Source organism: Podarcis liolepis (assembly GCF_965112155.1).
Source record: "Podarcis liolepis genome assembly, chromosome: 11".
NCBI lineage: Eukaryota > Metazoa > Chordata > Lepidosauria > Squamata > Lacertidae > Podarcis > Podarcis liolepis.
In genome coordinates, this window is record NC_139565.1 from 60,226,616 (window position 1) to 60,298,704 (window position 72,089).

A 72,089-nucleotide genomic window follows, 5' to 3' on the forward strand; every position below is an offset into this window, starting at 1 on the left:
TCTGGTGAAGGGTGGCTAAGAAATCAAATTTAGATTGATATTACTTCTAAAGTATTCTTTCTCCGAGGTCCTGGGAGGTCTGCATTCTTCTATCCCATCACTGCTTTCTTGCCCCTTTCTGCTTTCTCTCGTTCTGATGTGCAGCTGCCCCTTATCTCTCCCCCACCACCTAGAATTCTGGAGTCCCTGGTTGGCTTTGACTGCCTACCAGATGATGTGCTTAACTGCGGCAAATCCTGTTGCTCCGCCCTTGAGAAGTATAGTGGTATCTTGGGTTAAGAACTTAATTCATTCTGGAGGTCTGTTCTTACACTAAAACTGTTCTTAACATGAAGTACCACTTTAGCTAATGGGGCCTCCTGCTGCTGCCACACTGCCAGAGCACAATTTCTGTTCTCATCCTGAAGCAAAGTTCTTAACCTGAGGTACTATTTTTGGGTTAGTGGAGTCTGTAACCTGAAGCGTCTGTAACCTGAAACATCTGTAACCCCAGGTAGCACTGTACCTGGCCATTTGTACTAGATGAACCCCTTGCTAAAAGTGAAATACATTATTATTATTATTATTATTATTATTATTATTATTATTATCTGGAAGAAGCGTCCTCTCTGCCCCCAGTAGCATGAGCTGAAAAATAAATAACTGTAGAACTGATGCCAGCATCTCCATTAGCTTGTCTACTTGGGGAGCATGAGAAATACTGTAGAATCCAGGCAGCGAAGTGCGGAAAACTCCCTCTCTCCTCCCTCCCTCCCTCTGTCTCTGTTCTACCCGAGACAACTGTAGAGAAGCGATGGATTTTACATTTGTCATTAGCGTGCAACGTAGACAGTTGAACTCTATTATAATGTCTTCAGGAAGTATCTGATCCATTCCATTATCACTATGACAAAGAGGAAGAATTGCTTATGATTTCAGAAAGGTCAAACTCAACCAATGTTCTGTCTGTATAGGCTCCAGGTACGGGAATGATAATAGGAGTGGGGAGGGGGAGTTTCAGAGATGAAGTTTACAGCCAGATATACAAAAAAAATTAACATTTAAAAAGAAACTCTTATCTCCAAGACATTTGCTACCCTCCTATTTTTCTTCCACACAGTGGTTGGCAGTTCGTATATTTATACATATTTATTTAAAAGAGAGAAAGATGATGTGTGGGTAGGAGACTAGAATAGAGAATTAAAAAAAAATGAGAATAATTTAAGTAATTCCATTTAATCTGCAGATATTAATTATTGTTTTATAATTAAGTGTGTGCCTGGGAACTTCAGATGAGGTCAGAAACATTTTTAAAAAAACACACTGAGATGTCTGCAACCAGAAGTTTCAGCTCTGGGAAAGAATGCATGAAAATGGATCAGTGCTGCTCTATCCAATTATGGAAGCAAATTCACAATGGAAGAATGGGTGGAGAGATCAACCTAAGCCCATCCCATTCCAGTTTGGCTGTCATTCATTGACATGTATGTACCATCCCATTTGGTGCATTTTTATACCATATAAAATTGTTCATGATACCGTAAGTTATATAGGTGAGGTCTGAACACCTAGTGTGGCCTAGTGGTTAGAGTGGTAGATTAGGAGCTGAGAGACTAGGGTTCAAATACCTGCTCAGCCAGCCATGAAGCCCACTGGGTGAACCTAGGCCAGTGAACTTTTCAAACACTCAAACTGCATTATAAAATCGGTAGAAGTGGGAAGTTGCATTCTGATCTGCAAGCAACTTTGAGACTGTTGAATTGGGTTAATTCACTGCAAAAAAGCAAAGCAAGAACAAATTCCTCTTCCATCCATTCCTACTATCTATCTATCTATCTACCTACCTACCTACCTACCTACCTACCTACCTATCTATCATCATCATCTATCTGTAGCTTTGCCCATAACGTTGACTAAAAGAAACTTAAAAAAACCTCAAAAGAAGTACTAACTACAAAATAAAAGCTAACTACAAAATAAAAGCCTTAAAAAAACGCACATCTATAAAAATAAAAGGTACCGTATTTTCCGCCCTATAGGACGCACCGGCCCATAGGACGCACCTATTTTTTGAGGGGGGAAATCAAAGGAAAAAATTTGATTTCCCCCCAGGTTTGCACAGCCATCCCCAAGCTAGAAGAGGGAGACGGAGCACTTCGTCTCCCTCTTCTGCCTTCAGGGACAGCCTCCCAAGCCTCTGTGGGGCAGCGCACTGCGCTGCCCAGCAGAGGCCTTGCGCAACCATCCCAAGCTAGAAGAGGGAGATGGAGTGCTCCGTCTCCCTCTTCTGCCTTCAGGGACAGCTTGGCCCGCTATCCCCCGAGCTTGTGGGGCTGGCGGGGGGAGAAGCAGGCTTGCTTCTCCCCCCGCCAGCCTCCAGATCAGGTCAGGGAATAGCGGGATGGCGGCGCTTCGCCATCCCCCTATCCCCCGAGCTTGTGGGGCTGGGGGGGGGGGAGAAGCAGGCTTGCTTCTCCCACCCCCAGCCTCCAGATCAGGTCAGGAAATAGCGGGATGGCGGAGCGCTGCCATCCCGCTATTCCCCGACCTGATCTGGAGGTTGTGGGGCTGGTGGGGGGGAGAAGCAGGCTTGCTTCTCCTGCCCCCAGCCTCCAGATCAGGTCGGGGAATAGCGGGATGGCGGAGCGCCGCCATCCCGCTATCCCACGAGCTTGTGGGGCTGGGGGGGGGGGAGAAGCAGGCTTGCTTCTCCCCCCGCCAGCCTCCAGTTCAGGTCGGGGAATAGCGGGGTGGCGGCTCTGCGCCTCCCCGCTGTCCCCAGCTTTTGGGTGCAGGCTGCTGCCCGCAAGCCTTGCGAGCCCGCGGGACATCCCGCCGGGCTTGCAAGACTTGGGATAGCTTCCTGAAGCCTGGAGAGCGAGAGGGATCGGTGCGCACGGACCCCTCTCGCTCTCCAGGCTTCAGCGAAAGCCTGCATTCGCCCCATAGGACGCACCCAGATTTCCCCTTCATTTTTGGAGCGGAAAAATTGCGTCTTATAGGGCGAAAAATACGGTAGGTCTAGCAGATCCTGACCCACCAAAAAAGGGCAAAAATTCTTTAAAACCTTCAAACTAAGGGCCAGAACCCCAAGTAAAAAGGATGGTTCTCCCCCATCACCATAAACCAGACAAAGAGGACTCCAGGCAAGCTTTCCTGAGGAGAGCACTCCACAAGCGGGGAACCATCACTGGAAAAAAAGACCTGCTCTCTGGACCTTCCAAGGAGTGGACATATGGAGAAGGGGCTCAGATGATGACTGCAGGGTCTGGGATTGTTCATATAGGGAGTGATGGCTTTTGAGGTATTGGGGTCCCAAGAAGAGAGGCCCAGCACCATTATAGCAAGCAGGTCAATGATGCAACCAAGTCCATACCCAAAGCCTCTGTGCATATATGACATGTTACAGCCTGCGGTGGACCCTGCTCCCACATTTTTTCCAAAATGGACGTGTCAGAAGATGTTAGGTCCCAAGCCTGTTTCTGCCCCAATCAGTCTACATCTCCAGACTGGATCCCAATTTCCTTCTGGAAATTTCTTCACACCACCCATAATTGTCCGAGAAGATGATGACCATCCATGGACCACAAGAAGGTTCCTACAGTAGCTCACCAAAACCAAACAAATGAACAGCAGTAAATTTAACAACAACAAATAAAAATTGTGACAGGAACCATAATGCCACAAGTTCAATATTTTTCCCACACATACCCCTCACTACTCTTTTTATGTATTTAATTTAAGCAGAAGCTTTGGTAAAAACTTCTTGTTGGTATATATGTACCATGGATGCTCAGTCAAGCAGTTAAATGCACAGCAGAAAACAGCTGTTGTCTTTACAAGGCCAACACCAACGTATACAACTATATAAACACACACATGCACACTGTTTACAGGTGCTACACATAGTTTTGTCTCTCTTCTTCGCCTCAATTTCTTTGCTGTGGAAATATCCATAGCTAACTCCTTAGTTCAGTTGCTTGTAAAGTCCTGATGCAGTTTGCCGAGTTCTGAAGTCTGAAATCTGACCATTTTCCAACTTCTTCCTCAGACAATCTCTTCAAAAGGTCTTCACTTGATTCCACAGTAGTCTTTAACAATTCTTTCAGTCTTCTACCAACACAGTATGCTGTAACCTGAGCACTTTTATACACAAAGTTACTTGCCAAATCTGTCCAGTAGCACAGATAAGAGAGTAACAAGATGCCTACAGGTGCATTGTGGGGACTGAGCAATCTCTGCTAACTCATGGAAAATTAAACTATTAGCTACATTCCTTAACTGCCCACAGCTGCTCCCCTTTTCTTGTTCTTTCTTTCTATATATATATTTTTTTCTGTTTCCCTTCTATGCAGCAAAAAGGGGGGAAAGAAGTGTGTTATTCGTAGGGGTGCTTGAATTCTCATGAAAAGGGAACCTCCTGGAATAACATGTGGATCAGAACTTTTATTGTTGTGGCATTGTGTGTATAATTTCACCTACAAATCACTAGGTACAAGTGGATCGGTTAATTTCAGACTCTCTCCATTTCTATTTTTTTTCCCCAAGCCTTGAATTTATTTCTCCACATTTCCACATCAGTTTGGTATTTAACCAATAAAGAAGTCCTTCTTGAATTTTGTAAGCACAAATGAAACTGTCCTACACATTTTGTATGCATTTTTGGATGCATTTTCCCCTAATATAATGCATCTTTTTGTTAATTTCCCCAATACGTCCATTTTTATGCACACTTCACCCCAGAATGTGCATTTTTGTACATGTTACTAGACTGGAGATTACACTGCAAAATTCAGGGAATTGCAAAGCTTGACGTATGGCTATGTTTTGGTTTGTGTATTGTTTCGGAATACGAGGAAAGGGCAAATTTGCATGTCCCCCTAATACAGGAAGGTCTGAAGGTGACGTAAAAAAACATAAAATGTGGGTCAAATAAAAATCACATGAGAGTTTAAGACACAATAAACAAACAGTAAAAGTGATCATACATTGCTCCTCAGAACTATAGTTAAAACTCCACCAACCTCAAATAACAGAAGTAGGATCGCTATAAAATTAACCAACTGAAAAATGTTCCCACAAAAACAGCAGAAGTATTAAAACCATCAACATAAGAAGCAGCCTGATCTCAAATCAGACACTCCGCTCATCTATCTCTGTATTGTCAGCACTGACTCAAAGTAGTTCTATCGTGTTTGAGATTGGATACATTCCCTGTTTACCATCTTCATACAAAACATTTTTTTAAAAAACAACAACACCTGAACCTCAAGCAAGAAGAAATATAACAGCAAGAGGCAAGGAATGGAAGAAGCAATTCCCCTACTAGGAAACTTTGCAGCATTTGGGACTTTATAGTTTAGAGAGAAGGCAAGTAAGAAGCAACAAGATAGAATTTTATGAAATTAATAATAAAAAATAAAAAATTTTATTTATATCTCGCCTTCCCCAGCCGAAGCATGGTACAGAGAAAATGGATAGAGAAAGGGTTTTCTCCTTCTCATAAACACTAGAATTAGTGGACGTTCAAGTGTAGCAGGTTGTTGGAAGATTCAGATAAAAGAAAGTACAGCACATAGTTAAAGTATGGACCTTGCTCCCACAGAAGGTCGTGATGAGCACCCTGACCTAGCCACTGTGATCCATGCGACGGTCACCTCCAGACTGGATTATTGTAACTCGCTTTACGTGGGGCTGCCCTTGAGACTGACCCAGAAACTCCAGCGGGTGCAGAATGCCGCAGCGAGACTCCTTACGGGGTCTTCGCTGCGGGATCACATTCATCCGGTGCTATACCAGCTGCACTGGCTCCCGGTGGAGTACAGGATCAGGTTTAAGGTGCTGGTTTTAACCTTTAAAGCCCTATACGGCCTAGGACCCTCGTACCTACGGGACCGCCTCTCCTGGTATGCCCCACAGAGAAACCTACGGTCTACAAATAATAACACCCTCAAGGTCCCAGGCCTCAGAGAGGTTAGGCTGGCCTCAACTAGAGCCAGGGCCTTCTCGGCTGCAGCTCCAACCTGGTGGAATGCTCTGTCACAAGAGACTAGGGCCCTGCGGGATCTGACATCTTTCCGCAGGGCCTGCAAGACAGAGTTGTTCCGCCAAGCTTTTGGTCAGGGCGCAGCCTGACTCCCTCCTCCGGCATCCTGCACAGAATTTTGTTTAATCGGTTGCCATCAATTTGATTTTAACTAATTTTTATAATGAAATATTTTTAGAATGTGTTATTATTTGATTGTTATTTGACTGTTGTTAGCCGCCCTGAGCCCGGCTCGGCTGGGGAGGGCGGGATATAAATAAATTTTATTATTATTATTATTATTATTATTATTATTATTATAACTTGATGGCTTTCAAAGATGATTAGACAAGCTGGAATGAGTGCAGAGGAGGGCAACCAAGATGGTGAAAGGTCTGGAAACCAAGCCTTATGAGGAACAGTTGAAGGAGCTGGGTATGTTTAGCCTGGAAAAAGAGGAGAATATGATAGCCACCTTTATATATATCAAGGGCTGTCACATGGAAGAGGGAACAAGCTTGTTTTCTCCTGCTCTGGAGGGTAGGACTCAAACCAATGGCTTCAAGTTACAAGAAAGGAGATTCTTTCAATTTCATTGTTCTGCAAGGGACAGTGACAATAAAGATATCTATCTATTCTGACTAATCAGGAAGAACTATCTAACAGTCAGAGCTGTTCAACATTGGTATGGTTTCCCCCAGGAGGTTGTGGACTCTCCTTCCTTGAAAGTTTTTAAGCAAAGGTTGGATGGTCATTAGTCATGAATGCTTTAGTTGAGATTCCTGCATGTTGGACTAGGACTAGGTAATTGCTGGGTTCCCTTCCAACTCTACAATTCAATGATTCTGTTATTCTAAATTCATGCAGGAGAAGGCTTTCAATGGCAGTTAGCCATGATGGCTGTGTTCTACATGTACTGTCAGAGGCAGTATGTTTTTTTAACACTATTTACTGGGAATCCCAGGTGGGCAGAGTACTGTTGTACACATGTCCAGCTTTCAGGTTTCCCACGGGAATCTGGATGGCCACTGTGATAACAGGATGCTGAACCAGCTTGATCCAGCAGGCTCATCTTACATTCTTAAGTTTCTCTTTGTGTCTAAAGAAAATTTCTATAGAAATCATGTTTCTATAGACTTTTCTATCTGAGGAGCTGGAAACCTGGGGAAGATAAGGCAGAAAGTGGCTGTTTGCAACAGTGGGATGAACCCCGTGAACACACACACCCCTGAACTGGATCTCACCAATCGGGTGCGACTATTCAATTCTTGGTGCCTGTCAAACAGCCACAGTTCTTTGTTGTGCTAGAAGTTAAATAACCCCTCCTCCTGTGCAAACAAAAATTGAGTGAACCTGCCTGTTGCCGTGGGAGTGATGTCACAAACGGAAGACACCTCTTTTCATTATATGATTAAGCAAAGGGAAGAAATGAATTGTGAAAGGGAAGGCAGGTGGTTTATCTGTGTTTCTGGCTGCACTCAGTAATAAGCAGCTAATTATTATTAATTCCTTTGGCAGTCTTTGCAATCCCATTAATCACACTGAAATACCTTGAAAGTTAACGTAGGTGGTGGCAGGAACTTAGCTCCACAGAAAGACCATCTCCACTGGTATATGGGAGCAGAAACAAAGCAAAGACAAGTGAAGATCACCCCAGTGGGAGTCATGTCACACTGGAAAGTGGGGTGCTGCAAGATCCCCTTGAGATATCCGTGGCTGGTCGCATTATTCATTTTTGTGGATTTTTAGCCCTCCGCTCTCTCTGAACCTTCCCAAAATGCTTCCCAAACTGCCCAACAACAGAATGGAAATCTGCTCATTGCTGAGTGGTTGTGTATTTGGCTGTTAGGTCATCATGATTATTGGCAGATGACAGTGGGTGGGAAAAGGCTTTCAGCCTGCAATCCTATACACATTCACCAGTAAGCCGTATCAAACACAGTGGGTTTAAGTTCTGAGTAGATATACATAATAGGATTGCACTGTCTGGAAGGTATTGTTGGTTGCAGGACTCCAATGAATGCTTGATGTGTCAAAATAAACGATACTGGAGTCAAGATTTGAGCTTGCAGGAGTTCATCCTTAATCTGACATCCTGGCGATGATGCTGTCCTGGCTTCCAGCAATGAAGGATCTGTTTCCTGGCATAGGAAATAGGATTTTAGAAAGTGAGGGTGGCCAAATGCAAAAGTCGACAAGGCTAGGAGAGGAATTTTCAGAAGGTGAAGCTTTCTGGAACCATCTCTTCTACACAGCTACGAGCTGACCCACCCTTACCAGTTCGCAGAGTGAAGTAATTGTCTCAGGTATGGGAATTTTGGAGAATTCTGACCAAAACAGAAGTGGGAATGGACATTGCTGATGTTTGCTTATCCATCCCATGTCTAGTGGTGAAGGACTGGAGGACAAAGCTATGTCTGTTGTGTTGTTTGATCTGTGGCCTCTAAATTCATGTAGGCTCCTCAAGCACAACACTGCCCCATCATGAAGTAAGATTCATTTGCAACCCCAGATACTTTTTTGTCCTTGATCTTAAGCAACAAAATTTCAGTCCTTTTCTGGCATGAACAGGCCCTCCTGGATGTTAAGGTCATCAGAGTGACTTCCTTGATAGTTTCGGCACCCTAGGAAGTTTTGGGAATGTGGCAACCTGGGAGAGAGTTTTCTCTGTGACAGCCCCTGAGATGAAGAATTGTCTCCTCACAAAAGCTGCATCTGGTACATTCACTGTATAGGTTTGTCATAGCCTAAGATGCACCTCTTTAACCTGACCTTTGACACTTGATATATATACCTATGAGATCATCAAACTCCATATATGCCCACTTGACCAGCAGAGCTGTCGAAGTTACTGGTGCAACATAATACTCTTGCCTTCAGGCAGTTGTCTTCACTGTTCTCTTTTTGGCACCTGCTAAAAAGATTTTTGTTTTGAAAAGCCAGATGTTTAGAAAGTTGATGCAAGTTTTATTCTGTTTTTAGTCTACTGCTGGTTTAACTTAAATTATTGTTGTTATTTTTTCTTTCTGATAATTTTGTTGCTTTATCTTTTTTTGTAAACCATTTTTAGGATTATTGTTTTTATCAAGTGGTGCATACATTTTATTAAATAAATGATAAAAACTAAAATGATGCATGCATTTGCTGGTTCGAGGAGAAATACTCCAAAGGCTCAGCCTCCTGGAGAGGGAAACTTTTAGAAAGAACTGTTCTGGTGTTCCGAACAAAGAAACCAAAGAACCTCGATTGCATTGTACCCGGCGACATGAAAGCACCAGCAGGAGAATGAATCATGTTTAAAGTAGCAAACACTGTTCCGGAATTCAGAGGAACCCTTAGCATAATTCTTTCATTTTCAATTTGGTGCTTTCATTTTCCCGATGCGGATATAGCCCCATAAAAAACAGAGAAATCAGCTCCATGCAATTAAAATGGCATAATAGCTGAAAGGAATGCATTGATAATTATGTTAAAATCTATAACATTAGAAATCTCCAGCATTCTTTGCAGTCCCCCCAGTTTGTTAGCTGTCAGCATTAGCTGCTCAGTGGCAATAACCCAAATCTAAGTCTTCCTTAGGGCTAATTTATTGTCTCCAAAGACTATGGAAAACGTACAAGAGACTCTTTGAGAAGGAAAAAAGGCAACAAAATGTGTGTGTGTGCGCGTGTAGAAATGGGACTTGCTTTAGCTTTAACAAAATAGTTCTTTGTACCTCTTTGTGCAATGCAAAGGTTTCTGCAATGACAATGTCTCTTGCTACATTGAAGGCATGGACTGCATCAACCACAAACTGCTGTTTATAAGAAGTTGGAGACTCTTAGCTTCCCTTCCCTTTGCAAAAGAGACAAGAGCTAGGCGTTTTCCATGCATAGCTTCCATGTGTGGAGAAGCAAGAAGTGACCATCAGCATCCCATGCACCACAGGCGCTACAACCCTGGACATCTGTGTGCGGATCACAGCATTGGAAAGGTGGAGGCCATCAAGTGTTTGGCTGTGCATCCATAACTAAGCTATAGAACTTATTCCCACAGGGTGATGGCCCCCAACTTAGGTGGCTTTCAAAGAGGATTGGACGAATTCATGGAGGAGAGGGGTATTGGTGGCTGCCTTCTTTTAGGGATCATATGGACAGAAGTTCCCCAAAAAGATGATTAACTTATTCATGTGTGTTACAGCCGCAGCTAGGATTCTCTGTGCACAAGAATGGAAAGAAGCAGAAATATCCACTGAGGAAGAATGGCTAAGCAAGTTGATAGATTCTGCAGAATTGGCAACTAAAATAAGAGAACCTGATGATGAAGGTTTTGTGCAAGAATGGAAACCCTTTTCAGGTTATTTAAAAACATGTTGTTATATGAAAACGCAAGCAGGATTTGAACCATGAGTGATGGAAGGGATTAAAGAGTACAATAGTTTTGTTAAGGTTTAAGAGATGGAAGGGTGGGATGCAGCAGAGAAAGAGAAACACCATAGAAAAGGGAGTGGGGAATCGGGGTGGAAAGCTTTTATTAGGTATTGAAATTGTTATGTACTGAAGTTCTCACCCTGGGTCAGCAGGGAGATACTGTAGATAGTTTTCACTCAGGTCCACATATGCAATTAAGGGATTGAAAGTGATGTTCAGTGATTGGATCGTTATAGAAAGTTGTTACAGTTGCGATGTACTGGAGCTCTATATAAGCAGGCTGGCTGGACCCTTCAGTTCAGTTCTGTTCTGGCCTGTGAATAAATAAGAGCTGTTTGAAGAATCACTGTGTCGTCTGATATGTTCACCCACAACTTAACAGAAATGTTTGTGCGAAATTCTGGAAAACTTAAATAAGAAACTTTGGGGAGGGGGGAGAGAACAAGAAGAGCCTTTTGGATTAGGCCAGTTGCCCATCTAGCATAACAGCTTGCTCACAGAGTGATGAAACAGATGCCTATGAGAAACCAGCAACCTTACATCTTTCAATGCATAGGCAGGGGCAGAGGAAGGGGGTGGGGTGGGGGCAGGCAGCCCTGGGTGTCACCACTGAGGGGGGTGATAAAATGCCGGGCGGCACTCTCTGTGGGGCCTGCAGCACGCTTGAGCCACGCATGTCTCCTGGGAGTGACGTGGTGGCTTGAATGACCGCAGGTTCCTCGCTGCCCCAAATGGTCCACCCGCCACCTCCCCCTCAGCTGTGGGGCGGCTGAGTGGGAGGAGGCAGACTTCTCAGAGGCTCCATGGAGCATCCTGCCCCGGCTCGTCCTGCCCCACGAGCGACTGGCCCTGCCCCTGGGCACAGGGCACACACACCCGATCGGCTTCCTCCGCCGCTGTGCATAGGGTCATGTGGCATGTGTTCTATGGAATGCAACTGAAATGTGATGTCACAGGGAATTAAAAACAACAGCAGCATTGCATTATAGCGGGGGAAGGGGGGCTTTTTCAGCCTGCAGTATGCATTCACTTTTGGGGGAATCTCCTGGGGCCCACAGGACCTTGGTGGGAGGGGCCAGTGACAAAGGTAGGCAGAGCAACTGATGCAAAGTTTATCTGAGTGCAACTAGGCAAACAAGAGGCACTATCAGCATTTAGGGGCGCATTCCTGCCCGACAACAACAACAACTCAAGAAGGTGTGATGCGCACTCAATTAGGATTTTGGCTGAGGGTTAGGGAACCCCATGAGCCAGATGGAGAGGCTTTCAGGACTGCATCTGTCCGGCATACCTGAGGCTCCAAACCACTGCATTATAGGAGATATTATGTGCCAAGAAACTTTTTTTTCTCACCAGCAGGGAACTATTCATTGGTGAACCATTTCTTTCTTTTGAAAGAATATATATATATATATATATATATATATATATATATATATATATACGCGCACAAAACTCCAACTTGGAATAAAGTTACCTGAGAATAAAGGATTCTTAAGGGTGGGGTTGAAGGATGGAGGACAGGAAGTATCTGTATTACAAAAAGACAGCTGATTGAAATGAGTTTGAGGTGGCACGAACATTGCCGCCTTTGTAATCTGAGTGGGACAGAGTCAGGGCTGGGAGGAGATGGTGTATCTAATAAGCACCAGTCATAATTATTCGAAAAGTCACTATGGAAATAGAGCATTTCTAATTTGCTTAAGAATGGGCTATTTATTTATTTATTTGAAAAGCCAGCACCATAAGGCTCATCTCATCTCAACAAAGAAGATCAGGGCCGTATCAGCAGCCTGGAAGTTTAAATTCAATAGAGACAGTAGATAGATAATAGTAATAACAATATTCAAAGTAGAGCTGAATATTCAAAAGAGGGAGTTCATAGCCATTCAGTTCATGCAATTTGAATGGAGACTAAATCCCTTTTCATGTGTGAGCTTCCTCCAAAGCAGGTTCCTTTGGGCTTTTTTTTCCTGAACAAAAGGACCCAAAGACGACTAGCAAACGGGAAGGAAGGAATGAAAGGAAAGAGAAGCCTCGCTCTGATTGGGTAACGCTCTCTAGGCATGCACTTTTGTTTCTGCGTCTGAACGGAGGGAAAGGGATTGTCTGCACACCTTGTTTACAACATGGCAGTGTCCCAAATGCACTCTGCACCTTCTCTTTGGCCAGTGAAGCAACGCTGCAGGTCATTGATGACCCTGCCCCATTTTTAATCAATAGACTGGGGGGGGGGAGAGATTTCTCTGAAATTTCACAAAGGTGCATAAAAGGAGTTGGAGGAGGTAAAAGTCTTTTCTGATTAAATATGACATTTCTGTGCAAAAAACCCCCAATGCAATATGCCCTTATGCTTAAGAATGGTGTTGATGGATGAGGTCAAATGTTCATCTTGTCCGGTGTTTTATTCTCATAGTGGCCAGGAAGATGCCTATGGGAAACCCACAAACATGGCAGCCCTCTTCCTAATGGTGATTCCTAGCAACTGATATTCAGAGGCATACTATCTCTGACAGTGGAAGGAGTACATAGAATCATAGAATCATACAATCATAGAGTTGGAAGAGACCACAAGGGCCATCGAGTCCAACCCCCTGCCAAGCAGGAAACACCATCAGAGCACTCCTGACATATGGATGTCAAGCCTCTGCTTAAAGACCTCCAAAGAAGGAGACTCCACCACACTCCTTGGCAGCAAATTCCACTGTCAAACAGCTCTTACTGTCATAGGCATCACCTGTCGAACAGCTCTTACTGATACATAGGCATCACCTGTCTCAGGAATCTGTGCCTGTGGTGCATGGACTGCACAGTTAGGGAGCGATTCCGTACAGATGGCGCTGACTAGTTGGAGAGCGTCAGACCTAGGAGAAACAGGGTTCAGATTCTCACTCAGCCATGAAAGCTCACTGGGCAGCTTTGTGCCATTTGCAGTCTTTCTGCCCAACCGAACTCACAGGGTTGTTGTGAGGATTAAAGGGGAGGAAACCAGTGGGCATGGTGTGACACATCAATGGACATAATTGGACAGGTGAGGTAAAGGTAACGGACCCCTAGACAGTTAAGTCCAGTCACAGGTGACTATGGGGTTGCAGCGCACATCTCGCTTTCAGGCCGAGGGAGCCGGTGTTTGTCCACAGACAGCTTTCAGGGTCATGTGGCTAGCATGATTAAATCACTTCTGGTGCAATGGGACACCGCGATGGAAACCAGAGTGCACGGAAACACCATTTAACTTCCCGCCACAGCGGTACCTATTTATCTACTTGCACTGGCATGCTTTCGAACTGCTAGGATGGCAGGAGCTGGGACAGAGAAATGGGCATAGCTGTCAATGTTTTCCATTTTTTAAGGGAAATTCCCTTATTCCGAATAGGATTCCTCGCAAGAAAAGGGAAAAGATGACAGCTATGGCAACGGGAGCTCACCCCATCGTGGGGATGTGAACCGCCAACCTTCTGATCGGCAAGCCCAAGAGGCTCAGTGCTTTAGACCACAGCGCCACCCACGTCCCTGTACAGGTGAGTACCCTATAAGAGCACACACACTTCTGTTCCCCAAGGTGACCCAGGGCTAGGTTCAGTGCCAAGGGGATTTTTGACTCAATCCTCCACCCAGGAAACCTGGGTGTCCAATTTGGATACATTCCCACATTCCCACAAAAGGAAAGCGGTGCCAAACTGATGCTAGAAGGAGGGTTCATATGGTGTGTGTACACACCCTTGATATAAAGACTGACTCCTGTGTTCCTTCCTATCTTCACTCACAACAAGCCTATAAGGTAGGGCAGTATGATTCTCCCCTGTAGTTGCAGACTCAGTACTGAGGCTTAGAGAATCTCGGCTTGCTTAAGGCTCCTGAGCAGATTCAGTGCTGAGGCCAAATATGAAGGAGGAGGATGTATTCTGAACTCATAATTCTCACCCGCTGCAATATAGCAGCTCACATCACAGGCACTCTTAACATGCAGTTTAATTGCTCGCCATCCTCTTCTGCATTTTGCATGCATCCGACCGCAGAAATGAAAACAAAGGAGCATTTGAGAAGAGGCCTGGAGCAAAAGCTTTTTATATTATGATTATTTTTCTCCATTTTTTATATATAAGTAATTTCTTCTTACAGCCCCCCTCTGGCTATATCCACAGTTCCTGGACTGCTGTTAGAAATAATGGCTGCATTTTAAGATGGTGGAAAGAAGAAGGGGGAAAGAATGGAAAGAAAAAAAATTCCATAAAGGTTATTCATGGCACAAAGAAATAGGAATACCAAGAGTCCCATTTTATTTAGTGAACTTTAATTATTCCACTCTCTTGCAAAGATATCAGGTATTTAAAACATGTTATTTTAGAATAAAGGTTTTGCATTGGACTTCTTCTTTTTAAGAAGGGGGGGAGGAAACATTTAACTCTGACATTTCATTTATAGGAATTTTAATTATCTGGATGGTTTCCTTTAAATGCTAAATGTAAGCGGTGAAATTCTGTACTTATGGAAGGAGAAACTACTTCCAGAAGTAGCTCCTAATTTTCATGTGTTATGAATTTTAATATCTTTTGCGGAGAAGGCTTTGCAGCCTTCAGAGAGGGAATATAATTGACCTTAAGCTATTGTACAGCTGTAAGAGAATTTACCTTCTCTGTTGGTTACTTGTGGGCAAGAAGTAAATTTTGTTTTCCTTCTTGCCCCCCTCTTCATTCTCTCAGTAGCAGAAAAGGCCCTGAAGGCATCCTAGCAAAGGTAATTCCTATTCTTACTTCTGAACCCTTTTCTTCCTTTTTTTTAAAAGGTGGTGGTGAGGGTAACCCTGAAAATAAATAACATGAACTCTGATACCTAACAGTCCACGAGGTCAGGATTTCCCCCCACCTAAATCTGTCAGTCTGGACTGCTGTTTTTGAGTTAATGAATCCCCAAACACTTTCCTTGGCAGTTTCTCCCATTAATGAAACCGAATCCCCTTCGCCTGTGCTTCTCAACCATCTTTGTGCTGTTTTCTTTTCGGTTTTGTTTTCTTCCCGATCAGGAACGCATTTCTGCTCATTTCCAAGTTACGTTCGCTTCTAATGTCACACTGGAGAGGTCTGTGAATGGCAATGATTCATAACAGACCTGATGTTCAAGGAGTGGTATGCATTCTAATGATATGAGTTTGGGGTTGAGGGGGTCAAGTGTTGCAAGTTTTGGAGGGGAGTCAGTCTGGATGATATCCAGTGTTGGTATACACAGAAGCCTTAGAGTCAGATCATCCTGACACCAGCAGGAGCACCTTATCTGGAATTGAACAGATGCAAGGGGGTTTGCATACACTCTAAGAGTAGCCTTTGTCCCTTGACCTTGCTGTCTTGCAAGATAGACATTCCGATGTGCCTGCATAAGGAGAAGGACGTGCCTGGCTCTATGTTCAGAGACTGGTAAACCCCCAAGGAAAGGAATTCAAAGGGGCCACATGCCTGATACTGCCTTGAGAGACAGAGCTTTTTGTCTGCTTACCTAATGAATAGCAATTAAGGAAGGACCTTAAATGGTATAATTAGCAGGGTGTAGCAACCTTTATAGCTTTTGCATATGCATTGCCTTAGAATTGTATATTAGAAGCCCCTCTTGCTCAAGGCGGGGCTCAGCTTCTGGGAAAGAAATCCCACTGAGTCTTTTGCGTGTTCAGACCCAGAGAACACCCCCCCCCCAAATAAATTCACACTTGACTCAAATTTTAGTTTTGGTTTTTGGCAGAATTTAGGCCACAACTTTACTGATTACAGAAAGTGACTGGTTGCATAGGCTCTGGTTCGATTAGCTCCCTGCACCCTTGCAGGCAGTGCTGACCCAGGACACCAGCATAGGTCAGCCAAGGGTGAACACCTGGGAAGGCGAAAAACTGGGGACAGACTATGTTCACCACCCAGATGTTCCCCTGGACTCAGGCACGGGCACAACCCACTCTCATTGGTTGACCAAACCAAGTCGAGTCCCTGGGTCCCTTTAATGGAATACCCTTCACATAGGGATGGCGAGACCGTTCTCCCATCCCTATCACCTGAACCAGTACCTATCTGCAACCTTACAAGTTGTGACGATTTGCTACGCAGCAGGTGAAACCAAATGGCAACAGCCAATCAGCCAAGTGGGACAATTCTTGCTGTGCCCCTGTCTCAACGACAGACGACACACGATGGCATAGAAAGGTCACCTGCAAAATGCCCTAAAAGTAGGGAGAGGTGGGTGGGTGTTCCGAATGCACGAGCTGAAAGAGGAAGCTCTGGGTTTAGACTGCACCCCATTGGCCAGATTGAACCCAACATCAAGGGACCTACCAAATTGGGTGTTGTGGCTAACCAATCCAACCCACCCACAACACAGGATGTCAGTCTCCAGGTCTCACCGCAACACATGCCCTCTTTTAGGGAGGACGCAATTTATTGCTTGCAATAAAACACCTTTTGTTTTCCTCAAATAGCTGTGTGACTTTTTCTTCAACCTAGACACTAATTTTACTAAATGGGTTCTGACCTTTAAAGCCCTAAACAGCCTTGGCCCACTATAACTGAAGGAGTGTCTCCACCCCCGTCGTTCAGCCCGGATACTGAGGTCCAGCTCCAAGGGCCTTCTGGTGGTTCCCTCACTGAGAGAAGTGAGGTTACTGTGAACCAGGCAGAGGGCCTTCTCGGTAGTGGCACCCGCCCTGTGGAATGCCCTCCCACCAGATGTCAAAGAGAAAAACAACTACCAGACTTCTAGAAGACATCTGAAGGCAGCCCTGTTTAGGGAAGCTTTTAATGTTCAGTAGACTATTGTATTTTAATATTCTGTTGGAAGCCGCCCAGAGTTGCTGGGGAAACCCAGCCAGATGGGTGGGGTATAAATAAATTATTATTATTATTATTATTATTATTATTATTATTATTATTATTAACACTATCTTGGTGAATTGCATGTGACACATCATTCAAAACTATTTGTGCCCGCAAAGGTTTTGGATTGGTCACATTGACTCACTCCCTTCCAATGCATATCCCATAACTTCCTGCTGAAATCCCACTTTTTTTTACGCCGCAAATATTCTGATTTAATTTTCTACCACTAACTTAGTCATACTAATTATTTTCAACGGGTTTACTCTGAATAAAATGTAGTTGGCTACCAACCAATGCATTCAGCTGCAAAATGCACATTGTACAGGTATCCTTTCCATAAAATGCACATTTTTGTATTTATTTTGTGTATCTCAGAATCTGGAGAAGTGTGTAATTCGAGTGGAAGTTGTGGTCCGATCCTCACTCTAGCTTGGGAGCATCAGATTAGGACAGTTCCCTAAAAAGAAGAAGAAAAGACCTTTAAATGATCCTGCATCCTACCATTGTCATTTTTTTTATTAAAAAAAAAATTATTTATTTCTACCCTACCTTTTAGAGCAAGCTTCCCAAAAAGGGCTTATCATTAAAATGTCATAAAGTGATGCCCCATTGTGAAGCATGAGTCAAGGCTTGGAAGCATCATCCCACTGAAAGAAATCCAGGTGTAACATGAGAAACTTTGGGTTGCTGTTCCCTGGGGGATAGGAGGTGCAGCTAAGAATTGTTGTTTTGTGGTTGGGGAGTGAAAGAGAATTTTCCAAATCCCTGACCTTTCTGCTGCCTCTAATAAACTCTATTCCACTGGCTCTGCTGCAAGAGAAAGAGAATCGCAAGAGGGCAAAGCAGGAAGATGAGCCGAGTACTAAATGGAGCCAAGTAGTTAATGAGGAAAGTGCTAATGAGTTAGTGAGCTAACATTCTAATGAGCTGGTGCTCTTCTCGGCTACCAGACTTTCCTGCTTCCAACTACACAGGCAGGTCTGCAAAAGTGCAGCGGTTGTGAGATGCCAATCAAGCAGCATCCAAACTGATGTGGTGAACATCAACATCCCAACCCACATCGGAAGGGATGCTGGGATCCAGCACTGGGAATCTTTGGGCCTGCCTTGTCTGCTGGAAGCAGGCTAATAGATCTTCCAACTAGCTGGTTTGCATCCTGCATCCTGCACCAGTGTCCCTGTAGAACCAGAGAGCGGGGTGCAAGAGAATGTAAGACTCTTAAAGGCAGTCCCATCACTAATCAGGGGGGTTGCACTAAATGACCCACAAGACCTCTTCAGATGATATGGTTCTATGTAGGTAATAATGTAAGATAAAACTTGTGAGATCAGACCAAAGATTTATCTGATCTACAATTCTGTTTTCAAGAGTGGCCTAACAGATGCCCCAGAAACTTACAAAGATACTACTCTGAGGGCAGCAGCCTTCTGCTGTTTCTTCCCATCCTTTGGTCTTCAGGAACACACAGCCATTAAAAGTGGAGACTGAAGTTAAAGGACACCATCAGTTAGCCAAGTACTCAATCATTTCCATGTCAGCAAAATATATCCTTTCTGCAGCTACAACTGTTACAACAAGCCGGCCTAAATACTTGGGATTTTTCTTATTGTATTGTCAAAAAAGAAGAAAGATGTAACAGGTTGGAACTTATTAAAAAAAGTTCCCCCCTACCTTCCACCATGATATCCAGGATATGAGAGACTTGCTGAGATGCCCCTATCCTTAATGAGAAATCACATTGCAGATTATGGCCTCTGCCTTGTCTCCACGCTGAGACTTATCAGTTGGTCGGGGAGTTTAGGCTCATGAGATATTGAATGGAGATTATAAACCAGATGGGCCACAAATTCTGTCAAGATTTCTTGGCAGCTGCTCTCATTACAAAAGCCAGCCAGCCTTTTCCAAAAGTAAGAATGTGAAGCAAATTGGACTGATAGACCTTTATAATGCAATTGCACGGCGAGATGGGGACCTGAGCGGGCAGGCAGAAATATTATTGATGGTTGGTGAAAACAGGGAATAAGATGTTATTAAGCCGAGTCAGAGATAGATATCGATAGCTAATATAAAGCCCTTTATTGGTTTACAGGCTCTAGGAAAGAGGGCTCAGAGATCCGACCCTTTGCTTTGCTTTTAATTTCACTGGAGGGACAGGGTTTATGAATAAAACATAGCAGCACTCGTGGCTCTGATATTAGTCACTACTTTCCGTGTCCCTTGCTCACGGAGAGAGAGAGAGAGAGAGGGAAGAAAAGCACATGATCAACATGAACTTCAAGATCTTTCTTATACTGGTATTGGTGGGAGGAAGGTAGAAAGAGGTGAAAAGGAAGGGAAGTCAGGAGGGGACAACAGAAGGATGGGAAAGCTGCTTTATACTGAATCAGAAAGCTCATCCATCTAGCTCAGTATTGTCTATATGGCTTTCAAATGGGGCACATTCCCAAATCAGGGAGCTTCTTCATGCAAAACAGATGTTCTGCTGCTGAACTACATTCCTCCTCAATGAGGAAGAACTTGGAGGAAGCCAGAGGCATTTGAGAAAATGTGGAGTGGATAGCTGAGCATGGGCGTAGCCAGGAGTCAAAAGCCTAGTTCATCACACTGTAGTCCTTGTAAGCTTTTGGTGAGGGCCTCAGAAGTAGGTATGGAATTTTCTGAAAATATAGATATTGACATAGAGCTACGCTTCAAGGATTCTCTTCACCCAATAACCATCTCATTTCTGAATCCTGATGAAAGCAAACCTGATGAGGAATGGTTGAGGGAGTTGGGTATGTTTAGCCTGGATAAGAGGAGAAATAGAGAAGATACGATAGCCATCTTCACATATCTAAAGGGCTGTCACATGGAAGATGGAGCAACCTTGTTTTCTCCTGCTCCAGAGGTTAGGACCTGAAACAACATCTTCCAGTTACAATAACAGAGATTCTGAGTATGATAAGGAATAACTGATGGTTAGATCTGTTTGACGTTGGAACAATCTCTCTCAGAAGGCAATCGACTCTCCTTCCTGGGAGGTTTTTAAGCACAGCTTGGATGGCCATCTGTCATGGATACTTTAGTTGAGATTTCTGCATCTCAGGGATTTGGACCAGATGATTCTCAGGGTCCCTTCCAACTCCACAATTCTATGATTCTACATTGGACACCCCACCCCCCCAGGGAATTTTCTCTCACACTTCCCCTGCAGTTTCTCTCCTTCAGCCTGCAGGAGACAACTATGACAACCAGATTCATCCTGTAGGATGTCAAAAATTGCATATGAGTAGGTTACAAGGGGGCTGGCATGAGGGGTGAGAGAGTCTTGAGCTTTCCTGTTTGGTGGGAACACCATTGCAATAGGCCAGAGAGCCAAATCATCTGATGCAGCTTCCTCAAAGATAGAAAGAGTTCTTCTATTCCAGCGATTTTTGTTTCAAAACTGCCCCAGCTGTGACTGCATCTTTGAGAGAAGATGGCTACCCTTTTCCCGAAAATGATCTCTCTGTGCCATGTCAGAATGTAAACAAAACACTTGCCTAAAGTTTTGATGAACCTCTCCAGCTCCGTTTTTTACGCATTCAGATGAAAATGGCCTCTTTGTGATTCCACCAATTGGGGAACAGAAGAAATCAGATGGGATAATTAATTAAGCATTGATTTTAGGCTTCCTTTTTCTCTCATCATCTCGCTCACTCCCTGCTAGGTTATTGGGGGAGCAAGAAAGAAAGAAAAGGGGGATTCGTCGAATAACTCGTTTGATAAGTGTGCCATATAAGGGAGCTGTGCTATTCATCTTCCACATCTTTTTGTTGCAAATAATAGCTGAAATTTATGCCAAATTGACTAAACTAATCAGGCACCCATTTGACAGCCTATTATGCAATCACTGCACCTTCTTTGAAGACCATTAGGAAATCAAGGAAGATGCTACCCTATTTTTTATTATTAAGAAGTATTCCAAAGTGAAATTAAACCCCTCTCTAACCTCCTGCCCTCTTCAGCACGTTGCAAATAAACACAGAGCTGGAAATTTCATTTGATATTTCAAAGCCGGGAAGTTGAGAAACTTGAGTAATCAGGCGCACACCTCAACGTGTTAACTCATTTCCATCACAAATGTCTCCAGAAGTGGAATGGTTTATCATCTGACTATCTTGTCGGCACTATTTAGTGCTTCCTTGTTCTGAGAAAGCGGAGGTGTAATTTACACTGTTCTTGACAAATCACTGCAGATTCAAACAGAATTGCTACCAAAATTCTGCCTAAATGGAAATACATACCGAATCTGAGAGTTCCTGCTCAGGTGTTGCGTCCAGGCAAGTCAAAAGAGTTTTAATCAAACTAGCAAAACATCTCCACAACCTGAGGCTTTGAAAAAGAAAAAAGATAATAATCAAGGAAGATGTTTTCTCTGTGGTCACAGAGTACACTGCAAAAGAACAAGATTACTTCCTGGTGGCTGCAGGTATTTCAGAAGGTTCTGAAAATTCATATTTTTATCAGCTTTAGAGGTGTGGTATTATTTTGTTGGTTTCTAGATATAATTCTAATGAGCTTTTTATTAATAGTATATTCTTCACCTATCAGGGCGAGGTGGCTTCAAATGTTGTAAAGCACTTTGGATGGGCTTGCCCAGGAAAGCGGCTTTAAAATACTGCTAAATAAGCACATAAAATAAGCAATAAAATCCTCCATTAAATTCCTGAATTTATTTATACTGCATCCTTCAATAAATTGTACCAAAGCAAGTTACAATGACAGGATTTGGTGCTTTCACTGCCATGGCCTGGTTCGATTTCCAGTCAGGGAAGTGGCTTTATCTGCTGCCCTTGTTGCTCTCTTGAGACTTCTAATCTCAGGGTCCTGAGTTAGAGGCCCACATCGGTCAAAAGATTCTTGCATTACAGGGGGTTGGGCTAGATGGCCCTCATGTTTTTTCCAACTTTACAATTCCATGATAATAATAATAAAATAAATAAGTAATATCGTTGTCGTCATCAACAACAGGAAATAATAGTAGGAAAAGACGACATGCTGGGTAAGCTAAAAATGGTTTACTTACCAACTCTTCAAAGGTCAGGTTCTTGTGCTTTTCCATTCAACAATCAGAAAAGTTGCACAGCCAGCAAAACTGGTCTTCATTCCAAAGTGATGAAAGCTCCTATATTATTGGTATAGGAACTCAAGAGTTGCTTGTGAGAGCCATGCAATGTGAGCTGGAGCAACTATGAGCTTCTAAGATAGACTGGGAGGGAAACAAAGCTTGATTACCTAGTCCAGCGGTCAGCAAACTTTTTTTGGAGGGGGCCGGTCCACTGTCCCTCAGACCTTGTGGGGTGCTGGACCCACCCTCTCCCAAAAGGACCCCCGCCGGTGCCACTCACACCGCAGCCGACACCGCCTCATCTTTAGCAGCTTCGTCGTCATCCTCTGCCTCAGCTAGGGGTCCGCAGAGCCCAGGCCACTGGCCTGGGCAGTGGAGGCAGCCTCCCTGCCGCTGCCACTTCCTCCCACTCATCTCTTGGCCATATGCGGCTGCCTCTGTGGGAAGGAAGGGGCGTTGCTCAGAGGCATCTGTGGCTTTGAATTGGCCGCAGGAGCTTCCTGCAGCCAATCCGAAGCCGCGCCAGCATTGCGGAAGTCAGTCCCCGCACAACAAGGCCTCTGCACCACGCCGGTTTAGTGCAGGGACAGACTGAGCGGGCAGCAGGGTCTTCAAGTTTCATGGGCCGGATTAACGAGCCCGATGGGCTGCATCCGGCCCCCGGGACTTAGTTTGCTGACCCCTGACCTTGTCCCTCCCAAGATGAGCTAAGCCTGACAGGACAGCTTACTCTATTGCTTGAAGCCCTACATGCATAAGTTAGACTGGAGCATACTGGTTATTCCACACTATCCTCCTGCAATTAAAGTGGAAGAAAACTGGATGGCTCCCCACCCAGCAAAGTATCTGTAGGCAAAAAACCCCTCAAAAGCATGTCTTGAAAATAAGTGAAATTTATCAGGAGGGCTTCACATTCCCTGAGTTTCAAGCTCCCCTCTCTGCAGTTCTTTACTTCCCCGTGCCTCTTATTGGAAATGCAACAATCAGCAAACTACCATATCTGTCATCAGCTTGATAGAGGCCACTTTAGGTTGTCATTTTCTTAGCGATGTTTCCTTATTTTCAAGGCAAGAGAAGTCGATGCAAGCTAGGGAAAACTCAAACATTGCTGGCTTTTGCATTACACCTCTTCAGAAATCCTGCAAGGCAGGATGCGGTTGCTGAACCGAGTCTCAAAGATGGTGACTCACACCATCAACTTGAGTGCCCCTTTGGGCAGAAAGATGAGGGATGTGCTTTAAAACTGATATAATAGAAAGTGTGATCGTTCTGACACAGCCTAAAAGCTACTCAAATGGTTTCAGGAAGGGCCATAGCTCAGCGACAGAGCACTTGTTTTCTATGCCAAATTTCCCAATTCCTTGAGCTCTCCAGGTACAACTGGGCAATATCCTTGTCTGAAAGCTTGGAGAGCCACAAGAAGTCAGTGTTGCCAACTAGTCTTATTCAGTGGAAGGCAACTTCCTGCTGGACTGCCAGACTTTACTGTCTAGACCAGTAGTGGTTGGTCACCTGGGGAGAAAGGGCCCAACTACTCACCTTCTGTGATGGCCTGGGATTCGGAGGCTGAACCTGAGGAATCCCAGCCTGCGCAGGAGTCCCCGCCTCCAGAACCAGCTGAGCAGGGGCTGGGGCTTGAGCCTGAAGGGTCCTCACCTGCGCTGGATCCTCAGGTGCAGGCACCAGCTGAGTCTGCTCTGGCTCCTGAGGTGAATGGAGGACCCATTGCCTGCAGGTGCTCCACTCTCAGCCCCGTCAGGGGAAGCTGAGGTTGCCTCTGGGTCCGATAACCCTCCAGCGTCTCCTGAGCTGCAGAGGCTCAGGGCAGAAAGGCAGAGAGAACTAAGTTCCCGCAGGAGGAGTGCTCGCCTCCAGGCCAGGAGAGGAGAGTCACCTTTGGACCGGGGCCGCCCTATGCCTCGGGGCAGATAAAAGCCAGCCAGCCCCAGTCCCAGGTTGTGGGAGCAACATTGCTATTAGCCTGTTCCTGCCTGCACCCTGTTCTGCTCTTCTGCCAGAGTTCCTGACCTCACCCGACTCCCTGCCTTGGACCCCGTTTCAGCTTTGACAGACAGCCTCCATACCGCACCCTCAACCTCGGACTGGACTCGGACCTCGCCGCATGGTTAACCCTTCGGACCAGCACACCTTCATTGTCTCAGAATTGCTTCTTATGGAGAACTGCTGTATGAATATTTTTGTTTGCAATGGGTCAAAATTTTCTTGTGACATCCGTGACCGTTCAAGGCCTTGTACTGTTGCAATGTTGCTCAAGTTCTTGGTGGCAGGTTCTGTCTAGGAATGGAAGAATCTTTTAATTCCTGCTCTTTCAGATTCTATCCCCCTCTCCCATTCTTCAATTCACTTCGCAGTTTACAGCAATTTGTGAATATTTTTTTTCTTCATTTTAAAAGTATGCATGGACCAATGGTATCAAATTGTATGGGAAACCACCTTATTAGAAAAATTATCCAATAAACAAACTGACACGGGGACTAATAGAGGAAGATGCCTTCACCCTGATTTGGTTCCTCTTTATTACATACATAGCCCAACAAGACAATGAGAATCCGCCTACGCATCATTCTAGCTCACCTGATTCAAAAATACACACTCACACCCCGCTCACACACAAAAACAATTCTCACTGCAGCCAACCAAAGACAACTAACCACAACCATAACCACCCCAACCTCTCTCACCACCAAGGAAATACAAGTGAATAGTAAGAGAACCCATATAAGTAACACTCACTCACACACACACACACACACACACACACACACACACCCATAAAAAGTGTGAAAATTCGTCAGTATTTTAGTGCAGATTTCACCTAAGAAATACATTGTTCATCGTTTTGACTAAAGTACTCAAGCTTGCAAACCATTTCCCTTAATATAATTCATTTTTTGTTCATTCTTTCCACTAATATATTCATTTTTATGCACACCCCCCCCCAAAATGCATGCATTTTTTTTAAAAAACTGGTTGAATGGAAAACTGCATCACAAAATTAAGTGCGTATTTTGATGGTTGGCTGTGTTTTGCTTTGCATTCTATTTTAGAAAGTGCTAATTTGATAGTTTCAACGATAAATGTGCACTGAATCAAATTTGTACTTATCCATATTTCTGAGAACTAAGAGAGGGGGGTCAGGTAAACTGCATCTGGGTGACAGCTGATTCTAATTGGCTGGAGGTTAGAGTCAGTTAAGAGTTAGCTCTCAGCTGAATCAGAGACAGTGGAGAGAAATCAGTTGGGTAGTTGGTGGGAATAAATTCGGTCCTCCCTTAAAGAGGGCACATATTGGGGTGAGACCTGGACAACTGACACCCTGTGTTGTGGGTGGGTACTATTGGTCAGCCACAACACCCAATTGGTAGGTCCCTCAAAGCTGGGTGCAATCTGGCCAATGGGACACAGTCCAAACAGTTTGAGGGACCTATTTATACCCATGCACGTGACCCAGAGCTTCCTTTTTTGGTGCATGCATTGGAACAGCAACCCACCTCTCCTTACTTTTAGGGCTTGCACTTGACCTTGCTATGCCGCCGTGTGTCGTCTGTCATTGGGACAGGGGCACGGCAGGAATTTTCCCCACTTGGTTGATTGGCTGTTTCCATTCGGGTTTCGCCTGCTGCATAGCAAATTGTCACAACTTGTAAGGTTGTGGACAGGCTCTGGTTTCTGGTTCAGGTGATAGGGATGGGAGAGCGGTCTCGCCATCCCTATGTGAAGGGTATTCCATTAAAGGAATCCAGGGAATCAATGGTTTGATCAACTCCTGAGAGGGGGTTGTGCCCGTGTCTGAGTCCAGGGGGACATTTGGGTGGCGGAGAGAGCCTGTTCCCGGCTTTCCGCTTATCCAGGTGTTTACCCTTGGCTGAACTATGCTGGAACCCTGGGTCAGCGCTTCCTGCATAGCAGGGAGCTAGTTGAACCAGAGCCTATGCAACCAGTCACTTTATGTAATAAATAAAGTTGTGGCCTAAATTCTGCCAAAAACCCAAACCAAAATTTGAGTCATGTGTTAATTTATTTAGGGGGGAGGTTTCTGGGTCTGAACACACAAATTGGTTGATGAAGAAAGTGTGAGGAATGTGATCAGAGAATAGTTGAGGAGAATAGATATGGCTAGCATATTAATACCCATTGTGTTATGATGATTATTTTTCCAGTCATAGAATTGTAGAGTTGGAAACGGCCCCAAGTGTCATCTAATCCAACCTCATGCAATCACATCTAGAGAATCCCTGACAGATGGTCATCCAAACTGTTGAGAAACCTCAAATGAAAGAGAGTCCTCCACCTTCTGAGGTAGTCTGTTGAACCAGTGGCTGAACTGGACTGAGAGGTTGCTACGTATAGCGTTCATTCCAGAGGAAGGTCACAGAAACAGATGTTTACAGCTGACTAAACCGTTGGAGGATCCAGAATTACTAGATGATTTTTGAGTTACAAAGACAGATTGCCCTCAGTAGCTGGCCTGGTTGTGGGGGGTCATTTGCTAGAGTGGAGGTTTAGGGATTTTAGTCTTGGGTAAAAGCCATTTAGAGGCTAGCGTCAGCAATGACGTCTCCTGAGTCTTCAGAAACCATAAACACTATTAGTATTTCTTTATGTGCATTAATAAGCCACCACTATTAGTTCGAAGCCTACTATACAGAGTTTTCATAGCATTCCGAGAGATTTGATAGAAGGAAAAGAAATATATTTAATTCCAGGAATCTCCGTAGAGTAGATTATTCTACTCTGTAGAGTAAACTATTTCTGAGATGGAAAACCACTTCTTTCCAGAAATGCTGACTAAAGGCTTGGTCGCTACTGCTTATTTTATTTTTATTTTTTCTCTTCTCAGCGGTTACTGGCTGGTTTTGCTTCAATTTCGCTTTTCATTTCAGCTTGCAGTGTCCCTTTTCCCATTACACTGAGTAATATATGAGTGTGAAAAATGTGTGTAATGGGAAACTGATGTTATGCCTGTACTTTATTGACACAGCTGACAAGGAAAGGCCTTCGCCTACAACTCTAACTAGGCTAATTTATTGTTCACTATCCCCCACTCACCCAGATATAATGGCAAATGAGAGAAAGGGAACGAAAGGTTGTAATTGTACTCTGTTCGCAAAATGCTTACAAAAAAATAATAATCATTATGCAGTAACCAAATTCTCTTCTCTCCCCTGTCCCATCTATTCGATTCAAAAATCAAGCCAGATCTGCTTCAGAAGGAGGATGTGGGGTAAGCTACAAGTTAGGGAATCGCTCAAAGCTCCCCAACACAATTATACACTGGATGGAATTCCAGGTAGCACTAAGTGAGGAAGGCATGAATTAAATGAGATTGAAAGGTGGGCAGGGCAGCACACCAACCTGTCAATCACCTGGCAGCAGCTGATTCAGATTTGCACAGCTCGGTGCAAAGCAGCTCTGACAGGCCATTGATCATTGGGGCTCGGATAGCACTGAGCACCACTTTTTGCAAGCCCTGATGATTAGCTGATCATTGGGATTGCAAAGTGCAGGTCGTGTGGATTGTCAGGGCTTCCTTGCATATTCAAGCCGCAGCAATCATCTGATTGTTGGCATTGGCTAAATACTGCACCCAGGGGTTTGGAGGCACTGATTAACAGTACCTGTAAACCCTCTGTGGCCTTAGTTGCCCCACACCTGACATATGGCAATATGACATAGGGTAGGGTGGGTGGGAGTGAGTTGGCCCCAGTAGTCCTAATTAGACCTGTGGGATATAGGTTCATCACTGCTGATTTATTGCCCTGGGAATGATAATATTTACTTCTCAAGCTGTTGCCTTCATACCTTGCCACATGGAGCAACCATTTTTTGATCCACCAAATGGTCCTTACCTTGGTACCTATAGATCTCTCATGCATGCTTCCTTTTAAGCAAAGAACTTGGGGGGGGGGGGGGAGATTTCAATTAGTCAGAGGAGGAGGTGGCAGCAGAGCTGAAGTCAGAGTTGTCACCAGAAACCATAGGTGGAATCAGACTCACCCACCCAGATGAAATGCATGTGCACAGTAGAACACAGGAACCAAGAGTAAAGATCTATTTCTTACTTTCCAGTAAGAGTCACTGTGTTATGGGATGGGAACCTGACACCCATAACCAGAAAGAAATTGAGCTACAATTTACAAATCCTCTCACGCTTCCACTAACCTAAAGGGACCACTGAAGGAGAAGAGGGAATAGTGTAGGAGGTCCATTTTCCATCCTTTGGACACCCCAGGAAACTGACCCAACCTGAGGTACCTGGAAATAGGTGTGGAGAGCACATCTGACTACCAAGTACGACATAGCTGTGTGTAGGCCGGGGAAACTCCATCCACCTTGGACCCAACCATAAAAAGCAAGCTTAGGATGAAAGACTAGGGAGATGGCAGTAGTTTCTAGGAACCATTTTTCTTTGTGAGATTTTTGTGGCAGAGCTGTGAGTTTGTTTGGGGGAGGGTGTGGGTGGAATCCTGGGTGAGAGAGAGAGGATGTGTCAGAAGAAAAAATGAATTGATATTGGTTTATTTTTATTAGTAACTTTATAATATCGTATTATATTATGTTATATTATGTTATATTATGTTATATTATATTATGTTATGTTATGTTATGTTATGTTATGTTATGTTATGTTATGTTATGTTATGTTATGTTATGTTATGTTATATTATATTATATTATATTATATTATATTATATTATATTATATTATATTATATTATATTATATTATATTATATTATATTATTATATTAATTTAATAAGAAAGTTAGCTATACTCCACCCATCTGGCTGGGTTTCTCCAGCCACTCCGGGCAGCTCCCAACAGAATATTAAAAACATGATAAAACATCAAACATTAAAAACTTCCCTAAATAGGGCTACCTTCAGATGTCTTCTAGAAGTCAGATAGTTGTTTGTTTCCTTGACATTTGATGGGTGGGTATTCCACAGGGTGGGCACCACTACTGAGAAGGGCCTATCCCTGGTTCCCTGTAACCTCACTTCTTGCAGTAAGAGAACTGCCAGAAGGCCCTTGGAGCTGGACCTCAGTTTTTGGGCTGGATTATGGGGGTGGAGATACCTTCGGGTATACTGGGTCGAGGTCATTTAGGGCTTTACAGGTCAGCACACAAACACTTTAATTGTGCTCAGAAACGTACTGGGTGCCAATGTAGGTCTTTCAGGCCTACTCTCAGCCACCAGTCTATATGAAACAAGAGAATGATAGTTAAATAAGAATACTCTCTTCCTCAGGTTAACCTGACCTAAACATCTCCTAGGCATTCCTCCTTTTTGTCCTCCTATGGTTTCCAGCAAGTGTATATTAAAGCATTTCTATCTTTGACCATGGAGGCAGAATAAGGCCATCAGGAGGCAAAAGTGCTCTTCTGCTCATGTCCTGCATGTGGGTCTCCCACAGTCATCTGGTTGCTCACTTTGAGAACAGGATCCTGCATTGACCATTGGCCTGATCCAGCAGGATCTTCTTATGTTAGACAACTGGTCCATCTAGCTCAGTATTGTTTACACTGGATGGGAATAGCAACTCTCCTGGGTTTCAGGCAGAGGCCCTCCTGGTCCTACCTGGAGATACCAGGGGTTGAATCTGAGACCTTCTGCATGCAAGACAAATGTTCCATCACTGAGTTACCCTCATCAATGAATCTCAGCTATAAATGAGTTCATCGCCTTTTAAGATATAGACCACTGGGAGAAAGAATATGGAAAACAGAGAGGCAGGCAACACCAGTCATGAGAAATCTGTGTTAGTCAGAAGGGAAAGATAAATAGAAGTTTTCTTTGATGGTCAATAACATGCTGGATATTTCAGGAGCTGACACTGAAATACATTGTCTTCACCAGACGTGCTGACCACACAAAGAGACTGGTTCATTATTGTATATAATTGTATGGTTACTTGGTGCTTGGACACAGTGATGTAGTTCATGCATCAATCTCTTGTGAAGGGAGGGGAGAAACATGAGTAAGATGAAAAATTATCAGAAATTAAGAGGCAACTTGGCTTTTCAACTAATGGTCTCCCCCCCTTTTTTTTTTCTTTTAAAGAGCCTCTCTTAAACTGTTCATCGTCTTCTGTGCCAATGCCTCCTGCTCGTGATTTATAATTTTCCCCTCTCTCTTTGTTTAATGGGTTCAGAATAGAATCAATGGCCTGGAAGAAGATGTTAGGGTAATGTTTCTCAGAAGAGAAAGTATTTCAAAAAGAAGCTTTGCTTGCAGTGGAGTTGCTAACGAATTTTACCTCAAATGAAACTTAAGCAAAAGCTTGGCTGGGTGCTGCTCTGCTTGGGCAAGAGTTGATGAATTCTCAGGGAAGCAAATGGAATTTCCATACATGGCAAATATGGCAACATTTTTTTCTGAGTGGGGAGGGATTGGGCAGCGACTTTTGGGGTGAAATATTTGGTAGTTGCAACTTATGGTACAAAGTGATCTCCCAGGCTAGCATAGAGACTTGAAAGTAGGAACCAGCTGAATTTCTCATCTCTTGGCCAAAAAGCCCCCACACTCACTCCCCCCCCCGAAAAAAATATGTCTAAAAATGCACATTTTGTGAGAAAATACATTTATTATTTTTCTAAGGAGAAAAAAAAAACCAGATCCAGAAGTGTGTATTTAAATAATGTTTTTAAAATGTGTTTTTTTCTTGCAGATGTTTTAAAGAAAGAAATTACAAGAATGGAGATTCCAGCTAATTCTTAGGAAGAAATTTCTGGTGGCAAGAGCTATCTGACTGTGCAATGGACTACCTCAGAAGTGGTGGACTCTCCTTCAATGGAGGTTTTCCAACAGATGTTGATGTCAGGAGCAGGCCAGCCATCAAGCACACAGTGTCAGTGCAGTTAATTCTTTATTCAAGGAAGCAAGGTCGGCTCCAGAGGCCAAGTCTAGTGAGCACATCAAGTTGTTCCAAGTTGATCTTGCCCCTATGATGCAGTTGTAGGGACTGAAGATCCCCACCTTCCCACAGTTGTCTAAGACGCCTCCTCCCCCTGGTCCTTCCCAATCAATCTCCATTTACCTTGCCTGTCTTTGCTCGTCCCTCTACATTCCACTTCTGGTTCTGGGAGACCGGGGAGGGGGGAGGCAAGCTGGCCACAGCAAGAGGGGGACACCCTGGCATTTTCACTAGCCTGACTCACATCTGAATCTTGGCCCTCATCCTCTCCAGCCTCTGATTCTGCACTGCTCTCTGCTACAGACTCTTCCTGCTCACTAAAACCCTGTTACCTCTTCATCTTCCAACACCTCCTCTTCCAAGTCTTCTCCCTCTGGATCTCATCATTGTCTCACCACCAACCCCTGGGCTCTGAGCATTCTTCATTTGAGGGTTCTCCAGTTAGTGCCACCTACCACCCCTTGGCATCCAGCTAGTCTATTGCTGGTTGATTGCTGGGGATTCCTTATCTGGGATTCCTGCATTTTAAAGGGTTAGACTTTGGACCCCTTCCAACTCTACAGTCCTATGATTCCATAAAGCCACACTCATTTTTGCATCTATGAACGATCCTCTTGATGCAATGCAATTCTGGGCTGCATCAATAGGAGTATAGCATCTAGATCAAGGGAAGTAATAGTGCCACTGTATTCTGCTCTGGTCAGACTTCACCTGGAGTACTGTGTCCAGTTCTGGGCACCACAGTTCAAGAAGGACACTGACAAACTGGAACGTGTCCAGAGGAGGGCAACGAAAATGGTCAAATGCCTGGAAACGATGCCTTATGAGGAACAGCTAAGGGAGCTGGGCATGTTTAGCCTGGCGAAGAGGAGGTTAAGGGGTGATATGATAGCCATGTTCAAATATATAAAAGGATGTCACATAGAGGAGGGAGAAAGGTTGTTTTCTGCTGCTCCAGAGAAGCGGACACGGAGCAATGGATCCAAACTACAAGAAAGAAGATTCCACCAAAACATTAGGAAGAACTTCCTGACAGTAAGAGCTGTTCGACAGTGGAATTTGCTGCCAAGGAGTGTGGTGGAGTCTCCTACTTTGGAGGTCTTTAAGCAGAGGCTTGACAACCATATGTCAGGAGTGCTCTGATGGTGTTTCCTGCTTGGCAGGGGGTTGGACTCGATGGCCCTTGTGGTCTCTTCCAACTCTATGATTCTATGATTCTATGGCCTCTGTGATCAACATCTCATCGCCTATAGCAGCTCTGGTGTATCAGTAGTGTTTCACTTATCTGGAGGATGTTTTGAAAGATGGAGGCTAAGATGAGTCATAAAGGGAAGAGAAGCAGGTGGCAAATGCTATACTTTTCTCCCTGCCTGGTGTCCAACAGCCATCTCCTTCAGAGTTCTGATTGTTCATCGTAAAGCAGTGGGGATCTCAATGCTTGTAAACCACAGGTAGTTAGACAAGACTGAGAGCCCGGCTGTGGATGACTCGATTAAAACATCCTGATCTAAACAGAGTTTCCTGGAGTTTAAATGCTCATTCCTTCAGAACCCAGGATGCCATGATCAAGTGTGAAGAAGAACTCCCCCCCCCCTCCTCTTCATAATGAGGAAATCTGTGCAAAGTAGACATCCGTAAATAGGTGAGCTATTCAAAGAGGCTAATGGACAATTAGTTGGCTTTGTTCTATGAGGTATTTAACTGCCTGATAAATGGGGGGAAACAAAGTACCCCCCCCCAAAAAAAAGGCGCACAGCTAGGCATTGAAGATAGGAGGGATAATTTAAATGGGAATGACTTTCAGAGTTGTGAGAAATTATGTGTGCAAGTCTATGAGATGAGACCAAAAAATGGGAACGTTTGTAATCATTTCAAAGGAGTTCCTTCTGCCACTATTCAGTCTGACACTGGAAGTTAGAAGTTACGGAACCTGGATGTTGAGTTCCAAAAGCTGTAGCTCATCCTCTTCTCTCCCCCTTAACCTCTTAGTAAACTACAAACTGTGACATAAAATGATCCTGTTGTATTTTTTTAATGCCTCTCTGACAATTTGTTGGCTGCCATTTGCAGAGGCAGGAAAGCTCACAGCAGTGAATCAGATCTCATCTGCTGATTTCCTTAATATTACAAAGGAAGGGGGGGTGCTTTAGACCAGGCATAGGGAAACTCCAGCCCTCCAGATGTCTGGGACTACAATTCCCATCATCCCTGACCACTGGTCCTGTTAGCTAGGGATGATGGGAATTGTAGTCCCAAACATCTGGAGGGCTGGAGTTTGCCTATGCCTGCTTTAGACAAACATCAAAGTGTGGAGTACCTTTGTTATCTTAGACCTGAAGAATTATAGTGCTCATCTACTGTTTGAGATTTGCTGGATGATCATGATGATGATGATGATGATTTCTATGCCACCATTCATCCGAGTACCACAGGGAGATTTACAATATAATCTCATGTGGTGCATACTTGATGTAGCCATTCATAGCCCAATCCTCTAATGAATTTATCTAATCTTCTTTCAAAGTCATCTAAATTGCTGGCCCCCCACTTCCTCTTGTGGTAGCAAGTCCCCAAGTTGAACTATATACTTTGTGAAGAAGGACTTTTTTCCATCTGTTCTGAAACTTCCAACACTCTTCCTTGTTGGTTAAGAGTTGAGGAAACTTCACGGCTGCACTGGACCCTGAATCCTGGAAGCTGGCGAGTTCTTATTTCCACTGTGTCTCCCCCGGACTCAAAAAGTCACAGCTGCAGTTCACTGTGAGCTCAACAAAACTTTTGCGGAGACGGCTGTTCCCTCCTGACAGTCCTGATGCGATAAGTATATCAAGATTTAGTGTCCCTTTATTAGTTTTTCTTTTTTCCAGTACAGGGGAACCCTCTGGCTGCCAGATGTGAATCATTACCTCATTTTTCATGATATAATCTGTGCAAAACGGGTGAATACCTGGATGTTTTCCTGGACATGAGGTGTTCTAACGAAGTCGAGTGAAATTGCTGTTATTGCATCATTGACTGATTATCGCCCTGATTAATGTCCCTTCTTTATTTTCATTCCCTCTACTGATATGGGGCATATGTCACTGAGTAATTATGCCCAACGCTTGCTTCGGAATTGTGCCCTTGACGAACAAGTGTCTTTGACATTGTTATTCTGGGTGTTGAGATCTTTTCCTGTGCGACCAAATGAATTAATATTCACCTAATGACTCTAGTCAGAACAGAGTAGTGGGGAGAGGAGACTTCAGTATCCTTTCACTCCCAGTTGACCTCTCTTAACCCATAAAGTTTTCCCCTTCAAGATCAGTGAGTCAATAGTCAACGCTCCAGTGGATTTATTATCACATATAGTGATGCTACAATGTATTGACTTCTCAGAAGTTTCTTCACTTCCTTAGATGCCTATGAGTCTAGTGCCAAGGTGAGCAGAACTGCCCCCTTTGCAGGGAGGCAATGGGAATACTGGAGGGTCCTAAGAGGCAAGGGGTTGGCAGGAGGCGCAATGACCATAAGACTTTGAAAATCTGGTATCACTGGATCAAGTGCATCAGTTTTGCTGAATTAATTAAACTAAATATTTTAATTAGATTTTGAATAAACACACAATTAATTGTTATCGTTTTTGTAGTGAATTGAGTTATTATCTTCCTTAGTGGGTATGCAAATTGTGAATACTGTGTTTTATAGGGTAGGGTAGAGGGCAGTGTGTGTGTGTGAGAGAGAGAGAGAGAGAGAGGAGAGAGAGGAGAGAGAGAGAGAGAGAGAGAGAGAGAGAGAGAGAGAGAGAGATCCCCAACCGGGGGTTCAACAATCCATTCAACCACCTCAGTATCCTTCCCCCACCTTCTCACCTCTGTATCTAGATGCATAGTTCCATCTGCATATGTTGGATCTTTAGCAACATAAATAAATGGTCCATTTTTATTCTATTTTGTGTGTGTGTGTGTGTGTGTGTGTAGGATTTTATTTAAGGATAAAGCAGCCTTATGACTTAATGCATTGGGCCTTTTGATGAGAGAGAGAGAGAGAGAGAGAGATAGACCACCAAACACACTCTGGGAAAACTTTACATTTTCATCACATCCCCTTTCTGCTAACACACTGCCCTGTTTACAGTCCTTTGCTGCGATATATTTTGAAATGATTACCTTGCTCCAAGTCATTTGTATCATAATGCTCTCCATAGGTGCCCATAAAATGGAAAATGTAAGCTTCTTTTATTGGCGCCACTACATCTTAATTGAAAATATTAAAGGCTATTGCTTTCCTACTGGGTCTCCTCCCCTTTCCACCCCCTGTTTAATGGGCTAATCATCAGATCTCTCTCTCTCTCTCTCTCTTCTGGTAATGGAATAATCGCAAAAGAAAATATGAAGCTAATTTAAATTCAAACTGGATTTGGGGATCTTTAAGTGATTATCCCGGAGTAGCAGAGGGTTCATGAGGCAATGAACAGCTGCTGTGTTCATGGCCACTGGCCTTCATCTTTATGAGCTTGGAAGACATTTATTTTCAAGAGACATGCTTCTCTTAGGGTTAGAATATAGAATATATTTTTTCTCCTGTTACTCTGCTGTTTCTCCCCTCTGTAAAATCGGAAATTTTCCAGCAAATGCTGTTGTCCTTCCTTCTTTCCCCACCCTTAAGGGTTGTCGTTGGAGGGCAACTCACACAAACTAGATGCCATTTCAAGGAATACACTCCACTTATGATGAGGCCTCCTTCCTCCCTGCAGTTTAAAACCCTGACATAATGCATTTTTTATACTTTTTTTTTTTTTAAGAAAAGGGAGCTAAGGGTGTAATATGCTTCTTTAGGTCTGTAGGACTGCCTTTCTATGACTTGTGAGAGGAATGGATCAATCCTTTTTCATGCTAAACTGTGGATATGTGAAAGATGGTTACCAGTATCACTCACTTGCGTGTCAGTTTGGACAAATCTATCCATTTCAGCTTCTCTCAGTTTCTTGTTTTTTCAGTCTTTAAGTTTGGTTTGCCCCACTGTGATTCTCATGCCTATGGCTCCTAATACATATTTATTTTTGTAGTGTGAACTTTCTGTAAGCAATTTCTCCCTAACAGAAATAACTTTTCGTATTTTTTGCACTAATATACACATGCATTCATTTCTTGGAAAGGTGCATGGCAAAATCCAGAAAATTGCAAAGGTGAAGCATATTTCAGTTTTAGGGAATTTGCATTAAAATGTGAGCAAAATGGATTTCTCCCCATCTCCATCCCTACTTTGCGTAATATAAACAAAGGGCGCTGTCATATGCCAGGCCAGTTTTCTTGTCCATCTGTGGTACCATCAAGATGTTATTGGACTACAAGTCTCATCAGCTTCAGCCAGCCTGGTCAATAGTGATGGTTGATGGAACTTCTAGGTCAACATCATCCAGGCAGCTTCAAGTTGGCTACCCATGGTCAGTGCTCCAGCTGGCAGAGATCTTTGTTAATACCCGCTACCCAGTCCTTTGAACTAGAGATGCCAAAGACTGAACATGGGACTTTCTACATGCAGAACAGGTGCTATGTCACTGAGCTATGGTCTGTTCCCAACATGTACATCAGGCATAAGGAGTCTGTGGCCCTGGAGATATTGAATGGCGGCTCCCATCATCCCTAACTAATAGCCATGCTGGGCGGGACTCATGAGAGCAAGAGTCCAGGGCAAGAAATGCAACCGATTGCGGCTCCCCAATGGGCCACGGCATATAGACACAGTAAGATGTGGGAGCAACTGAAAAGGCAGTGACAGAAGTGCTGATAAAGACATGTTTCAATGTTCTTTGGTTTCTTAAGATTAAGGGGGAGTTAATTCAATGTAAATATCCATAGGATAAGAGTGGAAGAGTTATAGTTCAGTGATAGAGGTTCTGCATTTCATGTACGCACTCTCTGATTTTCTGCTGGGCTAAAAGTTGACCATTATGTATCAGCGACAACATTGGCTGTGCCACAGCAATATCATGTTCACAAACCATTATTTGGGGATTTGATGTCCTTGAGAATCTTGATACTTTATTGGTGGTTAATGATATCTATATCTATCTCAATATCTATATCATATATATCTATATTTGCACCCACAAAGCCTAGGGAGGTTCACCTGAAGTCTTTGTTACATATCTTTAGGCACCACCACACAAAAAACATGCCTCTTTTCCCAGGTCTTTGACTCATTAAACAATCTGTGGCCGTTTAAACTGTGTGTTGTATTTTTAATATTTGTTATTCTGGTGCAACTGGGAAACACTGGCCTGCGAGTGCTCCAGTTGGAGAACAGCCTTTACCAAAGGTGTCATGGGCTTTGAAGACACTCGAACTCAGGATGCAAGGGAGAAATGTGCTAAGAGGAAGGCACGCTTGGCAAATCCACACCGTGATCAACTCCTGCCCGGAAGCCAATGTCCCCACTGTGGAAGGACGTGTGGGTCCAGAATTGGCCTCCACAGTCACTTATGGACTCATTGTTAAAACCATATCTATGGAAGGCAATCTTACTCGGCTATGAGGGATCACCAAAGAAGAAGAAAGAGAATGTATTTTAATATTGTAAACCAGCCTGTGACACTTTGATGAAGGGAAGTATAAAAAATAATAATCAATAAAATAAAAATCAATATGTTGATGATTTGCTGCCATTACTGTGGGATAATTGCATACAATCAGGGATCACGCAATGAAAAGAATGATATTGTAGCAATACAAAACCAACCAGATTTAGCTAAATGATTGAGGGCAAATCCTTCCCTTGCTCTCCATCTGAAAGGAGTTGGGTGGGGTAGGGATAAGAAGAGGAAATGGCCGAGCAGGAAACACTATTAGCATAATCACTAAATAAACATAGCCAGTCATAGCACTTTGGTACTTAGGGGGCAAGGCCTCTAGGCAGATTTGCGGCCCCGGCACTTATTCATTTTATTTTATTTCTAAGTGAATGAATGCCTATCCAAACAACCCATTTCCAGAAGTTTGCGCATGAGACGGAAAAGAGAGAGAAACCTAATGTGTTTTGCTTGGCTTATACGCAGCACATGTAAACCTGAACTGAAGCTCTAGGGCAAAACCTGAGATTTGATATTAAAGTGCTTCATTTGCAACCAATTATGTTCAGGATTAGAAGCAATACAGAAATGCAGTATCGCTAGATCAAACAACCTTATTGAAGCACTTCTCTCCCCCCTCACCCTATCCCATCACTCCCCTTGTCCCTCAAAGCCATCTCTGCCTTCATCAAAACAATTTCATTTGTACTTATATGAAAGCATTCCAGCCGGTGAGCGGAAGGCAGAGAATAAGCTGAAGCACGGTCGCCTCCCCCCCGCCCACCTGAATATCGCGAATGTTGTATCTCATGGTGGAGTAAGGTCTCTGATTACATCAACCTCTCCAAATTATGCTGCAATGGAGGCCATTCAATTTGCTACAATCAGTAACTTGCGAAAGAGCCGGGCTATAATTGATTTCACAGTAATATACGTATAGGTGAGCAAGCGCTGGGTTTCGTTTATACAAGGTTTTCTTTCATTCCAAAGTGTGGGTATTCAATTGAAATCAATTCTTTTCCCCTCCAACAGTTGGCAGGTAAGGCTTTTGGCACATATATACATATTTAAGAGAACGAGAAAGGAAGAGCGAGAGAGACAGGGGGGAAGGGCAGAAATGTGAAAAGTAAAATTAATGCTTTGGCTGATACAATAAACGTAGACACTGCAGGCCTAGGGTGAAATCTCTCTCTCATTGATGTTGTATGCATATATTGTTAAACACCACCCCAATCTCCAAACACTCAGAGATTGCTCAGGTTTTTTTTTTTTTTTTGGTTTTTGGGATGAAAGTCAGTGAAGACGGCAGTTGAGAAATATGGTTTTATTTTACCCACATATACAACCTAAGCATAAGATGGAGGGGCTCACAGCATAGGCACCCCAACAAATCTTCCATTAGTTGCAACTTTGGATACAGCACAGAGCGAACAGGTTCTGTGTCTCCAGCTTCCACTTGCTTCCCACTTCTTGGTGGTGGCGCCCTCCCATCAGATGCCAAGGAAATAAACATCTATCTGACTTTTAGAAAACATCTGAAGGCAACCCTGTTTGGGGAAGTTTTTTTATGTTTGATGTTTTCGTGTGTTTTTAATACTCTGTTGGAAGTCACCCAGTGTGGCTGCGGAAACCCAGCCAGATGGGCAGGGTATAAATAATAAATTATTATTATTTATTATTATTGACAGAGGAAAGGTCTTCCTCGGGAAGTTGTGGACTCTCCTTCATTGGAAGTTTTTAAGAAAAGGTTGGGTGGCCATCTGTCATGGATGCTTTACATTTCATTGGATTGGGTTAGACAATCTTTGGGGGTCTCTTCAAACTCTATGATTCTGTGAGACCCAGCCAACCATCCAGGGTGCATTCCATTTTCCAACCATCTTTGTGTTCAAGCAACATAATAAGTTTCCTTATATCCTAAATCATTTCAGCATCTGGACTATTTTCCATCTCTGAATTTGATTGTGTTAAGGAAAGCTTTTGGTGCATGCCATTAATTTTTTTCCCCTTCTCGGTATTGTTTAATTTTGCATGAGTAAATATAATTACTCCTTTTGTCACGAAGAGCAAGTTCTAATACCAATTTATAATTCATGGAGCTAATTATGTTAACAAGGAAGCAATCATTTCTCAACCACCTCCCCTGTAATTTTAAAAGATTTGGGGCTGTGGTTTCCACCCCCCCACCATTTCAAAAAGTTTTGTTCTCTCTGCATCTCCCACCTTCCTCTCACTTCACTCTACAATATCTCTTCCCCCCAGCCTCGAAGAAGAATCATACGCAATTCATCTATGATATAATTATTTACCATGGCAACACTTTGTGAATGGGGGGATTGTGAAGTTGCAAATAACTCAAAAGGAACTTAAATGGAACAGTCTGAAAAAAGAAAATCTTTTTTGAGACAAGGGAGGAGATGACCGGGGTCAGGGCAGCTATTGTCTGCTGTGTATTTTAAGACAGGGAAAGAGCACGGGGGCTGAGCAGGCTTGTTATTTTCTCTTCCACATTGTTAAATCCTATCTGGATCAGCAAATGCATTGTTAGTACTCCTCATGAATGATATATAAATATATTCCAAAGGCTACTGGCCAGGAGAACCGCATTGTTTCAAGATCTGAGCCTTGACTGTTCCCAACGAAACTGAGAGTAGCTTTGGAAGATCAAATATTGAAATACTATAACAAAGCAAGGCTGCCGTTGATTTTCCTTCTTATATTCATGAGATAAACAGATGGCTCTTATTCACACTCATATTCAAGACCTCCCAGTGTGCCGAAAGGCTTAGAGGCAGGTAGAGGAAATCTATTGAAATCTACTGGCGCAGTCTTTTGCATTTCACCCAGAGCAAAGGGCTGCCAAAACTCTCTCTCTCTCTCTCTCTCTCTCTCTCTCTCTCTCTCTCTCTCTCTCTCTCTCTCTCCTCTGTACCTCAGTCCTGTTCAATTGCCTATTGAGCATTTTACCATCACTGGTCTAGAATCAAAGTGTTTCACTGATGCTCTTCAAAGGGTATCTGAGCTGGATATGAAAGGCAACAAACAAACAACAGGAAGAACAAAACCTTCCAAATAATCCATGGTTTGCATGGAAGCCGCCTGGGAGCTGAGACAGGAGTTACCTTTATTGCACATGTATTGAAGCATTACGGATGCATACTCCCAAGAAATTCCACAAATGTTAACAAAACTCATTTGGGATGTTTGTGTGGGTGGTGTTCCTCAGTTGCAAACTGACAGAGAAAAACCTAGCAGTATGCAAACACCCTGCAAGATAACTCTGGCCTTACTGTAAAAACTCTGTTGAATTCTCACCCAGTTCCTTGGATGTTTCACTTGAGTTCAAAAATCCAAATGCACTTTGAATGTTGCTTTGGGCAAAATTCTGTGACAACGCTTACCTGGAACTGTGTAATTTCTGTCCCTTTACTGGATGTTTCAAGTGTGATTTTGTTTCGTGAATCATTTGTAAACCACATTGTGAGTCTCTCAGGGCTATAAAGTGGGATATGAGTATTATGGATGAAAAACAAAAATGAAATTAAAAAATAATAATATTCTAATAGAGTAGATTTGGGGAATTAAACAGACTGAATAATGAGGTACAAATTGAAAGGAGAGTCACATGAAACAGAAGATAAGAGGGTGAAAAGTTGGGGTAGCCATTGGAAGAGAAAACACTTTTCCTAATTTGACAATTAAAGTTATTTGTTTGTTTCCAGCTTTCCCCCCAGAACTAGGACTGAAAAATTCAAAGCAACCACAGAAAGTATTAAAAATATATGAAATATAATAGTTAAAAAGTAATTAAACTATAAGAGAAATAAAATAACATTAAATAAATCTATTAAAATATAGATAGAAAACACAGTGGAACGCTTACTGGGGATGAAAGAGAACGGCCTTTTCCCTCCATCAAAAGCTATTCGTTCAGCTGTTGGCTGTGGCGAAATGATGTAACTTACGTAATTTACCTAATTAATTACTTAAATTACATTGTTTCTTTATTCCACCCTGATAATTTTAATGCAAGCTAAACACAATGCAAATGGTGTATGTGTTTATATATCACCAAGTACATATTGTTTGCCCACTGAAAGCGACAGCAGCAAACCACAATCGTATTCTCTGGATTGATTTCTGTTCCGGACATGGGACAAATAAGCAAAGACTGGCAATTTCTGCCCGTCTTTATATATATATTTCTGACATCCCTGTCTCTTACAGATTCATGGAATGGCCTAATGTTCCACCAGCAATAGAGAACTCCAGCTATTACAATACGCACACATTTCAATGAGGAATTTCTTTATGTTTATTTTATTTTATTTTATTTTTAATTCTTGTATAGCTGTGGCCTGTTGGCTTTGCTAATAAAGTTCTGATTGATTGAATGAGGAATTTGTTCTTATTCCCAGGATGAGCTGAAATATTACCCTCCGGTTACCAATTTGCTGAGATACTGTTTTCTTTCTCCCTGCAGAGGCAAGCAAGGGAGAGGCCCTGTGTAGACACACGTTGTACACACACGGTAAGAGGGTACTATTACACTGCAAACACCCCCTTAGAGGGGGGTCAAAATAATAATTTCTGCATCCCTACAGAATTTAGATTAGGTGGAAATGGTTACGCTGGTTCAGTCACTTGTAAAATAAAGGAAACAAGACTAGAAAGTTAAAGATGAGGATGAGGCATCAATAATAACTGTGGGGAACAAGAAGGTTATAGATGGGAGATGTAGGGCTCTGTTGGAGAAGCTATCTTAGGGTGGGAGGCTGGGGAAATGGGGGAAAGCTTCACAGATGAGAAATGGGAAGATCCACTTTCTGTGTGGAAAAAGAGGTACAGTGGTACCTCAGGTTACATACGCTTCAGGTTACAGACTCCACTAACCCAGAAATAGTGCTTCAGGTTAAGAACTTTGTTTCAGGATGAGAACAGAAATTGTGCTCCTGTGGCACGGCAGCAGCAAGAGGTCCCATTAGCTAAAGTGGTGCTTCAGGTTAAGAACAGTTTCAGGTTAAGAACGGACCTCCGGAACGAATTAAGTACTTAACCCGAGGTACCACTGTATGATATAATTCTGACAGAGGGCTCTGTACTTATTTTTTCTTTGTTTCTTGTCCCTTCACCTCTCTATTTTTCTTCTTTTCTTAGTCTTATTTTTCTTTATCCTCTTTCTTTAGATCAGCTTAGATTTTATTGTATTTTATGTCAAAAACTTTTAATTGAAAATTGATAAAAGAATAATAATAACTGCGGGGAGGAGGATGATAATGCAAGTGTCTGAATTTATTTTATATGGGGGGGGGAGAGATTTTGAATGGAAATTAGATGTTCCATCGTTTTTTAAGGGGTTGCCATTGGCTTCAGTGCTCATCACATCAAAAGGGCATGGATCTAATAGGTCTGAATCACTGTGCATTGTGAAAAATTCAAACAATGTTTTGATTTTTGTTGTTGTAGCTGTTCTCCAACTTGCTATGTGTATTGGGGACACTATACAGTGGTGCCTCGCAAGACAAAAAGAATCCGTTCTGTGATTCTCTTCGTCTAGCGGTTTTTTCGTCTTGCGAAGCAAGCCCATTGACGGATTAGCGGATTAGCGCTATTAGCACTATTAGCGGCTTTTAGCGGTTTATCGGCTTATCGGATCAGCTGATAAGTGGCTTAGCGGCTTAGAAAAAGGGGGGGAGGGAAAAAAACCCCGCAGGAACTCACAAGACATTTTCGTCTTGCGAAGCAAGCCCATAGGAGATTCGTTTTGCGAAGCACCTCCAAAACGGAAAACTCTTTCGTCTAGCGAGTTTTCCGTCTTGCGAGGCATTCGTCTTGCAGGGCACCACTGTATTATGTTTACATTTACATCAGACATGTTCCCCAAAATTCCCCCATCCAGGACTGATCAGACCCAAACCTGTTTAGATTCCACAATGTAATGGTTTCATGTGCCTTTGGACGATACTGATCCCAAACCGATTTTGCATCAGGAGTAGAATATACTGGATATTTGCATCATCTCCAGCCCGTTTTCATCATGGCAACAAAGATTAAAATAGCTACCAGTTGACATTAGGATAAAGTTCTACTCATTCATGATTTTGAAGAGGAGGAATTTTTAAAAAGCTGTTATATGAAGATGGCTTTCCTTTGTATATTTATACACACTAGCAATCAAAAGGGGAATTAGAAAGTTTACAACCCTTTCAAAGTTTGCCTCAAGACATTCCTAAGGCACAACTGCCTCTGTATCGCTGGATGAGAACAAGAGATATAGTATTTGAAATGTCACTGTCAATACTCTTTAAGCACCAGACATATATCAAGCAGGAATAAGGTTGCCAGCCTCCCTTAGAGAAATGCCACCTTTTGGAAGAGATGGAGAAGAACTCAGTACAGTGGTACCTAGGGTTACAGACGCTTCAGTTTACATACTCTTCAGGTTACAGACTCCACTAACCCAGAAATAGTGCTTCAGGTTAAGAACTTTGCTTCAGGATAAGAACAGAAATCATGCTCCGGCAGCGTGGCGGCAGCAGGAGGCCCCATTAGCTAAAGTGGTGCTTCAGGTTAAGAACAGTTTCAGGTTAAGAACAGATCTCCAGAACGAATTAAATACTTAACCCAAGGTACCACTGTATTGTACATCACGGCAAGGGAAAGCTGTTCCTTCATGAATAGTAGTAACATGGGGCAAAGAAGTAGACCAACCCTATTATTTAGAAATTGCAGTGTAAAGTATTCATCCTAAGATTATATATGGACAACAGTAGATCTGTTAGAGGGCAAGTGTTGCATAGTAGAGTATCAGACTATGACCTGAGAGACAAGGGTTCACTAGCCCATTTGACCATGATGCTTGCTGGGTGAACTTGAACCAGTCATTTACCCTCAGCCCAACCTAGGAGACCTGGGTAAGCCACCTTGAGATCTTCGGAGGAAAGGTGGAATACAAATGCAATTAATCCTCATCATCATCATGTAAAGGGGGAAACAGATATTTTTCCCTTACTCCCCCACCACTGTCCACACACTTGCTGAAAGTTGGAAGGCTTGCTTGCCTACACATTAGACTCTGTGCAGATTCCCATGAAAGGTGTACCAAAGGTGTACGGCTTTTGTTGTACAGTGGTACCTCAGGTTAAGTACTTAATTCGTTCTGGAGGTCTGTTCTTAACCTGAAACTGTTCTTAACCTGAAGCACCACTTTAGCTAATGGGGCCTCCTGCTGCTGCTGCACTGCCGGAGCACAATTTATGTTCTTATCCTGAAGCAAAGTTCTTAACCTGAAGCACTATTTCTGGGTTAGCGGAGTGTGTAACCTGAAGCGTATGTAACCTGAAGTGTATGTAACCTGAGGTACCACTGTACTTACTTTATATTTCAGGAACCAGAGGAGATTAGTGAGTGGCCTCTCTTCCATTCTACAAGTCTTCCCCTCCAGAGGTCTGCATTCTGTCACCTTCCTGGGTGCCCTGAAAACTTCATTATTTCCCACCCCCAACTCAGAAAGCTTCCAGAAAGCCTCTCCAGGAGGGTTGAGTGGTTATGGTATTGAAAGCCACCAAGAGGTCAAGTTTAAGAGGGACACATTGCCTCTGTCTCTTTCCCAACAGATCCAGTTACAGATAGGTAGCCGTGTTGGTCTGCCATAGTCAAAATAAAAAAAATCCTTCCAGTAGCACCTTAAAGACCAACTAAGTTAGTTCTTGGTATGAGCTTTCGTGTGCATGCACACTTCTTCAGCATAATCACTAAATAAACATAGCCAGTCATAGCACTTTGGTACTTAGGGGGCAAGGCCTCTAGGCAGATTACTCAGAAGGGTGGTCTTACAGGAAAAGGCAAGGGGTGAGAAGGTGAAAAATGGCTTAGTCATGTATAATGAGATAAGAATCCAATGTCTCTGTTCAGACCAGGTCTCTCCATGGTTTTAAGTTTGGTAATGAGTTGCAATCCGGTTGCAATTTTCCTGTAAGACCTATTGCAGTCGTTAAGAGTCGTCAACAGGTTCATCTCAGCTATCTGCCAATCACCCATTCCCACCACCCTTCTGAGTAATACCCCTCCCCACCTTCTCACTATATAGAAGGATCTGGCAACTTCTGTTTCAGTGTATCTGAAGAAGTGTGCATGCACACGAAAGCTCACGCTCATACCAAGAACTAACTTAGTTGGTCTTTAAGGTGCTACTGGAAGGAATTTTTTATTTTCCCAACAGAGGTCACCATAGAAAGCAGATGCTCTATCTCTGAGCTATGGCCCTTCCTAAGCTGGATTCTGCCTAGAGGGGCTTTCCTGTAAGGCAGGGGTGGGAGGTCTTTTTCAGCCAGGGGCAGGTGGGGCCAGAGGCAAAAGTGGGCAGTAGTATCATTGTACAGTAGTATCATATCATTATTGGACAGTAGTATCATATTGTTATCCCCATACTTCAAGGACCCATTGCAGCAGGGCAAGGAAGCACATCAAGAGGATGCAATCCAAGGGTGGTGTGGTTTGGGCAGTGTCCCTGGGGCCAGACAGAGAGCCGGTGGGGACCACATTCAGCTCCTGGGTCTGAATATCAGTTGCTGGAAACCACAGAAGGGGTGAGTGATCTTGTGCTCAGGTTCTGCTTTTGGACTTCCCAGAAGAGACATCTAGTCGGTCACTGTCATAACTTGATGCTGGACTAGATGGGACATTGGCTTGATCCAGCAGAGCTCTTCTGGTGTTCTTCTGTGAAGAAAGAGGTGTTATGGACTAGCAACTAGGCTAGGATTCTTCTATGGCTCAGACTAAAATCCAAGCTACAGAAGGTTGGAGGTTATAATACCATACTTTGACTATGAGCCTTTGAGATGTTCTCTCTTTTTTTCCTGACCACACAAAATGAATTTCACTGACACCACTACTTAAAGATGAATTAACTTTGTCTGGATTTATTTATTTATACATTTATTTATTTATTTATACATACATACATACATACTTTTTTTTTTAGTGTTTCCTCCTCCTCCTCCTCCTCCTCCTCCTCCTCCTCCTCCTCCTCCTCCTCCTTTGTAAACTGAGAGACATTGCCAGAAGAGGAGAGGTTAGGAATAACATAAATAAGGGCATTTAAGCTCAGAGTGAGAGTGGTGGCAGGGGGCTTCTGAAATGAAGAGATTTGGAAACTCAGCAATCGGATTGTGATAGTTTGTTGCTATCAGACCTGAGATAGTCCTCTTCTCACCAAGTCCTGTTTCTCGAGAGATTATTGCAGAGGGGGAGGGAAGAAAAAACCCACCTCCTTTCCAAGATTTATTAGATTTTCCACACTAACCATTTTTTTAAAACACACACACACACACACACACACACACACACACACACAAAAACCCCCACCAACCCTGTTCCAATCTGAACTCAGCACTTGAACTATAAATCCACGTGCACCGTATCTCTGCTGGGAAAATAAAATCCAAATGCAGTATGATCCAAATAATTATCAGGAGCTGAACTCTGCTGGCAGGGTGCAATGTACAAGATTCAATTTTAACTAGTGATTACAGTCCTGGTAACCTTGTAGCCTGGGATGTCAAACAGCCATGTCACTTTCTCCTGTCAGGGAACACGTCAGGATTCAATGACGCAGGGTGACTTTTCATCAGAGGCAATGCATCTTGCATTTGGAAGAGCATGAGTTGGGAGAGAGGAAGGGGGTGGAAGTAGGGGGGGACGACAGATCTCTCATCTTTCTTTTCCCCACTACGCTCCAAACCTGAGTAAATAAATGTGTGGAGATCTGTCCCTCACCCCACCCCGCCCCTCACACAGACACCTTTTTTGCCCGGTGACAAGTGAATTAAAATGTAGTCAGGGCCGGTTCTCCAACTTGTAACAATATGTGATGAACTCGCCCTCCCGGTGGACGTTTTACGAGGCCTCGATCTCATGCATCAACTTCGCGTGACCTTGAGTAGTAAAATGGAAAAGCAGTTAAGCTCTGACCTCATTGCCAGAGTAGTTTTGGGCTCCTCTCCAACTCCTGATAAATCCCTGGAAATCTAATGAACTGGCTCTTCCCCATCCCCCAACCCCAGCAGGTCCAAGACACGCAGGGTATACGCTTGCCTCTTTCCCTACGCTACCTATTATTCTCCCTAAAATTAAAAGCTGAGAACTCACCATAAAATTTATTTATTCATGTCATAAAATTTACACACCACTTGATTGTGTGTTTTTTGGTGGGGAAAACGGTGGTGGAACTCACTGACTCAGTCATCAACCCAGACATCGATGCCATATTGAAACCCAAATTATGTGACAAGATGCCCGGCTCATGGCTCACAGCTCGCCCTCCATCTGCTCAGGCCACTTTGACTTCCATCTTGCACACCTCACTGATTAGTAATAATAATAATAATAATAATTTATTATTTGTACCCCGCCCATCTGGCTGGGTTTCCCCAGCCACTCTGGGCGGCTTCCACAGAGACCAAAAATACACTAAAATGTCACATATTAAAAACTTCCCTGAACAGGGCTGCCTTAAGATGTCTTCTGAATGTCAGGTAGTTGTTTATCGCTTTGACATCTGATGGGAGGGCGTTCCACAGGGCGGGCGCCACTACCAAGAAGGCCCTCTGCCTGGTTTCCTGTAGCTTTGCTTCTCGCAATGAGGGAACCGCCAGAAGGCCCTTGGTGCTGGACCTCAGCGTCTGGGCAGAACGATGGGGGTGGAGACATTCCTTCAGGTATACTGGGCCAAGGCCGTTTAGGGCTTTAAAGGTCAACACCAACACTTTGAATTGTGCTCGGAAATGTACTGGGAGCCAATGTAGGTCTTTCAAGACCGGTGTTATGTGGTCTCGGCAGCCGCCCCCAGTCACCAGTCCAGCTGCCGCATTCTGTATTAGTTGTAGTTTCCGGGTCACCTTCAAAGGTAGCCCCACGTAGAGCGCATTGCAGTAGTCCAAGCGGGAGATAACTAGAGCATGCACCACTCTGGCAAGACAGTCCACGGGCAGGTAGGGTCTCAGCCTGCGTACCAGCTGGAGTTGGTAGACAGCTTCCCTGGATACAGATTTGACCTGGGCTTCCATGGACAGCTGTGAGTCCAAAATGATTCCCAGGCTGCGCACCTAGAATCATAGAATCATAGAGTTGGAAGAGACCACAAGGGCTATTGAATCCAACCCCCTGCCAAGTAGGAAACACCATCAGAGCACCCCTGACATATGGTTGTCAAGCCTCTGCTTAAAGACCTCCAAAGGAGGAGACTCCACCACACTCCTTGGCAGCAAATTCCACTGTCAAACAGCTCTTACTGTCAGGAAGTTCTTCCTAATGTTTAGGTGGAATCTTCTTTCTTGTAGTTTGGATCCATTGCTCCGTGTCCGCTTCTCTGGAGCAGCAGAAAACAACCTTTCTCCCTCCTCTATGTGACATCCTTTTATATATTTGAACATGGCTATCCTATCACCCCTTAACCTCCTCTTCTCCAGGCTAAACATGCCCAGCTCCCTTAGCCGTTCCTCATAAGGCATCGTTTCCAGGCCTTTGACCATTTTGGTTGCCCTCCTCTGGACACGTTCCAGTTTGCCAGTGTCCTTCTTGAACTGTGGTGCCCAGAACTGGTGCCGAGACCTGGTCCTTCAGGGGCTTCCTCTGCTGGGTGAGTGGACGTATTGGACAAAGTGGGGTGATTTATTTATTTATTTAGACATACCCCAACCATCTGGCTGGGTTTCCCCAGCCACTCTGGGCGCGGCTTCCAGCAAAATATTAAAATACTAAAATTCACCAAACATTAAAACCTTAGGAATAAAATGAGTCCTTCAGAATCTCTGGGTTGTATCCAACTTTGTTATTCCAGCCTTTGGTGTGTGTTTGTGCCTCATACCCTGAGGGACAGTGGGGCCTGGGTGAAGAATTTGGGCTCCGCTTGCCCAAGGCTCACTTAGCAAGGTAGGAGAACTTCTCCCAGTCCTTGGCTAGAGAGCAAATAACATGCTAGCTTGCATGCCCAGCAGTGAGAGATGTTTCTATGGATTCTGCCTGCCTGCACTCACAGAACTATGATTCTCAGAGTGCTTAACACCCTGGAGAACTCTGAGCATTGTGGCTGTGTCGGGACTAGGGGGTCTCCTCACAACTCTCAGCACCTTTTGCAAATGATACTTCCCAGGATTCTTTGGGAGGGATGCCATGACTGTCTGAAGGGGTATGATTCACAGCGCGGGCGGGGCTTTCAAGAACACCTTTGAGCCTGTTGCTATCTATGCACCCATTACTCTGTGGGATGCATACCAGACTGGCACGCTTTGAACAAATTCTCAGCAGTTGGAGCTTCGGAGGCAGGTGTATATGATGTTCCTACCTGTATGCTCTGAAAATAAAAAGTGGGGAGAAAATGACAGAGTGCGCCGAAAGCCCATAAGCACTGCTATAAGCATAATGAGCTACAGGTGCTGGATGCTAGCAATTAAGGGGTTTGTCATGGAGCTCTAATCGGTTATTTTGTTCGCTTCTTTGCAAGAGCCTGACAATAAAAATGCTGGAAGAGGCACCGAGATGTGTGCCCAAATTTAGATGTGTTTGTTTTCCTCCCAGAGCTGCCCTCCCTTCTCCATAAATGCAGCTAAGCTCTATCAGGCTTTAATCGGGGTGGGGTGGGCAGGTATAAAACGGGATATTCCAGCATTCTTCAAGATCATCAAGGGCTATTATATGACGGGTGTTCATACAATGCATTTAGTAACCATCTGTATGTAGAGTAGCTGACCTGTGCATTTGCAGGGTCTAAACCATGGGTAGGCAAACTAAAGTCCAGGGGCCAGATCCGGCCCAATCGCCTTCTAAATCCGGCCCACAGACAGTCCAGGAATCAGTGTGTTTTTACATGAGTAGAACGTGTGCTTTTATTTAAAATGCATCTCTGGGGTTATTTGTGGGGCACAGGAATTCTTTCATTATTATTATTATTAAAAAAATATAGTTCCCCCCCCCCAAAGTCTGAGCGACAGTGGACTGGCCCCCTGCTGAAAACGTTTGCTGACCCCTGGTGTAAACAAATACCTGATTGATTGATTAACATATGTTTATTCTGCTAAATCATAAAAATATAGCAAAATGGTTTACAACATTAACAAGATAAGAAATACAATAAAAATGTAAAAAAAAAAAGAGTTTTGAACAATTTAAAAGCAATAAAAAAAAATGGGCATCAAGAATGAACTCTTAACTAGGTCTGGCATAGGTCTGGCAGAATAGAAAAGCTTTCAGCAGGCATTTGAAAGTTGGCTTAGAAGGCCAACTTTGTCCAGAATCTCTCAACATTCCTAGATATCTTTGTTGGTGGGACGTGCCTTGTTTCGAGAGTGAGTGAAGCCCATTTCCCCAGTAAATAAGATTTCAAAACAGGATGGCTATTGAGGGCCATGCATATACCCTGGGACCTTCTGGTGATTGGGTGGGTAAGATACCTCTTCAGCAACAGGCCCAGTAGTGGTTGGTTTGGTGGGTACAGGTGTGGAACTGCTCTCCCAACACCTGTGTTTCTGCAGCTTTCCTGGATGGTGCTGGGCTGGGCAGTGTTCCAGCAAGGTGAGTGTCAGGAGCACATGCAGGAGCCAGGCCCTGTGACTGGTGGGGCTTTGCAGGACTGGGGCCTTCCTAAGTTTGTTCTGAAGAGGCAAGGCACAGCTTCACAGGTGAGGCCGATTGGTAACTCACAGCACCTGGTGGCAAGAGCCGGGAAGGGATATAAGGTCAGCATTTCCCTTTGGCTCTTTGCCACAGCAGCACGCTTCCTGCCCTGCTGCGTTTGGCTTCTTGACTCCTTGTGTCCTGATCCTCGGACCCTTGGCTTCTTGCCTCCCAGCTCTCTGACCCTTGGCTTCCTGACTCCTGGCTTTCGGACTCTCATTCCTGCTCCCACCCTGCCATCTTGCCCCCGGTCCCAACGTCCTCTGCCAGGACTTCAGCAGCCCATAAACCGGACCCTGACAGTGTGTGCAATCCACTGCTGCCAGTGGTGTGTCAGCACAGCTCCGAAACTCCTGCTGTCCTGCTTCACTCAGCACCACCTCAGTAAGCTACAGTGATGTCCATGTTGGGGGAGCAGTTCAACAGTTCTGCTCCACAACAGTGGTCACTGCTGACAAGGCCAGGAGACAGGGGCATAATATTGCACCATTTTCCATTCCACTTTGCATTTGCCACATGCAGTCCTGTTTCTGTTACACTGCAGTCCATCTTACAACAAAAATGATGCCGCTTGTCTCACCGTCCACTGTGGCAATATTACGGAAGTTGCACAATTATTTTAATTAATTGTGCAAACTGCATTATTCCACCCCATTCATTTCAACCCAAAGGAAAGGGAATGTAATTGCAGGGCTGGGGGAAGAGTGGGGGACACTATCAATTTCCTAGCGTTTGTGTACAGGCAACAATGAATACTATTTATGTTCACCGAATTGATTTCCATTCGGGGTGCGGGATAAATAAGAAAACGACCACTTTCCCCACTGCCATTTCTGCTTTTGTCAGAATTCAGAAGTGGTTTAGCCATGCTGGCCACATGACCCGGAAAGCTGTCTGTGGACAATGCCGGCTCCCTCGGCCTGAAAGCGAAATGAGCACCGTAACCCCATAGTCACCTTTGACTGGACTTAACTATCCAGGGGTCCTTTACCTTTTACCTTATTTATTTATTTATTTTTTACCTTTACCTTACACTGCCAAAGGGTAGGGCCGGCCTTGCTGATGTCTTTGTAGAAAGTCCCTGCTGAGATTTACCAGCCATTGGTGAAATCAGGTTCTTGGCTTCAAGAGGAACTCCGTGTGCCAATGAGATTTTTCTCCCCAGATTTTGTTCAGCGGCTGGGGGAGGGGGGAAATCTCCCCCAATTGCATCTAGGCAGGACAGAATTATCGACTTTGACTTTGAAGTACAAATTAGCTGAATGAGAGCATACTCAGACAGCAGCACAGGCGCTATCCTTACCATCTGATTTATTGTGTGTTAAGTGTCTAGTAAGGAAAAGCCTTCTCTTACCATGGATTTGTAATCCCCGGGCCCAATTATCCCACAGATGAAGGGAAAGCGCCATCCATAGTACAAGCAATCAATAGCAGTCATTGCTTTAGAAATCCTTTCCTTCCACTCCTCCCCATTCAGCCCATGTCCCGGGATCTTCCATAAATTGTCCGTTCATGGTTTATCAGCCCCACTGCTTCTCTGAGCCAGACTTATGGACTCTGCTTAGGAAAATAAAAGGCTATAAACAAACCACTCAGTAGGCTAAACCAATCGGTATTTTACAGCAAATGCAAACTCTTCTGGAAACTTCTAATCTCAATAATCGGCCTATATAAAATGAATAATCTCTGGGGAAAATAAATATGTCTGGCAGAAGAGAATATAAATGGAACTTTTATATGACCACAAAAAGGGGTGTGTATATATGTACCACATTATTAAAGGTCCATAGATTTTTATGACATCTATTTAAATAAGGGGGGAAAAAATAAAAATAGAAAGCAGCTCACCGACCCGCAGTGTTAAGGCAGAAGTCAAGGAAAATGCTGCGAGGATCTGAGAGGTGCCAATCCAATGTGAAACTGTCCATAAAACTGCACAATGTGTTATCATTACACAGCCCCACTTTGGTCTGAGAGCATCCCAACATCTCTCATTACCCTGTTCATTCTCAGACTGCTGTGTCTGTCTGGGGGAAAAAGCCATCACTCTCCTTTTCACCTTAATGCCTCCAGCTGTGTAACCTCTTGTGAAAAGTTTTCAGAAAGGCCACTAACCAAGAATAAGAAGGACGTTTCAACCTGGCTAGCTCAATCAATCAAAGTTCAAGCAGAATTTTCTCCTACAGAAACTAGCCCTCCACCCCCATTCCAAAATACCCACCCCGCATACAAGCCCTGGACAGGTAAATTCATATGTTCTCCATCAGGTGAGCAAGAAAGGGGAGCACACACATTAAACCTACCCATCATATCACATTCCAGACAGCCCAGCCATGAAGTTCTCAAAGTTTGAAGGTGAACATGCGTAGTGGTGAGTCTGCTGCAGGGCTGGAGCTTGTGGTTAGCCAGGTCAAGCATTGACCAATCACTCACTCATTTTCTATCAGATCTCTTAGATCCCAGCAGAACCTTTATTTTTATTATTATTATTTCATAAAATGTATACACTCCTTGCTTGTAGAAAACCTCAAAGCAGTTTATTATTATGTTTTTAAATCAAAACATTCAAAGAATTAAAGCCTGCAAGAAGCCAAAAATACAACCACATTCTAAATATCTAGGTAGGTTTGTCTAAACAAATTAAATTTCCGCAGGAAAATCAAAGCAGTCAAAAAAGCACATCATGGGTAGACTGGTCCTGCGTTGTTCAGGGCTTTGTATACTAAGAGCTTAAGCATACTTCCTCTTGTCTTACTGCTTTCCTCTATGGGGAAACTGTTCTCTAGTGCTCAATCAGAACAAACAGCAATTTGGGTTTTCTCCTGATTGGCATTAGCTTTGATTTAGAGCTAAAGAGTGGTTTTCCCTGGGAAAGCAGTGGTGCAAAGGGAAAAACCACTCGACCCTGTGCTTTCTAGGCACAGGACAAGAAAAAGTGTCAATGAACCCTAATGGTAACACCTTTAACATGAGCCAGTAGCAATGATGTCACTTTTGAGCAGGAGCCAAACTGAACTCCCATCCATGTTGACCACCTGTCAATTTAAATTACCCAAAATATAGTGCCCTGGTCCATAGATAAGTGTGTTTGTGTGTTGTGGATTCTAAAGGTCTGCTAATTTCCAAGAGAGTTCCCACCTTTACAGCTGGTCTGCATCTGCTGTGGGGAACCCCTTTCAGCTTATTTTACCTTGGTAGAGTAGACTAGTTTCTACAAACACTGACATACCCCTCTCTATCCTGGTGAGTGATATGATCTGGGGAGAGGATGTGTGGCTGGTGTGTGTGGGAGTCCTAAGGGCAAGATAGACAGGCTTGGAGGGCCACATTCTCCATGCCTGATTTACATCCTTCAATGGTCATCAGAAATACTTCCACAAAGGAATGGTTCCATGCTTTGTGTGGAACATGTAGAGTGGCCAAATTTCTACAATGCCGCAGTCGGACAGCCCATCTATCCTAGCAGTTGTACTGAGCACTGTGTGCTCAGAGTCCTGTTTGTGCAATAGGATTTCCCCTTCCTCTCCTCTCCCCATGCTTTCCCAATATCTGCTCCAGAGGTCCCACAACCCTCTGGAGCAGATTTTAAGGGCCGTGGTGGGACTGCCGTGGAGAGAAGGGGAAGGTTCTATTGTACAAGTGGATTCCTACCTAAGTTCATGAGAACACAAGCTTTCTTCCCGTTTGGTGAAAAGAGGAGCTCTAAGCAATGTGAGATCCATATTTATAGAAAATCTTTGGATTTGACTGTCTCTTGACAGACCATCCAGGACACCAATATCTGTCTCAAAGTGACACCTGCACATTCTCATTGTCTGTGCATCTTAAATATTTGCTGCCCCCCTTTTCCCTTAATTTCAAACTTCAGATGTACTTGCAAAAGTAGAATTAATTTTCTTGATTGCTAATCCATCACCACTAAGTATGATACATATGGCATCAAACATGGGTATTTCTGCTATCATTAATTGTGGCATATTGTCACAACTCATAAGGATCTGCAATGTGAGAGCACCCAAAATGCTTGCTGGATCTTGCAGGTTTTCTCCCGAGATCCCTAGCTCTACTTTGAAAGCTCTTGTGACAGAATGTAACTGTTTGGGGTGTCATCCATGGATAAATGTTGAAAAGGAAATACCCAGGATAGAATAAACATAAATAGTTCATCTTCACTCTCTAGTTTTCTTAATGTTGGACTCAGAACCTGATAGAATGGGTGTCAGTTCATTTCAGCACCCAATTCATGAGACTCACATTAGTTTTTAAAGCCCTAAATGACTTAGGCTCCAAATTTATAAATTCCTTGCCTACAGCCCTCTTGGTACTTCTACTGCCCTCATAACATTTCTTTCTTTCTTTCTTTCTTTCTTTCTTTCTTTCTTTCTTTCTTTCTTTCTTTCTTTCTTGCCAGGGGTGGCCTGGGAGAGGGCAGTATCCATGGTAGACCCTAAGCTATTGATTTACCTCTCTACAAAGGTGTAACTGGTATGTTGATTTTGTCTCATATTGTATACACCCCCACACCCCACCGTATTCTCTTAATTGAAAGCCAATGCTCTGGCACTGAGCTCTTTCCCTACTCCAGAAGGGAAAGAAGAAGAAGAAACTTCCTGGTGAGTGGATCTCTGTTACTTCCTGAGAGGGAGAGGGGCAATCGGCAAGAACACAGGATTGTCCCCTCTGGAACAGCACCAACCCTCCCTGCTGCCTCCCACTTTCCTGCCCAGTAAGCAATAATGATCTACCTGCCAGGAAGTTAGCAGAATAGCTGTGCCCTACCTAGTGGTAAGTGGTTCTCTGATATCCCTGAACAAGGGCCCAGTCCACTCAAACACATAACTTCTATAGTTGAGTATTTTGAAAGGGCATCAATAGGAGGAGGAGGAGGAAGAAGAGGAAGAGGAAGAGGAATAATAATAAATTTTATTTATATCCCGCCCTCCCCAGCCGAAGCCGGGCTCAGGGCGGCTAACAACAATAAAACAGTACAACAGTACAACACAACACAACACAACACTCTAAAATCATTCATTATAAAATTAATTCAATCAAACTACTGGCAACCATTGGGCCAAAGCTCCACGAAGATTGCCGAAGGAGGGAGTCAGGCTGTGCCCTAGCCAAAGGCCTGGTGGAACAGCTCTGTCTTGCACTCTGTCTCTTGTGACAGAGTGTTCCACCAGATCGGAGCCACAGCCGAAAAAGCCCTGGCTCTAGTTGAGGCCAGCCTAACCTCTCTGTAGCCTGGGACCTTCAAGATGTTTTTATTTGAAGACCGTAAGTTTCTCTGTGGGACATACCAGGAGAGGCAGTCCCGTAGGTAAGAGGGTCCTAGGCCGTATAGGGCTTTAAAGGTTAAAACCAGCACCTTAAACCTGATCCTGTACTCCACCGGGAGCCAGTGCAGCTGGTATAGCACCGGGTGAATGTGATCTCGCAGTGAGGTCCCCATAAGGAGTCTCGCTGCAGCATTCTGGGAGAGGAAGAACTGATTCCAGTTAAGAAATGAGACTCTGACTAAACTCTCTGATAGTAAGAGCTGTTTGAGAGTGGAATGGGCTACCTTGAAATGTGTTGTACTCTCCTTCACTGGAGGTTTTCAAACAGAGTTTGGGTGGTCACCTGTCAGGGATTCTTCAGCTGAGATGTCAGCATCGCAGGGGATTGGACTAGATGACCCTTTAGATCCCTTCCAACTGCAATTCTATGGCACAAGAAGAAGATGCAAGAAAACAAAAACAACATTGAAGAGCAGTGTTGAATTAGCCTCTTTGTTAACAGAAGGCTTGTTACATCAGTCATGAGGATCAATCCACAGCTTATAGTTTTTTAAAAAATAAATAAATAAATACGCGCAGATCAGATCATTACAGGCAGCTAATAAATCTGAGGGAATCTTGATTTGCCGGTGAGCCGATAAAGCCTAATTTGTCAGATAAATGGTTTGTTGTGAAGTATTAATTCCCCATTGCTCTAGGAGGGTTGAGCCTCTATCCAAAGAGTCTCTGATGTACTCCGGGTAGCTGTTTAACAACCTCACCTGCCACCTATTCTACCATTGCTGCATAATAAGCATTCAAAATAATAGAATATATGATATTCCGTGTCAAGAGAGAAGCCCTGAAAGCAGTTATCCCCTCCATTTCCCTACTCTGTAAAGATTTCAGCCAAGGATCCACCTGCTAGCTCAAAGACCAGGGCCAGCCCATGGTCAGAGGACAAGAGAACCACTGAAAAAACAGGGCAAGAGTAGAAGCCTCTTGTTACAACAACTCCACAGGTTACCAGACCATTTCCAGATACAACCCAAAGTGTTCATTGTGACCTACCATAGGTGTCAACTCCATGGGGTCTTGGGTGTTTGAGCATCTACAAAATTCCCTATGAAGGGTCCCAGACACCTGCAAATTTTGGTGTTGGGGACATGCAGGCTGCATGGCACCCACAGCCCCAGTTGCAGGGCCAAGTTGGCACTCCTGTGATCCACACAGCCCTATATGACATGGGTTCAGTCTTTGTGAAGGACTGGAAACAGTTGAGGGAGAAGAGAAGAAAAGACTGAATGGAGATGCAATAGCCATCTTCAAATATCTGAAGAAAGATGGAGCAAGTTTGTTTTCTTCTACTCCAGAGAGTAGGACCCAAGCCAACGGATTTGAATGACAAGAAAGAAAATTCCATCTCAACATTAGGAATAACTTTCTGACGGTGTTCAACTTTCTGATTCTGTTCAACAGTGGAACGAACTACCTTGGAAGGTGGTGGTCACCTCTTTCATTGGAGGTTTTCAAACAGAAGTTGACTGGCCATTTGTCAAGGATTCTTTAGCTGTGAGTTCTGCCTTGCAGAGAGTTGGAGTAAATGACCCTTTGGAGCCCTTCCAATTCTATAATTCTATGATTGAAACTTGGACCTTCTGAATGCAAAGAATGTATTCTACCAGTCAGCTAAGATCTTACCCCGACACTCAGCTATACCCTTTTCACTTTCTAAATTGTTGTATGAAATCTTCACTGCCTCTATTCTCCATGGAGCTCAGACTTCCACACCTATAGGGGAGAAAATATAGATGTCCCCCTTTGCCCACATTTCCCTAAACAATTGGGATCTATGCAAATGCTAGGTTGTTTCTTATTAAATTTTAGTTCCCACACTTTGCACCGAGTTTATATTTCACCTTGACAGCTCTTGCAGTATGTATATTTCCGTGATGACAACCACAGCATTAAGCAAATATATATTTTGTGAATATTGCTATGACAGTAGAGATAGTTTTAAAGCTACATTTGTAATTATTAATTACACCCACCTTTTTCTTTAAAACAGAAAAATCAAAGATACATAGTGCAGTTTTCTTCCTACAGATCATCAAAATGCATTTCTGTTATGCTAGCAATCTATATTGTTAAAAAGTATATCAATCTGTCATCAAACTTATAGCTCCTTTGTCTGACATCCATCAACTTATCCGATTCCTAACAAAGCATTCTTGCACTAAAGCAGTTTCTGGTAACAATGTGTTGGAACGCATGTAATATGAAAGAGTTTTAATAGCTAACTATTCACCATGACAATATCAATGAAATCTCTCACAGCGTATCTTAGACAGTTAAACACTGTAATCTTCACTTTCCTGCGAGATCCAATAACTAAAAGAAAAAGTGAGATCAGTCATGAACAAAGTAAGGTTCTTCTTTGTTTTCTTGCCAAAAAAAGTGGGGTGTGTGTGTATTTTAATAAAGAAGATCCCGGTTATTAAGCAGTTGGAGGATAAATTTACATCTTTCTTTTCCGCTAGCAGTGCAGTTTGCAATAGGATTATATCCAGCTGGTTGCTTGCTATCACGGGCTTCTGTTACAAATTAAAAATAACTCCTAGGTTTTTTTAAAAAAATGTTATTGTTTTTAAAAATGATAATAATTAAATGGAAGCCTCGACTATCTATAGCTCTTAGAAATGACATATTGTGGTTATTTTTATTTTTAAAAAGAAACAAGGTTGGTTTAATTAAAAGTGAGCATCTTTATGGAACAATCTGAACCCCACGTGGCTCAGAGCTGATGGTGCTATTCATCGAATTTCACAGCAACACCTGACTCACCAGACACACTTATCATCTGAAAGCATCCACTGTGGTGCTGAGTCGTAAGAAGCATGGCGTACCTGGACAATACCCTTGGAAAAGGACAACTGCTGACACTTATTTTGCCCCCACCCCCGGAGGTTCCCAAAGCATGGTCAGCTGTGGTCAAGCTTGCCCAATCCAGGATTGGACATAAGTGTCTTAGCAGTGCGGATGGGTGAATCATTTTGGGTTCTCTATTTTTCTTTTTCTGTTTCCCAATCTGCGCACCAAAGCTTTCCAATATGCACACCAAAACACATTTACCCTCTGAAATCCTCAGCTCTCTCAATTTTGCAATGTTGTTCTCCTCAAAAGATCACAAAAATGCATATATTTGGGTGAAGTATGTATAAAAATACACATACTAGTGAAATTAGCATTAATATACTAAAATGCAGTATATCACCATCAACTTCCCCCTTGTCCTCTTAGAATGGCAATGATGGCCACCTGAGAGGTGCTGGAGCTGAGCTCCTTGTGAGTTCTGGCTAAAAAAAGAAAAGGAAAAGGAAAAACTCTACTGAAATATGTTCAGGGAAATTGCAATGGCAAAAATCTGTATATTGCCTATATTAGGAAACATAAACAATAAGATGCTGATGTGTTTTCACCAGGAATATGTTGTACACTGATGTTGAAACGTGAAGAACTGAACTTATTTTTGCCTTTGTGGAAAACAATTTGCATGCATATCCACACATGTCATTAATGAAGAGATTGCCTAGAAGAGTAGTCTTCAACTTTCTCGGAACCAGAATCGACTTTTAACCCAAACACTCTTTTCTTAACCCTTTGTCATGTACTTGCTTGGTGGTAGTGCTCCAGTTGCAACTTCTTTGGCGATCCCTCATGGCCGAGTAAGATTATCTTCCATAAACACGGCTTTAACAATGCGTCCGTAAGTGACTGTGGAGGCCAATTCTGGATCCACACATCCTTCCACAGTGGGGACATTGGTTTCCGGGCAGGAAAGGATCACGGTGTGGATTTGCCAAGCATGCCTTCCTCCTAGCACTTTTCTCCCTTGCGTCCTGAGTTCAAGTGTCTTCAAAGCCCATGACACCTTTGGTAAAGGCTGTTCTCCAACTGGAGTGCTCACAGGCAAGTGTTTCCCAATTGTTTGTGTTTATACTACATATCTTAAAATTTGCCTTGAGGCAGTCTGTTGCAACATACTTTGGACTGCCCCGCCCACTGAAGACCATTGGCCGAGATGCATTTAGTTTGCTACTGTGATAGCTTGGCATAATAGAAGTTTCTGAAATGATGGAAACAAGAAGAATTACCGACAAAAGAAGAATGGCAGATGAAATTAATGGACTATGCAGAATTAGATAAGATGACAGGAAGGATTCAAAACCTGCGGGACCAGAGATTCTCAGAGGACTGGAATAAATATGTGAATTATTTGAAAAGCAATTGTAATCAACACACTACGCTATTAGGATTACAAGAAGTTTTGTAAGGAGGAATATATGAAATATTGCAAGGAAGGTCATGAAGAGAGTTATTAGTTAAGATAATTAAAAGTAATTAAGAAATGTGAGTTAAGTGAAAAAGATTAGAAAAAAAATCAGATATGATTAATGGAAGTAAAAAAAATGTATATTGATGGAAGTCAAAAAAATTGTATATACATAGAAATATATATATATATGTTTTTAAACATATGCCATGTCTGCTTCTTGGGAGAAAAGCAATGACATACCTAGACAGAATCTTACAAAGTAGAGACATCACCTTGCCAACAAAGGTCCGTATAGTAAAAGCTATGGTTTCCCCAGTAGTGATGTATGGAAGTGAAAGCTGGACCATAAAGAAGGCTGATCGCCGAAGAAGTGATGCTTTTGAATTATGGTGCTGGAGGAGACTCTTGAGAGTCCCATGGACTGCAAGAAGATCAAACCTCTCCATTCTTAAGGAAATCAACTCAGAGTGCTCACTGGAAGGACAGATCTTGAAGCTGAGTCTCCAATACATTGGCCACCTCATGAGAAGAGAAGTCTCCCTGGAAAAGACCCTGATGTTGGGAAAGATGGAGGGCACAAGGAGAAGGGGATGACAGAGGATGAGATGGTTGGATAGTGTTCGCGAAGCTACCAGCCTGAGTTTGACCAAACTGCAGGAGGCAGTGGAAGACAGAAGTGCCTGGCTTGCTCTGGTCCATGGGGTCACGAAGAGTCGGACACGACTAAACGACTAAACAACAACATGTTTTTAAAATGATGCATGGCATGAAGAAAGTGTGCAATTTGATTTATCTGCCGCGGTCCCCGCTAATTGATTTGCGACTTCAATTAGCGATTTACTGCTCGGCACACTTCTCCTGCGGCACGCTCTGCTCCGAGCTCTCAGCAACGTCTCAGCAGAGTTTCGCACAGCGGTGTAAAACTGTCACCCAGCTCGTCTCAGCTTCCAGACAAACACACACAGAGTCCAGGTTTGTCTATTTACAGCTCTTTATTCCGATATTCCCCAGGATTCTCCTGGACTCACCGCAGCCATGACAAACTGCTGCTTTTCCCTCACAGTACAGAGTGGGACTGACAAACTTCTGACCAAGCTCCTCCCAAGCTTCCAAAATTGACGTCAGAATGGTGTGGCATCATGGGAAGAACTTAACCTGTTAAGTTCCAACCTCAACACCCCCCCTTGCTGCACCTTCTGACAAGACCCTTTTGAGTTCAACACCTTCCCCTTTGCCTTGTGCTTCTTCCCGGCATCTTTCCCAGGCACCTGTTGAACCCCTTCAACACTCCCAGAATCACACTGTGCGACACTTTCCCACGCACCCGTGACCTGAAACCCCTCTGACCTACGTGGGCCAGCAGTTGTGTCTCCTCCGTCAGACTTTTCCCCCTCTGACTTGACAACCCGTCCGTGAGCTTTCTCCATTACGCTTACCGGAGATGAAGCCTCACACCTGGACATTCCTTTCACAACCCTTGGAGATGCCCAAACCTGCCCTGACCCCTGACCCTGGACCTGGTCCCCATCACCGGGTTCTGAACCCTGACTCCCTCTCCTCCCCTTGAGGAGACTTTCCACCCGTCACCTGGTGACGTATTCCCTTTTCCTTGAAAAACTCCTCCAGAGCAGACCCAGTAAACTGTGACCCTCGGTCGCTCTTGAACCCTTGCACCCTGGTGGAGAACCTTAGTTCCACCTCCGCAACCCAATCCTGGATCAGTTGCGCCACCTCCCCCTGTGATTTGAGAGAGAAACACCAGCCAACCTGGCTGTGGTCACCTGTCAACGACAGCACATACCTGGCCCCACCCAGACTCTCAGACCTCATGGGTCCTGACAGATCTGTGTGAACAAGCTCAAAGGGCTCTTTGGCTACCCTCCCAAACCCAGGAAAACCATGTACCTGTGCACCCTAGGGACCTCCTCCCACTGTGATGGCCTGGGATTCCGATTCGGAGGATGAAACAGAGGAATCCCAGCCTGCACAGGAGTCCCCGCCTCCAGGGCCGGCTGAACTGGGGCAAGGCCTAGATGCTGAAGAGCCTGCACCTGTGGCAGTGCATCAGGAGCTGGCCCCAGGTGAAGCCCTTCTGGCCCCAGAGAGGCTTGACGACTCAGTGGCCACAGGTGAGCCTCCTCCAGGGCCCAGTAACCCTTCGGCCTCCCCTGATCTGCAGAGGCTTAGAGCAGAGAGGCGAAGGGAACTGGTTGCCCCCAGGAGGAGTGCTCGCCTTAAGGCCAGAGGAGGCGGGGCTCCTGGGGGCCAGGACCGCCCCTGGCCTTAGAAGAGGATAAAAGCCCAGTCAGCCCGGCCCCAGGTTGCGGGAGCAACGTCGTTGTTGGCTTCGGACCTTCCTGCGATCCTGATCCTTGCTCGGCCTCCTGTTCCTGACTAACCGGTACTCCTGTTCCCTGCTCGGCTTCCTGTTCCTGACTATCCAGTACTCCTGTTCCCTGCTCGGCCTCCTGTTCCCGACCATCCGGTGTTCCTGTCACCTGCTCAGCCTTCTGTTCCAGCGTTCCTGTTCCCCGCCCGTCTCTCTGCATCGGACCTCGCCCCGCTTCGTGTGGACTCTGCTACACTCACGGTACCTTACCCCCGGGACCAGCACAGTTTGCTCCCGCCACACCCGCACTCCCCCTTCGTAGGGGTGCGTTCGGGAAGAGCCAGAGGCCATGGAGGACCAGGCGGCTGCACTGGTGACTTTGGCCCAGGAGAACCAGGCCTTGACTCACACCGTGCAGCAGCTCAGTGACGCGGTCGTGGCACTTCAGCAACGCTTAGAAGCCCTACCGGCTCCTGGGGCCGACGCCCCGACTCCTGGCAAGTACCCAGTGGCTTTGCCTGAGAAATTTGATGGAGCCCCGGCCAGCTTTCCTATGTTCCTGGCCCAGGCCAAGCTATATATTCAGGGGCGAGCCTGGAACTTTCCTGACGACCGCACCAAGGTGCACTTTTTGATTAGTTTGTTAAAGGACCAGGCGGCCAAGTGGGCGTTGCCGCTACTCAGGCAAGACTCCCCCTTGCTGGCAGACTATACGGGGTTTTGCAATCGTTTGGAGGCCGCGTTCGGCAACCCCCAGAAAGGGAGTCAAGCCAACCGGGCGATTCGGCGGTTGAGACAGGGCAAGTCCACGGTGGCCGCATACACCACAGAATTCCGGCTGCTGGCACAGGACTTGACCTGGAACGACTCGGCTCTCCGGGACCAGTATCTCGAGGGGCTTTCAGATGAGATACTGGACCAGCTGGCCACGATGGAACGCCCCACCACGCTAGACACCCTTATCCAATGGAGTCTACAGATTGACGATCGGCTAGAGGACCGGTGTCAGGCTCGGGACCGCCGGCACCTCCAGTTCTTGGCCCCAGTGTCTACCAGCAGCCCCACGGGCCCAGCTAAGTCATTGGAGGAACCTATGCAGCTTGGGGCAGTGCGGCCACGCCTCTCCCCCGCAGAGAAGTCGCGGCGTCGGGAGGGGAATCTTTGTCTCTATTGTGGCGGAAGTGGACACTATGCAAGGTCCTGTCCTGAGAAACGCCAGCCGCAGGGAAACCACCAAACCCCAGTAGCTGATGGCCCTGGCTACCTGGGGTCCCAAACAGCACAGAATGGGGCCGCACCAATTGAATTACAACACCTTATGGTTCCGGTACATCTATACCCTCCAGGAGGGCCATGGATTCTTACCCATGCGCTGGTGGATTCGGGCGCAACCCGCTCTTATATGGACGCTGCTTTTGCTGCCCAGCATCGGGTGCCACTTCGGAACAAGCCAGAACCGGTGCAGGTGGAGGCAATCGACGGACGGCCCCTGCGTTCGGGTGCCGTCACTCAGGAGACCCAGCCCCTGGTCCTGTGCCTCCAGCAGCACCGTGAGATGCGAACTCTGGATATTGCCTCCATGCCCCGGTTCCCCCTGGTGCTTGGGATGGACTGGCTGGAGGCTCACAATGTGCGGATTGACTGGGTCAAACGGACTGTACACTTCCCAGACCCCAGTTCTCCTGCTGAGACTGAGATACTAGCAGCTGCGCCCACTGAGGAGGTTGCTGCAACGCTCCCCGCTGAATACCGGGACTATCACGACGTGTTTGAGGAACGGGGGGCAGACCAGCTGCCGCCGCATCGGTCCTTTGACTGTGGCATAGACCTCCAGCCCGGAGCGCCTCTACCGGTGAGTCGCTTATACTCGTTAACCGAGCCAGAGCGCGAGGCTTTACAGGACTTCTTGCGCAAGAACCTGGAGCGTGGGTTCATTAGGCCTTCTACCTCGCCCACTGCTGCGCCAGTGCTCTTTGTTAAAAAGAAATGTGGGGAGCTCCGCCTTTGCCATGATTACCGGGCCCTGAACAAAATCACCATCCCGGACCGGTACCCTTTGCCCCTTATTTCGGAGTTACTGGAGCGGGTGCAAGGGGCGCAGGTGTTCACCAAGCTAGACCTCCGGGGTGCCTACAATTTGATTCGGATCCGTGCCGGGGATGAGTGGAAGACCGCATTTGGGACCCGGTACGGACAGTTCGAATACCTGGTTATGCCCTTTGGTTTGTGCAACGCGCCTGCTGTGTTCCAACGGTACATCAACCACGTGTTCCAGGACTTGCTAGACAAGTACGTGGTGGTGTACTTGGATGACATTCTGGTTTACTCCCGTGACCCGGCGTGCCACGAAGGCCATGTCCGGACCGTGCTGCAGCGCTTGCGCGAGCATCGTCTGTATGCAAAGCTCAGCAAGTGCGAGTTTCATCAGCGGTCAGTGGACTTCCTGGGTCACCGACTCTCACCAGGTGGGGTGCAGATGGATCCTGGGAAGGTGGCAGCGGTTCGAGAATGGGCGGCACCTCGGAACCGCAAGGACCTACAGCGTTTCCTGGGGTTCGCCAACTATTACCGAACCTTCATTGCGGACTATGCTCACCGCACCACCCCGTTGACCCGACTACTGCGCCCCAAGACGCCGTTTTCCTGGGACAAGGAGGCGGAGGAGGCGTTTCAAGGGTTGAAGGCCTGTTTCCAGAGAGCGCCAATCTTGCAACATCCGGATCCTTCTCGACCCTTTGTGGTAGAGACTGACGCCTCCAGTACGGCTCTCGGTGCCATCTTGTCTCAGCAGCACGGACCGGAAGCGCCACTTTTACCCTGCGCCTTCTATTCCCGCCAGCTCCTCCCAGCGGAGCGTAACTATACTGTGTGGGAGCGGGAACTACTGGCCATCAAGGTAGCCTTTGAGGTCTGGCGCCACCATCTTGAGGGGGCACGACATCCGGTGGAGGTGAGAACCGACCACCGGAACCTGGAGTACCTCCAGACCACCCGCAAGCTGAACCAAAGACAGATCCGGTGGGCGTTGTTCTTTTCCCGGTTCCAGTTTCGGATCCGCTACATCCCTAGCTCTCAGAATCAGAAGGCGGATGCTCTGTCCCGGAAACCTGAAGACAACGCAGACACGGTACAGCAAGCAGAACCCACCACGATTCTACCTCCGGCTGCATTCCTGGCCACCCAGGAGGCGCAGCCACTGCAGGTTCGGGTGCGGGAACAGCAGCGGGTCGACGCTTGGGCCCAGGATCGTCTCCGGGAGCTGGCTGAAGGGTCCAGTCCACAATATCCAGGGCTGGTCCTGCATCAGGGCCTGCTGCTGCACCACGGTCGTCTGTACGTCCCGCCAGGGCCACTACGGCTGGAGGTTCTCCGGATGGCCCATGATGCCCCAGCAGCGGGGCACTTTGGACGGTATCGGACCACCCATTTGGTCAGTCGGGAGTTTTGGTGGCCCCGCCTGAAGGCTGACGTGGCTCGCTACGTTGCTGGTTGTGATGTCTGCCGTCGCGCCAAGGGTCCTACCGGGCGACCCCCCGGCCTACTTCAGCCATTGCCAGTTCCACCGCGCCCTTGGCACACGGTTTCGTTGGACTTTGTAGTGGACTTACCCTCGTCTCGTGGCTGTACCTGCCTTCTGGTTTTCTCCGACCATTTCACCAAGATGGTACACTGCGCTCCCTGTCCATCTGTACCCACAGCCAAGGAAACTGCGCAGCTGTACCTTCAGCATGTCTTCCGCCTGCATGGACTACCTGAGCGCGTGGTGTCCGACCGGGGCGTTCAGTTCACATCCCGGTTCTGGCGAGCATTACACCAGACCCTCGGGACAGAGGTCTGCCTCTCGTCAGCCTACCACCCACAGACCGATGGCCAGACGGAACGGGCGAACGCGGTGCTAGAGCAGTACCTCCGGTGTTACTGCAGCTACCAGCAGGATGACTGGGTCGACCACCTGGCATTGGCGGAGTTCGCCTATAACAACGCGGTGAATGCGTCCACCCAGCAGACCCCGTTCCAGGCCAGCTATGGTTATCATCCACGGCTGTTTCCAGAGGTGCTGCCGGCATCCGCGGTCCCGGCAGTGACGGAGTGGCTTCAAGAGCTCCAGTCCCAGCAACAGCTTTTGGTGGAGCAACTGCACCAGGCCAAGGAAGCGTACAAAGCCCAGGCCGACCGCCACCGCCAGGTGGGGCCGGAACTTCGCGTCGGTGACCTGGTTTGGCTCTCCACTCGCCATCTCCACCCCTCTCGACCTTCGCGGAAGTTGGACGCCCGCTTCACCGGCCCGTTCCCTATCGTGGACCAAGTCTCTCCTGTGGCATTCCGTCTCCGGTTACCCGCAACCCTGAAGGTTCACCCAGTCTTCCACAGGTCCCTTTTGAGTCCTGTGGCCCCACCCGACGAGTTCCACCCGAACCGTCCCCAACCGCAGCCAGTGTTGGTTCGGGGAGAGCCTGAGTACGAGGTGGAACGCATCCTGGACTCCCGATACCGCAGGGGAAAGCTACAGTATCTCATTGACTGGAAGGGGTACGGACCGGAGGACCGTTCCTGGGAACCGGCGGCCAACGTCCACGCACCTGCCTGCCTCCGAGAGTTCCATGCGACGTACCCCGGCAAGCCGGGTCCGGACCCTCGGTTGAGGGGGGGGGCCTGGGAGGGGGGATGGTGTGATGGCCTGGGATTCCGATTCGGAGGATGAAACAGAGGAATCCCAGCCTGCACAGGAGTCCCCGCCTCCAGGGCCGGCTGAACTGGGGCAAGGCCTAGATGCTGAAGAGCCTGCACCTGTGGCAGTGCATCAGGAGCTGGCCCCAGGTGAAGCCCTTCTGGCCCCAGAGAGGCTTGACGACTCAGTGGCCACAGGTGAGCCTCCTCCAGGGCCCAGTAACCCTTCGGCCTCCCCTGATCTGCAGAGGCTTAGAGCAGAGAGGCGAAGGGAACTGGTTGCCCCCAGGAGGAGTGCTCGCCTTAAGGCCAGAGGAGGCGGGGCTCCTGGGGGCCAGGACCGCCCCTGGCCTTAGAAGAGGATAAAAGCCCAGTCAGCCCGGCCCCAGGTTGCGGGAGCAACGTCGTTGTTGGCTTCGGACCTTCCTGCGATCCTGATCCTTGCTCGGCCTCCTGTTCCTGACTAACCGGTACTCCTGTTCCCTGCTCGGCTTCCTGTTCCTGACTATCCAGTACTCCTGTTCCCTGCTCGGCCTCCTGTTCCCGACCATCCGGTGTTCCTGTCACCTGCTCAGCCTTCTGTTCCAGCGTTCCTGTTCCCCGCCCGTCTCTCTGCATCGGACCTCGCCCCGCTTCGTGTGGACTCTGCTACACTCACGGTACCTTACCCCCGGGACCAGCACACCCACATTGTGTGATTTTACACCCTTTTGTGCACCTGTGCAACTTTTGCACATGACTGGGAACCTTAGCACACTGCGCCTGTGCTTTTCCAGCATTCCCACAACCCTCCAGAGGTGTCTCCAGAACAAAGACATTGTTCTCCCTCTGCACGTTGACCAGTTGTCTCCCTCCTCTGAAAATGGAACAGGTGTCATTTTCAAAACGAACATTGTATCCCTGCTTCATTAGAGCTGATACAGATAACAGACAACACTTCAGTCCCGGCACAACGTAGACCTCTAGCTCCTCCTGGAAAGAAATAAACACGTTAGCCAGACCACAGACTGGTTTTTGTGTTCCGTCTGTGAACATAACAGTCATTCCACTTGAAACAGCCCTGCAGTCCCGCATCTTAACAGCAGGTGTCTCTGGAATCAAATTGCAATTAGCAGCAGAGTCGATAACAAAACGAAACTCTGTCCTTGTCCCACGGTTGTCTTCAGCCAACGCCAGACTAGCCGTGATCTGATAAGTCTCTTCCTGGCACCTGGCACGTCCACCAGCCTCAGTCCCACGCCTGGTTGCTCTCCCAGACTGGTTGCCATGGAAACCCGACTGGTTCCCATGAGAGTTCAGCTGTTTGACCTTGGCAACATCCTGTCTTGCTCTCTGCTCCGGTGGGGGCAATCTCGCCGCAGATGTCCCGGAGCTTTACACACGTAGCAACGACGAACTCCAGTGGAAAAACACTGCCTGGGGCTCTTTTCAGCTGGCCTGGCCCTCCTTCTTCCGGAAAAGCACTCCTTGCCAGATCCGCCCCCCCTGAACTGCCGCTTCATTCCAGCAGGTTCAGTGGAAAACTTTTCAAACTTGCCTTTGGAACTTTCCGCCCCCCCGACCTGCTCACTAGCACTCCTTGAGGCTAAATCATCAGAAACAGGGGCTCCAGCCATCTCTAGGCTTTTGTATTCCTTCCCCAGGGCTCTGGCCTCCTGCTGAAGCTTCACAGCAAACACAGCAGTACATCCCCAGACAGCCCTTGCTGACTTCACGTCCTTGCCCAACTTCCTAGAGTGAGCTTTCCAGACGGAATGTCCTCCAAGACCTGGCTGCCTGCCATTGTCTTCCGTTCTCCCAAGGGGCCCAAGCTTACTTACAATCAGTTTCAGCTTCTCTGGCTCTCCCTTCTCCGTGGAGAAACGATTTTCCAGCTGCTCTTCAGCTCCGAGCTGCTCCTTTGCCTCTTAGCACCAGGCAAAAAATCTCACCACCTCCTGCCGCAACTCCGTTGCTCTGAACCGCAACTTCAAACGCATTCCGGCACTTCTAGTGACAGTTTTACGATCGATGATTTAGGGTCCATAACCTGTGCAATTTGATTTATCTGCCGCGGTCCCCGCTAATTGATTTGCGACTTCAATTAGCGATTTACTGCCCGGCACACTTCTCCTGCGGCACGCTCTGCTCCGAGCTCTCAGCAACGTCTCAGCAGAGTTTCGCACAGCGGTGTAAAACTGTCACCCAGCTCGTCTCAGCTTCCAGACAAACACACACAGAGTCCAGGTTTGTCTATTTACAGCTCTTTATTCCGATATTCCCCAGGATTCTCCTGGACTCACCGCAGCCATGACAAACTGCTGCTTTTCCCTCACAGTACAGAGTGGGACTGACAAACTTCTGACCAAGCTCCTCCCAAGCTTCCAAAATTGACGTCAGAATGGTGTGGCATCATGGGAAGAACTTAACCTGTTAAGTTCCAACCTCAACAGAAAGTAGGTGGAGAATAGTCATAACACTCGAACTTGCAGACATCCAATGAAGCTGAGCTTTGGAAGCTTCTGAACCGACCAAAGGAAGCACTTCTTCATGCAACACATAGTAGTTAAACTTTGAAACTCAATCTCATGGCAGGCAGTGATGGCCACCAACTTGGATGACATTTAGAAGATGCTGGGGGCGGGAATCATGGAGGGTATTACTATCTGTGGCTACTAGCCATGCTGACTATGTTCTGCCTCCATGGTCAGAGGCAGTAATGCTTCTGAATACCAGTTGCTGGAAACCACTGGAGAAGTGAGTTCTCTCGTGCCTGGGTCCTGCTTGCAGGTTTATCACAGGTACCTGTGAGAACAAGATGGACCTCATCCTTGCTCTTCTTACGTTCATAATTGCAGGAAGCTTTCTTGCTGCTGTTGTTTTACATAGGAAATGGATTCAGGCATGGCAGTCAGAATTAGAAATTCAATATTCTGCCCCTGCACACTCTGGTATGTGGGAACCAGGCCTTGCTCCTTCCCTTGACTCTGAGGGTCTTTGTGATGGCCTGGGATTCCGATTCAGAGGCTGAACCGGAGGAATCCCAGCCTGCACAGGAGTCCCCGCCTCCAGGGCCAGCTGAACTGGGGCAGGGCCTTGAGTCTGAAGCACCTGCACCTGTGCCGGATCCTCAGGAGCAGGCACCAGGTGATTCCACTCTGGCTCCGGAGGTGATTGAGGACTCAGTGCCTACAGGTGAGTCTCCTCCTGGGTCCATTAACCCTTCAGCCTCTCCTGAACTGCAGAGGCTCAGGGCAGAGAGGTGAGGGGAGCTGGTTTCTCCCAAGAGGAGTGCTCGCCTTAAGGCCAGGGGAGGCGGGTCTCCTGGGGGCCGGGACCGCCCCTGGCCTCAGAGAAGATAAAGGCCAGTCAGCCCGGTCCCAGGTTGCGGGAGCAACGTTGTCGTTGAGTACCTGCTCCTACCCGGACCCAGACCTGACCTTCCAGTGTTCCTGTTCCCCGCCCGGCTTCCTGCTTCTAACCTTCCAGTGTTCCTGTCCCCGCCCGGCTTCCTGCTTCAGACCTCGCCTCGCTCCTTGTGAACTGTTTCCAGGCTAGTGACCCAGGACTGATCTTTGACTACGATAACAGTAACCTACCCCCCGGGACCAGCACAGTCTTGTTATTGTGGTCATATTTTCACGTCAAGCAACTCCTTGTCTCCCCATGGAAGCGTGTATGCTTTTTAGCAAAACTTATGGTGGAAAGGGCAGCCAATGATATATTTCCTTCTCTATATTTATTGTTGCCTGGTTGACGATGAAACCTCACTTGAACCACTCAACTGGTGCAGTGCAGATCTGTTCTGTTCTACTTATTGCCTCTGTCAGTTGTGAAAGAAAACAGGCTACTTGTTGCTATTAGGAAGGCAGTTGAGTCCATTAACCTTTTGCCCTATGTTTTGAGGCTAATAGGAAGGGGGAAAGAAACCATTTGTATCTAACATGCACACAAATTTTTATTATCCAATAAAAGATGGGAAGCCAGACTGATATCTTCCGTATAG